This window comes from Typha latifolia, chromosome 5 (assembly GCF_019914945.1).
Source record: "Typha latifolia isolate L0001 chromosome 5, TyphaL0001v2, whole genome shotgun sequence".
Classification (NCBI taxonomy): domain Eukaryota; kingdom Viridiplantae; phylum Streptophyta; class Magnoliopsida; order Poales; family Typhaceae; genus Typha; species Typha latifolia.
The window spans coordinates 4,140,993-4,213,081 of record NC_133090.1 but is presented as its reverse complement, the minus strand read 5'-3'; the positions used below and the strand labels follow the sequence as shown (position 1 = coordinate 4,213,081).

At 36.3% G+C, this 72,089-nt stretch overlaps 3 protein-coding genes and 1 pseudogene across 3 annotated transcripts; 2 read left to right on the top strand and 2 right to left on the bottom strand.

Moving 5' to 3' along the window:
• Positions 1 to 13,107: 13,107 nt before the first annotated feature.
• Positions 13,108 to 14,315, bottom strand: LOC140788167 (uncharacterized). The gene has a single exon (XM_073137310.1). The coding sequence runs from the start codon at positions 14,189 to 14,191 to the stop codon at positions 13,235 to 13,237; it is 957 nt and encodes a 318-aa protein (XP_072993411.1). The 5' UTR covers positions 14,192 to 14,315; the 3' UTR covers positions 13,108 to 13,234.
• A 9,041-nt stretch (positions 14,316 to 23,356) lies between these two features.
• Positions 23,357 to 38,761, bottom strand: LOC140789956 (uncharacterized). Its single transcript, XM_073139883.1, has 7 exons — positions 38,514 to 38,761; positions 38,345 to 38,434; positions 38,110 to 38,264; positions 24,215 to 24,335; positions 23,995 to 24,114; positions 23,842 to 23,912; positions 23,357 to 23,766 (listed from the first exon to the last, which is right to left on the bottom strand). Exons 1-7 carry the CDS (start codon positions 38,628 to 38,630, stop codon positions 23,520 to 23,522), a joined length of 921 nt encoding a protein of 306 aa, XP_072995984.1. The 5' UTR covers positions 38,631 to 38,761; the 3' UTR covers positions 23,357 to 23,519.
• Positions 38,762 to 48,880: 10,119 nt separating this feature from the next.
• On the top strand, positions 48,881 to 50,516 carry LOC140789481 (peamaclein-like). Its single transcript, XM_073139195.1, has 3 exons — positions 48,881 to 49,137; positions 49,998 to 50,043; positions 50,165 to 50,516. The coding sequence occupies exons 1-3, from the start codon at positions 49,045 to 49,047 to the stop codon at positions 50,347 to 50,349; spliced, it is 324 nt and encodes a 107-aa protein (XP_072995296.1). The 5' UTR covers positions 48,881 to 49,044; the 3' UTR covers positions 50,350 to 50,516.
• A 20,998-nt stretch (positions 50,517 to 71,514) lies between these two features.
• The window catches only part of LOC140788446 (uncharacterized), a 1,601-nt pseudogene continuing 1,026 nt past the window's right edge, over positions 71,515 to 72,089 (top strand).

Sequence of the window (72,089 nt, the reverse complement as noted above, 5' to 3'; positions counted from 1 at the left end):
ACTCAAAACTCTTTAATTTCTGAAAATTCTTCGTTACGAGATAAAATTAAGATTAATGTGCATGAGCAAATTGTTCTTGAAGAAGCTTTACTTGAAAGGGTCAATTATCTTAATAATGAGCTATATAAATGCTAAGATTGGATTTGACAAATTTTCTGTAGAGTCCGAAAATTTGCACGCTTAAGAGATAGGGCAAGACTTTATAAGCCACTTGAGAGGATACTGATGATTTTGATGATGACGACTTTGAATAGAAAAAAAAGTATATCGCTTTCACTATTTTATTATCTACTAAACTTTCTAATAAATATTTGAGTACAAATGAACAAAATCCAGATATTATAGATTTTGAAGATGATTTAGAATTACAAAGAGCTTACAATGAGTTGTACAAAAAATTCTACAAAAAATAAATAATTAATCTGAAACTTGCAAGAAAATGAAAAGTGATGAAAGAAGAAAAAGACAAGATGACAGAGCATCATGCGGACATGTTGAAAGATATGAAGCGTCTCATAGAAGAAAATTTAAAGTTTCAAGAAAAATTAGATAACACTATCTTAAACTCAAACTCTTTAATTTCTAAAAATTCTTCATTACAAGATAAAATTAAAATTTTTTGACGTTAATATGCATGAGCAAATTGTTTTTAAAGAGACTTTAATTGAAAGGGTCAATTGTCTTAATAATAAGCTATATAATGTTAAGATTGCACTTGACAAATTTTCTATAAAGTCTAAAAATTTGAAACAACTTGTTGTATCACAAAGGAAGGGCTAGGATATAATAATAAATGATAAAATCATTTTGAAAGTACAATGTAATGTATATTCTTCTTTTTATTTTGTTCAATCATCTTATCATTACATTAATACTTTTCATATTGATTATAAAACAAATGTTAAGAAATATAATGAGAAGTGTAATAAGAATGCTAAGATATATAAGAATGGATATAATGGTAGAATTTGTATTCCTAGTTATCATTATTGTGGAAATAAAGGAACATTAGACCACATTGTAAATTTGTGTAAAAACCTAAATATGTTTTTTATAATGGGTTGAAAATTAGACAAGTTTGAGTAAGGAAAGAAGATTTTCTCACTTCTTTGCGATGGTGCTATTGAGTGATCTCTTAGTGGGATATGCTAGCCAGGAGGAGTTTAATTATTTATTTATATTTCATACCTATATGTTTTGTATATATATATATATCTAATTTTTGAGTTTGAGATTACTTTTTTATATTGATTAATAATTTATGCATTTTACGATTTTTTTTTTTAAGGTTTACGATTTCTTATTTTCATTTTTGTTTTGGATTATAGATGATTTTCTTTACAAACAAAAAAAATGAGAAAATTAAAAACTTTGATGCTTTTATTAAATAAGAGTGACTCTTACGACATAAAATCTTCTTATTATAGAGTTATTATTGGATCATAGTCACTTGTGTTAATAATTTATATATTATCTCTAAATATCTTGTTTACTTTTAGATATTTTTTATCACCTTCTATACACATCCATTGTAGTTATTGTGATTCAATCTTTGTGTAAGCATTATCTTATTAGATATTTTTAAGATATCTTTCTCAACATATATAATTATTTCTTAACATATATTTACACAACATATACTTGTATATAATATTTAGCATGCAATACAACTGCGACAATTCTTCCATTTCGAGTTCAAATGAGATTATTCTGAAATTGTTTAAGGGGCTCATATCATAATACTAGTTTAACTTTGAATGTTGTTTAAGTTATCACTTTTCTTCAAAAATAATAATAATAATAATAACTCCTTCATATTCAAGTTTCCTTTTACTGTTTTCTTAGTATATCTTGAGAATTCCTGGCCAAAGTTAGATATTATTTTGTGCTAGTATATATAGGTGAATAAGTAGATGTACCATATATATAAACATTGATTATTCTTATTAACAATTCTTTTTTGTCCTTTTGGTGTACTTTGTTTGTTAACCGTGAGATTTGTTGGTAGTTTACCCACCGGACCATCATATAGATGATAAAAAGACATGGAGCCATAATGTAGGCCTTCTCTTTATTAGTCCCTAAAAAATGGTGCACATTTATGACATACTACGTAAAGAGACAAGATCACATATTCTTTCATCTTTCTTTCATCAATTTCTCATCAAATTAAATTCGTAAAAATGTCTAAACCCTGCATTAATTATTGGTGGTAATACAATTAACTTTTTGTCACACTGCCCTTGTCAGTGTAAACAGAAAAAAAATCTTTTTACTCCTCTGTGGTTAAGTTAATTAGGTCTAGCTTTTATTTACCTCATAACTGTTAGTTTTGATATAATTAAGAAGAGTTTTGAAAAGAGAGACCCTCACTATTATCTCTGAATAAAAATTGGCCAAAGCTACAATTAAATTTCCACATAACTTAAATTTCTACCAAACCCAAACTACAGTGGAGGAGCGAAATAAAATTTCTCTAATTTTTAATTTCAAGAATAATCATATATTGTACATGTAATTCTCCTTTTGGTTTAGATCAATTTCACCGACCGCGGACCAAAAGTAACGGTGCAAATATTGAAATCAATGTGATTCATTAATGCTTACATATTATATTGTAAGTTACTAAATGACTAAACTATCCATACTATTCTCAAATTAGATTTACACAATTATTATGGCATCAAATTTCATGATATATATTATTAACGTTTGTAGTAAATTAATCTGCTACTTCTGCCAAATGGTTCCATGAATGCATCAAAGGTTGATGTGCCACCGAACTAACTTGGCATCATCTTCTTCTTTTTTATTCAAGAGCCCAAATTTTTAGATGAAAAGTATAACACCTCGTCTTGTAAGACTGAAACATATGGCATGCTTGTGGGCCTAAAACAAGCTCATAATTTATGTCCATCTCCAACAGCAAACTGTTCCCCATTTATAATTATCATACTACACCAACTAATCTTTGAACTCTTCACTTCAGTGTGAAGTGTGTTGTAGTAGTACTTGGCTTCATGAATCATGATAGACATAATAATTTATATAAATAAATATCATCTGCTAGGAAAGGATGGGAAGAATCTATCTCCTTCTAGCTGGAGTACAAGCCTTAATTAATTGTTCTATGTCACATATTCAGTGTTAAACTGGCAATATGGCAACTCTTTTTCAATCACCATATTTAGATTCCCACTCCATTTTTTTTCTTTGGGAAATTTAAAAAAATTCCCCTATTTTGATTTTTATCATTTTGAAATAGAAAAAAGAATACTAATTCTTTTCGTATTTTGATTTTGGTGCTGGTTTTCTCTGGCAACTAACTTTATGATTCTTTACTCTCTTCGAATATATTTTTGAAGCAGAAAAATAAGTAACTCAGATTAATTCATCTCCGTGATATAGTGCATTTATGAGGCGATAAATATAGAATACAGAAGTTAAATGATAAATACTTATATAATAAAATATAAAAGCAAAATAAGTGTACATTAATTTTTTTTTATTAATTAATATTTTGATTCGGGCATCCATATCCACAACCACATCCACGTCAAAATTAGTGGATTGTGTTTCAAAGTCTTTGGTTGTCTTTGTAACATCTTCTACAAACCGCGTAGGAATTAATTAATCAATGACGTGACGATATTTAATAAGATCACAACGTCGCACGTAGTGAGATGGAAGAAGTCGACAGAGGGAAATTTTGATTAGCTTTATTTTCATTGAAATTAGTATTGTGTTCTCCATCATAGACATCTACATCCTAAAGCATGTGAGATTCCCAAGGAATTAAGAATTTTAAATCTAAATGTATCAATCGACTGTTACGCCATATGAGATTATGGATCCCATGAGAATTAAGAAATGCAAAGTACTCCATCAATTCGCCATTCCTTATAAGGACATGAAGCTTGAACAGATCTTACACATTGAATGTCCATTCAGTCAACTCTACGGTGCTCTACTCTTTCTCTCTTCTTCTTCTTATTTATTATTGTAAAGAAGGTAAATAGACCACTGTCATAAAGTTAGGTAGAATTATAGATGGCGTTTAGCTGCTCACCCGACCAATGGTCAGAAGACCTTCGACGAACGGCATGCTGAGCCAGGTTATGCACAAGGAAGTTGTTTCACCTGCTACTAAGCCCTAGTTTAATCTTAGAGTACTTAGAGAGCAGGTGTTTACAAACAAACACTATATGATGGATTATCTTATCAGAATTAGCCACATGGTCGCTGATCTAGCTAACAGATAACTAGCTATCGCTAAAGAGCCACAACTCATTTCTTGAAGGAAACTTGGAGAGCTCAGTCAAGCCAACCATAATAGCCCACACTTTGCCCAGTAAGGGGCGAGGGCAATGTTTGAGGAAGACTGATTTTGCTAGAGGGGGAGAGTGAGGGTTAAGCCTATAATGTAAATACTGATATCACCGTAGTTCTCTTTGAACAGGAAAATGTATAACTAAAGTTAATTCACTTTGGTAATATAGTGTATCTTGAGGCAATAAACATTATATGCATAAGATTGATAGTAGAGACCTTCTCTAATAGGGTTTCGGGAGAAAAATATTTTACCATCACCCTTGGTTCTCTCCATCAGTGCTAATCATACAAATGGTCTCTACCCTCTATCCTCCTCAGTGTCTTTGGCTTGGAGGAGGGGAGAGGTATTTCCTTCTCCCTTGTGATGATTTTTCATTTCTTTCTCTCTTCTCTTCCTCCTTTCTCTCATTTTGCAATTTCTCATTCTCTTCCTCTCTCCTTTCTTCATCGTTGCTGCTCACTGCATTGCCAGGTTGTTGTTTCTTGCATTGTCGAGGTCATCGTTTCCTAAGTCGTAGAGGTCACCGCTCCCCTTCCCTTGGTTGCTTCCTCCCCTAGGACATCATCCTCCTCTTCCATCTATTGCCGCCTCCCCTATGACAATGCCACTCCCTCTTCACTACTGTCACTCCCCCACATTCCGTCACCACTACACTCTTCCTTTCCATCACCAATGAGACTAGGAGCCATCACTAAATCGGCTATGGTCTAGGCTCTTCGGATCTGGAGGAGCAACTTCCTTAATTTTTTTTTTCTCTATTTTGTGTAAATTCACTTTTTATCTAGCCTTGTATAAATAAAATATCTTGCTTACAGACTTTCTCTCTCTCAATAAAATAAAAAATAAACATAAAATGCATAGAGAAATAATAAATACTCATATAATAAGCTGTTAATAATTAAAAAAGTAAAACACAGGATGTAAATTATATATATATATATATATATATATTCATCTATAATGTTTTCTTTTATCTCTTTCTTACCCACATTCACATCAAAATTAGTGTTTCAAGTATTTGGTTGTCTTTTGTGACATCTTCTACAAACCGTGTAGGGATTAATTAGCTAATGACGTGACAATTATTTAATAAGATCACAACGTCGAATGTAGTCAGATTGAAACAGTCGGCAAAGAAATTTCGGGATCAAATTTATTTTCATTGAAATTGATAGACATCTACATCGTAAGCAAGTGAGATTCCCAAAGGAAATTAGGAATTCAAATCTAAATTGCGTCAGTCCACGGTTGCATCAAATCTAAATTCCTAATTCCTAATTCCCAACAAAGGAATTACGAATCAACTCGCCAATGCCTGATAATAAGGACATGATGCTTGAACAGGTCATACACATTGAATGTCCTTTGAGTCAATTTCTAAATTCAATTTAAATAGTTTATTATCAACCTCTTATGTAGGATATCAGCGATTAAATTAAAAGGATTTTTCTTTAGAATATTATTCACTACTACTACTACTACTACTTCTATATATTGAGCCATTCTCTCTAAGTCAAGCCATCAGCATCTTTGGTCCGGAAGAAATCTAAGCATTTTAGTCACAAGCTAGTGTTTGCCGGTTTGGTGCAAGTATGCTAAAAGACTTGGTGAAAGATTTCTACACTTCAAACAACAAATAAATTACTATGTGTGGTTGATTCACCCAACCCTGTTTCTATCCTTAAAGAAACGTAGGTATGTGGAAATTAGTTCACTAAATGTAACCAATGCAGTCAGAGATAGAATTCCAACACCAATTAAGTTTAGAGATATGAAAAGTATAAGTCAAAGTCGAAAAAAGGAACCAAAATATGTGGACGGTGATTAAGCAAAATAACTGTATGATTAACTATTTTTGTGAAGTAAAAGACCTCTATTTGATAAGCACTATGCTTCTGGATCAACTCCTCAAACATAATGGGTTGATAGTGATAGATGGATGATTTAGCTCCTCCATACTTCTATTATCCTCGGTTGAAGCTCAAGTATTCAGAAAAATGCTCATCATAGTTCAATAAATATGCTTTGCTTTGTGAGTGAACTAGAAAACTCTCTAAATTGGGACTAAATATTTTGAGTTCTCGATTGCACACGGCTGCTCCACCCTCCGACCTTAATTTCTTAAAAAAAAAAAGATGGAAAATACCTGAGTTTCATAATAAGGGAATAAAAAAATAATAAAAACCTCCGAGACCGTTTTAGAACCTAAAGTTTCTTTTGCTGTCATAAGAGTACTCTTTGAGTGACATCCAGATGCCAGTGACTTTGTCTAAACGAGGTTATGAAAACTGCAAGCTAAAACTTAAAATATGTTCGTTTTGTCTTGATTTCTTTGCACCATAGAAACAAAAGAAGCCTGTTTATGAAAATAGAAAAAGTTTGTCCATGAAAAAGCTTTGCATTAGTTCAGTTCTATGGAAGGGTGGCCCAATTATGCTACTCATATTTTGGCATTTCTCAAGTGTTGTATTCAGCTTTTCTTCACCTATTTACAGACCCATTTTAAGTTTCCTTCCAATGAATTTTGTTTGCATATTTCCATTGATGGCACTACCTTTAGATTGAGTCCAAGTAGAGTAGTAGACGAGGAAAACTTAGACACAAAATTTAATAGAATTAGATATTATTTAAGGGATAATTTTATTTCTACCCACTAAACTATCATCATTTTTTGGTGCACAATGACTCTACCGAATAATAAAAATATCTCATCCCACTTCTTCCGATAAGTTTCTCTTATGTGTTTCTATCCAAAAATTATCTCATAATAAAATTTTCTTAATAATTTAGGGGATCATTATGTACTAAAAAATAGTTTAAAATGCCTTTGTGAAAAAAACAATAGTTTAGAAAGGTGAAAAGTTAATTATCCGACTATTTAATTGTTCTCATTCCTATTCATGATTCTCTTCTAAAATGCAAACTTTATACTATGGTGAAATTATGCATACCTATGGTATGGTATTAATGAAATTAATTTTCATTAAAGCTTGAAATTAACTTTGTTCGGTCAAGCTCTACTCGATTACAATTTACACCCCTAGTCCCATTCTGGATCTGGGCCAGGCCAAGCCAAAGAGATTTGGGCCATCACTACATATTTCACCTTCTAATCTAATCTCCATAGGAATTCGTGCGTTGTGTAAAGCAAGCAAAGGAATGGAAGATTAATATTGATTACCGAAAGTTTGTGGAAATAATTTATTCGATTAGACCCCCAAGTACTTCTTTTGATGCCTTAGTTTGGGACTGAAGCAAAGTGAAACATACACTAGGTTTATTCTATTTGATGATCAACTCACCTAAAGATTAATTAGGACTGAAGTAAAGTGGAATTGAAGGCATATTAATGCACATAGAATATATAAAAAAATAGGAATAGTTATATTTTGACCTCATAAATTTTTACTCGTTTTCACGTAGAACGATGAGATTCTTCATTTATTTTTCACGGCACATTAAAATTTGAACTAGCAATTTTAATAATTGGTAAGTTACTTATATCTACTAACAAGCCAATTAGTTTGCCAACAATGATAGGAGTTTAGAATTTTAGATTCTTGTAATAGGTAGGTATATCAATACATTTTCCTTTTTTCTTTTAAAATAGGTGACCGAGTTTGATAGAGATTGGGAGGGAGAGATAGACTGAGAAACATGAACAGAGAAATTCAAAGAAATAGTGCCAGAGAATTTGGGATTGGTCATAAAATTAAGAGAGATAGAGATTTGAGGATAGAAAAGAAGAGTAAAGTTGAGAGTAGGAAGGAGATTCAGATATAGAGGAATAATAACTATTAGGAAGGAAAATTATTGGAAGAAGAGGAAAGGTAGAGGAAGAGAGTTTAGGAGAAAGATAAAAAGTACTTTCAGCACAAATGAGTATGAAAATTTGGTTGACTCATATATCAATTTAAAAAAAGACAAATTGTAGGCCAATAGAAGGGTTGTATATTTTTTTTTTCTTCTTTTTTTCGAAAGGAGTTCCGTAGTAGACCGTTTCATTAATTTATTGACATTGAAACCCACTCAATTATAACTTAGTATTCCTTATATTGTTGAAGAAAAAAAAGATCCACTATTGGTCAATTGGATTTTTTTCTTTCAATAATATAAGGAATACTAAGTTATAATTGAGTGGCTCTCAATGTAATTTAGCTAACATGAAAAGTGATTCCTCTTGACTTATAATGAAAATGATTCATCTACCACTTTAGCGGATCCATAATGTACATAAATAATTTATATATATATATATATATAGTCCTTTTAACTAATTTTAGAGTGCGCAAGTTAATTTCAGATTTTTGAAACTTTTCATATATGAATTTATAATATACTCAATTATTTAAGTTATATTGCCAATTCCTATTGAAAAAAGTCTATACTTTGTCGCATAGTAAAATTTGCAAATATTCATAAGATATAAAATCATGAGAGTAATTCAGTTTAAGAGAAGTGAAAATTTAATAGTATCCCACTAAATATCGATGCTATTAAGATTCGAATTAGGTGCCCTCATATAATATAAGTCTTTTTAATTAACTGAATTCTATCTCATTAGCTCTAGTGACCTAAGATTATTCTAATATTTACATCAAAATCGAGTTTTGATATTTATTATCATTTTCTTTTTATATTATATATTATTGTATCTAATGTTGTGAGTTGTCAATTGTATTGATACATTATATTTGTATTTTGGAATTAATGAGGTGATTATTATTATCATTGCAAAATATTCATAGTGTCTTATTTTATTTTTTTTTGGTTAACGCCATCTTCAATATTTTTTTTCCGTGGACTCTCACTTTAAACGCAACCTTCTAAGCCTTTTGCTAACTTTTTTGGATTTATATATATTTTTCTAATATAGATTGAGAATTAGAATAAACTATATATGAACATGTATCATTGGAGTAGATGGTCTACTATAATTTTGAGAAGTCTTTCTGTAAATTAAAATCTCATTTTAATTTAATATTATTATAATTATGCTAAATTTTAATTCTAGTAGAAGTTACTACTGTGTTTTTTTGTTAACTAGTGTAGTGTGTAGTAATTACACTTGATGTGATATAAAGTTAAAATTATAGTTTAACAAATAATTAAAATACTCTTTATAAGATATAGATGAGAAGATGAGAGAAAAAAAAAATAAAGAGGAACGAGAGAGAACGAGTGACTATAATAAAAGTTGATTAAAGTGATATCTTTTCAAAGGTTAATAGTAATTAGTAAATATAAAAATATTAAATAAAAGAGGAGAGAAAAGATAAGTAGGTATTACTATATTAGTATTGAGATAAGTGATTGTTTTCTTGCTATGCTAGTATACGAAAGTTTATATTAGAATAAAATTTTACTATTTCGCGTGTGAATGCGCTACCCACCACCACTTCTCTAATGGGTAGAAGGAAATTTAATAAAATCAAATATGTATTATGAGTAGAGTGCTTTTTTATAAAATCAAATTTCCATTAACGTTGTACCCATATAAATGTTATAATAGTTTAGTTATGATAAAATAATTCTATAGTAAAAGGGATTTGTTATAGAAATAGGAAAGGCTAACAACGTAATTAGAGCAACCAAACTAAGAAAGTAACAACGTAATTAGTGCAACCAAACTAAGAAAGTACTACTATAAGGATGGTGGGAAAGATAACTACTAGATTGGTTAACACAACTAAGGATAGCTAGATGTTAGGTTTAACACTCCCCCATAAACTCGACGGCCGTAGGTAGATGAGTTTGGAATGTAAGAGCTAATATAGATGGTTGTGAATACTTTGTTGAAGAGATCCATTGAATGATTAAATGAAGGAACAAATAGAAAATAGTGAGTGCCCGAGGTGACACACTCTTGTACAAAGTGATAATCTAGCCCGATATGTTTCATATGTGCATAGAAGGACATGATTGAGAAGCTATGTAAATTGGGCTTAGGTTGTCACAATGAAGAGTGATGTGTTTAATTACTGAAAATGGAAGATTAAAGAGGACACGAGCTAGCCAAATGGTCTTAACATAGCTAATGGCGAGAGTATAATATTCAAATTTGGCGCTCGAGAGATAGTGGTTGTTTCTTGGAGGATCAGGAGATGTAATTGAGTCTAGGGAAGACACATGAGCTAACAAGTATCTAGGCAACTAGCCTAATCAGCATTAGAGTATGCGTTGAGATGAAGCGCACTAGTGAAGAGACGAAAGATGAGTCCAAATTCAATTTCAAATAATGAAGAATTCGTTTGACAACAACCAAATTTTATGTGAGAGGCACTCATGAATTGGACAATATGATGCATAGCATAGGAGATGTCTAGTCAAGTGAGTGTCATATATTAGAGAGAGTCAACCAATTGACAATATTCAAATGCATCCAGGAGGAGAGTACCATCTTTGACAAATAGCTAGGACTTGATGCTCATCGGAGTTGAAAAGATCATGCCAGGCTCAGTGATGACCTTTTTCCCTTCTCTTCATGTTAGCCATCTTTAGCTCATTCGACGCAATAACGGGTTGTTGAGTTGGATCTTGCATTGATTACTTCTTTGTTAATGCCGCTAGCAACTTCATCATGTGAAGAGGAAGTGAGGGAGGAATTAGGTGAGATAGCCATTAAATAATAAGAAAGGAGACAAACGAAGGTAATAGAATGAAGAGAGGCGAAAACAAAATGTTAAATGACCTAGTTTGATACCATGTAGAAAACGATAATCGAGAGAATTCCTTTTCTAATCTCATTGATCAATATTGATACACTAAGTATAGTATAAACTAATCTCATAGTTAAAGAGATTTGTTACATGAATAGGAAAGACTAACTATGGATTGGTGTAACCAAATTAGGAAAGCAGGGTAAGCATTAAGGATCATAGTAAAGACGACTACTAGATTGCTTAATGCAACTTAGGATAGCTAAGTATTAGGTTTAACAAGGAGATGGTGACATTTTATGGGAAGGAGCCCCTTATCATTCTTGTAATTTTTATAGAAGTAAACTCAAATATTTCTCTTTGTAAAGTTTCTCCAATTAATAGTGAATTTATTCTTCTTTATAACAGTGGACAAGTCCAATGTTGGTGAACCACATATATTTTTGTATTGTAGTTATGCTTATAGCTTTTTTTCTTAGGCTTTTTAATCTTTTTATATGTTCTTGCACATCTTGGATATAGATTTCGCTTAAGCTAAGTAATTTCATGTTAAAAGTATTTTGGTCCTAGTGGAAGAGAAATTAGTTATCATTTCCTATAAAAGATATTAGAGCTTTATGATTTGAGTGCAAGATGTTCAAAGAATTGCCTCAATAGTGAAAGTCAAATTAAGATAGAGAAACTTGATGAAGAAGAAATTTGAGATTTGAAGGTTTAATATTCATATCTGCTAAATCTATAAGGTCAACTATGATACTTTATTTTATAGATAGAAAATCAAATAAGATATCTATTAAAGAAAGACAAAGTTAGAGTGCATGTACCAAACCCCATTTATTGCCAATTAGTTCTTTATAAAGAGAAGATTGTTCAAACGAGTTCCTAAGGTCTTCTACGATAAAATAGAGATGGATAAATGATGATAAAACTATTATTTTATTATCCACATTGTATAAAAATTTAGAATTATTTAGTCATAAATTTAATTTGCACGGAGGAAAGTTCTCTAAACATGGACACCAAGTTAGGGATGAACTCCAAAAAAAAAATCAACTAAGGAGAGTTGAGGTTTTATAAAAAAAAAGTGGTGGTACTTAATATGAGCTCATCGAGAAAAGTAGAATAGTAAAGTAGTATAGTAGCCATCACAAAAGATATCATTGTATAAATTATTAGAGAGTAATAGTAGTGGATATTCATGTAACAATATAAATATAGCAACATGTGAAGTTATCTGCTCTCATCGAGCTGGTGCAAGTGAAGAATGTCAAATGACTCATTCTCTAGGTTTCAAAGTGAGCTATTAAGTTTGTGGTATCAAATTAACCTAATTTAATATTTGTACTTATTTGTATTAGTTCAATAAACCTATGTAATAAGTCATTTTGATTTGGGTCTATTTGACTCATATAATTTGGGTTAAGTTAAGATGCATGTATAAGAGAGTTTGTGCTTGCCCAAATGAATACATAATTTAATTGAATTTAATAACACAAATTTAATAGCCGCTAGAGTGAGGTAGCTTTGATGTTAGAAGAATTTAGGCTTTGACGGTGTATGTTTATTTCCTTTATACTACATGCCCATTATAGAGGAAATGAATTTCTAGTGTGAAAATGAGTTTAAGCTGGGTAATTGTATTTCCCTTAGTACATTTAACTTAAATTTAGAGAAGTTTAGTTAAATTCAGTTAGTAGATCTTATGAACTCCAAATACATCAAATGATGTAGAGTTGAATGCAAATTTTCTAAAAAAAAATAATCATTAATTAGATCCACAATATCTTTAAATCTATATTTTCATTCTTTGTCAATGACATCTCAACTGTATCAGTCTATCAGACACAAAGCATTTCACCTGTTTCTTTCCCAACCCCCAAATCAATTGCAGATAAATGAGTAAGATGTAAGTATCCTGCTAATCATAAATTAATCAACCATTACATCTTTTTCTCTTTCATAGATGGACTATTTAAATAAATAAGTGATTAAAAAACATGCACCAAATGATCTAGATCAAATGAGACAACGCTAATTAAACAGCAGCCAATATCACGTAATCTATAAAAATAAAAATAAAAATAAAAAATAAAAAAAGCAAGCAAACAGGACAAATTGTTATCAAGATGGTTGTTATGATTTCTCCCCACTTTCTATTATGTATTCTTTATTACACGCACTATTCTGTATACTTATATATATAACTTTTAATACCATAATTATGGTACAAAAATTACATTAATTACCAAAGAGACTCGTTAAGAGGCTTGGCCGAGAGGACCCAGTGCTCACCGTGGCCCCGCACCTGGAGCCCCTTGACCTTAGCGAATAGGGTCACGGCACGTCGCACCCCTCGGTTATCGGCGATTGTATGGTAGTCGTGGCCGAATAATACCCCGCCGGGCCGCAAAATCGCGTACGCCCGATTAATGTCCGCCCACGCCGAGTGGAAGTCGTGTCCCGCGTCCACCTCGATGAGGTCGCCGTAGATTCCCCAGTCGCAGAGCGCCGCGAGCGCGGCCGCCGTGGAGAACGGCAGCGGCACGACCCTCGAGGCCTCCCCCGCGGCAGCGACGTTGGCCATGAACTGTGGCAGGAGGAGGGAATCGCCCCAACGGCTTGGAGGGACGTCGCGGCGGAGGCGTCGACGGAAGCCGGGCCATGCCCGGAAGTCGTCGATGCAGAGGATGAGGGTGGGGAGGGAGAGGCCGCGGGTGACGGCGGCCATGTGGAGGGCAGAGGCCCCGAGGAAGGAGCCGAGCTCGATGATGGTGGAGGGGCGGAGGGATTCGATTAGATCGCGGAAGACGGCGCCGGTGGAGCCCCAGCCCCGGGGGTTGGATCGCGGCGGGAGAATAAGCGAAGAAGTCTCCGGAGAGGGGAAGCCCAAGAACGGCGAGGCGCCGTCGAAAGAATTGTTTAGGATCGTGGAGAGGATCGAGGACTGGGGGATCGGGTCGGCGCACTTGGTGCGGAAGCGGAAGAGATCTACTGATAGGTATGGAATGGTGGAGTTGGAATCGGATTGGGATGGAGAAGAGAAGGGAGGAGGACAGGAAGAGGAGGAGGAGAGGAAGCCGAGAGTGTATCCGAGGGAGAAGAGGAGGAGGGAAATGGTGGTTTGCGTAATGAGTTTGGGATAGGAGGTGGGGGAGAGGGGAGGAGATGAAGATGGAAGGGGTGGGAGACGAGGTTTCATGGCTCGTAGAGAGAGAGAGGAGTCAGGGAGAGGGAGAGGGAGAGGAAGAGCCGAAGAGAAGGGCAGGGTTTTGTTGGTCTGGAAGATTATTTACAGTGTTAGTTGGCCATTGATGGAGACGACTACCGCTAATATTTATTTTGGAATTTTGTACCTCTGAATATATTATATGAATAATGCTATTTGCCCACATATTACTCTTTACTAGTGGCATTATTTGATAGTAATAGTTGTGAAATAAAGAGGGAAAAAGATACCCCATCATCTTTATTTTCGATTTTCTATCTCTGAATGCATATTATTTATAACAGACTTAATTACAATATATATATGAATTATTGCTAATTTTTCTATAAATTCTCGTATTTATATTTTATAATATTTTATCCTCTTAACGGTTTATGATCTCTCATCCTTTTTATCTATTTCGAATGATAACTTTAAATAAACATTTCCCCTTTTAAGAATAATCTTTAAAATGTTTAAAATTGATCACACATTACTCACATAATATCATTAACAAATAAAAATAAACAGATATAATTAAATAATAAATAAATAAATAAATGAAGTTTCTTTTTGGTTTCACTAGCAAAAGTTTACAAATTTAACTAATTGATTAGTTGTTAAAGGTATCCATGCAGAAACTAACAACATTTTTTGAGGGATTAGTTTAAAGGAAAACTTATATTTATATGAGTCATGGAAGCAACAAAGAGGGGAATGGAGTGAGATAATGCTAGGATAATGACATCCTTTTATATAGTAGTTACAAAAAGAACAATGTACTCAGTACCTCTATCTAATGATATATAGTATATGAGTCGACAAATGATTCAATAGCAAACTATTAATTTCTCTCTCCTAATCAAACGGTTGAAATTAAATGATATTAAATAACTGGTCACTTTTCTAAATTATAAGGATAAATTAGTCATATTGTATTTCTCTTTCTTAACTATCTATTTTTTATTTATAAAAGATAAAAATAATAATAAATTTGTAGAAGTTAACACTCCTATTATTAAGAAAACGATTATAAGGATAAGCAATAAGAAAATACTTAACTTCTAATTATTTTATCAATTAATCTAGTCACATATATAATATATCTTATATACCCTTTAATTTATCAATAGATAAAAATTATTTTTAATAAGTAATTGGTTAGTATCGAATCATTGCTCTTTATTAACATGATACATGGAAGTAGGGGTGAAAACAGGTCGGATTAACTCTGATCCGACCCGCTATCTGACCCGATTAGGATAAAATATTTCTATCCGATTCGGATACGGATTCAGATACAGATATAAATTTTAAAAAAAATTTGGATACGGATTCGGATACGGTTGGATATATTTTTCGGATTCGGATTCGGATATAGATATCGGATATTCGTTTACCCGGCATATTTTTTAAATAATTTACAGTTTTTAGTTTGCTTATTTAAATAGTAAATATTAATATTGTTACTAATAATACGCTATATATTATTTATAGAGATTAATTTCTCTAATTTTATAAATTTGACATACAAAAAAATTATTTGTCGTAAAACTCTTAATAATTTTGTATTAATTATATCTAAATAAAATATTATAATTATTTTAAATTCAATCAATATCCGTATCCGTTTAGTTAGGATATTGTTTTAAATTTTGCTATCCATCCAATATCTGTATCCGGACTAAAAATATGGATCCGGATATGGGTTGAACACTATCCAATCCATTTTCACCCCTACATGGAAGCCAGATACTGTTCATTTATCAGCAAGTAGCCAAAGTCTAGAAGGTTGATACCTAAACAAAATACCCCATTCCAGATTTTATCAAATAGGTGTAAGATTTTTGTTGGTTTTAGATATTGAATATATTTAGCGGCTGGTTCAACTGCTTTAAAAAAGAGTTTCCTTCCAAGAAACAAACAAGATATGATGTCTAGTCCAAATCATGCAACATAACATAAATAAGGATTCGTAGTAGGTATGCGTTAGTCCAAAAAGGTGTACTTTCCTTGCTTGTTAATTAGGTGCGGTGGAGAGATCTTTGCCTTTGGTTTTTATATGAGACTTTATACCCATCATTTTTTATTGTCGGGAAACTTTTATGTGATTAGAATTTCCTACCTTAGGTCATCTCTCCGGCCTAAGTCGTATTAGTTCATCATTATGATTTATGAGTTTTTATTTTTTATATAAATATTAGAGGTATATTTTTCTCAGGAGTGTTAAGTCTACTGATATGGTTTATCGAAAAGAAAATTTCTTAAAGCTTTATTTACGTATGTACCTTTTTAAATTTATATTTGTTTATATACTTTTCCAAACCCATAGTTAAATGCCTAGTAATTTAGTAGATGAAGAGACATAAATACTTTAAATGAATATAAAATAAATAAAAACAATAGTATTTCTGTTATTTATAGTTAATTTAATGACTTAAATGTGAGAGGTATTCATAAAGAAAATAAAATTTTTAAGGGGTATCTATTTAAAAATCAAATGTTTTAAGAGATATAATGTGAATATCAACTTTGGAGGGGTATAAATACAAATAAGAGATTATAGAAGGATGTACATGCAAAAAAATCATTTTTTTTTGTAAGAAGGAAAGAGTCAGTATATCATCATATATTTTTTTGCATGTACACTCTTAAGAAAATCCACTATTTGCTTGTATATATCTCTAAATTTGACTATTTATATGTATATCCTTCAAAGTATATATTATTTGCATAGATATCTATGTAGTTACTTTTCAAGTTAAATCTCAATAATTTAATATAAAATAATAAAACAAACCATTAACTAAGAAAAATTTATAAAAATTAAAATAATGATATTTTTATCTTTCTATGTCTATATTATTTTAAAATTTATCTGTTAGTTAAGTCCAATAGTATCCATACAAAAGTTTTGAGGGATATACATACAAATAAGAATATGTATGAAAATTTTTAGTAAGTATAAATTTTTTCACACGTGGAAGTGAGACTAAGCCCATTGGCCACTTAGTCGCCGCCACACCACCACCCTAGCTCTCCCTCTCTCTCTAATTTTCTCTTTCTTTCTCTATCATTCTCTCATTTCTCTCTCTTCCTCTAATTCCTTCGCCTAGCTCAGACCATCGAGAAGAGCTGCCATTGACCCTCCTCGTGTTGATGAGCTTCTCTCTCTTCCCTTTTTTCTCTATGTCTCTACCTTCCTCTCTTTTCTCTCTCTCTCTCTCTCTCTCTCTCTCTATACTAAGCTCGGGGTCGATAGGGAATTGAGCCGCCCCTTCTCTTCTTTCTTCCGGTCTTTCATAGTTCTTCCTCCTCATTTGTGGGTTACAATGTTGGGCCAAGCCTAGCATTGTTTAGCACCAGGAGGTTTATAATTTTAGTTTAATTATTTATGATGATTAGTAATTTAATTATTATAACTAATTTATATTATTATTTTTTCATAAATTAATTTAGTTATACCATGATTAGCAAAATACATGTAATATAATTACTACATTAATCCTAGTTAGGTATAATTATTATTGAGGTTAAATTAATTTGGTTCTAAATACTTGTATATTTGGACATTATCTCTATAACATTATAGAGTGATTTAATATACTTATAAACAAACATATATTTATATATACTTATATGCAGGTACTTACATTAATTTATTTCATTTTGATATATATCAAAGGAACAGTAGTCAAATGTTTATGTTTTGGAATATCATTATATATTTTAATTAATAAATAATAAAACAAGTATAGTAATTAGTGGTAATATGAGGATGAAATATCGATTATAAATCAAATAGGATATTTAGGACAAATTAATAATATGTGATTATAATGAGAAATTATTTTGCAGTCGAATTAATTATAATTAGTGAAAAGACTAATATTATATGTTATAAATAATTTCAGATCTCAGTTCCCTTATTCAAAACCTCGTGGACCTTGCTAATGAGGGTTGATCGTCGATGTAGCAAATGTGAAAGATGATTATCTAGTATTTACATTTATGATGAGTAGTCTTATCTCCTAGAGAGCTTTCTTATATTATGATATATTATATATTATATATTATAGATTATATATTATATATTATATATTATATATTATATATTATATATTATATATACATATTCTACTTTAGCTTTCAGCATAATTTTATGATCATATGTATAGAGCTGATTCAAATGAGCATATTTTCATCATTCATTTATTAGGTTGACCTTAGAAATGAGTATGTGTATGATATAGAAATGATTAAAGATGGATATTGTGCATAGTTTATTGGTCGAGTTGATTTGAATTATGAGCAAACATGTGATGGTCATAGAATTAGAAAATACATTGAATCATATTCTTTTTATCTTTTTTACCACCTAAATTCCTAATATATATGACTTTTTATAGTACTGAATAAATACATATTATCTATCACTTAAGAGAAAATTATAAAAATAATATAGTTGAGTAATTGATAGAAAGCATAAAGATACTAGATATATATATTATTATATAATGTACATTGCTAGCTAGAGGCGGGAGTTAGTTTTATGGTATATATATTTCTCTCTCTATATATGAGGGTTAGCTATATGATATATATTGCTCGCTAGAGACGAATGTTAGTTATATGGTATATACATTGCTTGTTATATGCGAGGGTTAGAATGTTATATACATTACTCACTATATGCGATGGTTAGCTATATGATATAATGATTATTAAGATGTTGGGTATCCAACATACTTTCTATCAGCTAAATTAGTACACTGCTTTGGATAGATGATTGATATATACATATAATTGATGGTGGGTGATTAAGCCTTCGGATAGGTTTATGAGACCGACTACTAGATATGGCGAAGGTAATTGATTATTATGATGTTATTCAGAGATAATATTGACAACAAAGATATTAGGAGATGTATATGATTCTATTATCATATAATATATCTAATTATCGAGTAGTCATCATGAATCATACGTAGTTGCATGTGATATCATAGCATGGTCATGGTCAACATGCATCATTCATGTTATATTTGAGAGTGCTATGATAATGGTATGACTAGAGATTTATGCATATATAAAATTATATATTTGATAAGTTATATTAGGATATCTGTTATATATTTATATATTATTGATAATATATTTATATACTCATTCATGGCATAATGCTTATTTCTGATTCATATAATTTAATATATAAATTTACCTTTTGTTTGGAATCACTGATTTAAAGTAAAATCTATTCACTCCGCCTTTAGCTCATGACCTTATTTTTTATTTCAAAAAAAGAAAACTAGTTGAACAGATTGAGAGGGATGCTCCTCTAGGGACCTTGCTAGTGTTTGAGGAGTAGAGTATTGTTAGTGTGATATGTTAGATGAGTTGATATTATATAATGTATCATTCTTTTTACAATGTTATTTATATTCTTGTTGTTACTATAAATATACAACTTTATATTTAATGTATTATGTGTATATAACTATTGTATATATATAATAGTGAGATGCTCTTAATGATATATTGTAGCTTATGTGAGGTCCTATTAAGGTTATTAGTATTTTGTTGATACCATTATGTTAGTCATTCATAGTTTAGATATTAATGATTAAATTATGATATTGATATATGATTTATTTGATCGTTGATAATTAACTAGGTTGCCTTATGCATTGCACGTGCCGTGTGGGCTCGTGACCCTCATTATGGCATTCGACAAGGTGATCCCTTGTCCCCGTACTTATTTATCATCTGCTCCCAAATCCTTTCTTTTCTCCTTAATGAGGAAAATGTACGAGGAAACTTGAGAGGTTTCTCTATGGGCACTGATTAGTCTGACCTTAATCACTTACTATTTGCGGATGTTATTCATATTATGGCTGAAGCTAGCCAAGCTTCGACAAAAGCTATTAAACTAGTGCTTGATAAGTACAATATATTGATTAACTAAAAAGTTAACCTTAATAAATCTAGTGTTTACTTTGGTGCTGCTATCCCTCACCTAACCAAGGAGTTAATCTTAATAAATCTAGTGTTTACTTTGGTGCTATCCCTCCCCCTCCCCATCTGTTAAGGGCATTATAGTGAACATCCTTAACATTGACATGGGTGAGTTTCCCTTTGTATATTTGGGTGCTCAAATATCTCCTAGTCGCATTCTTGTAAGAGATTATCAATAGGATGGCCAATAAGCTGGTTAGGTGGATGCGAGATACTTTGTCATTTTTGGGTAGACAAATCTTAATAAACTCCACCATGATATCTATTCCGAATTATTGGCTTGCTTGTTCGTGGGTTTTAGATTATATTCTAGGCCAAGTGACTAAACTTGCGAGAGAGTTCCTATGGGAAAAGGGCAAAAATAAAAAATGTTGGCACCTTGTCAATTGGTCTAAGGTCACTAGACCTAAATTTGAGGGTGGTCTTGCTATTTTTTTTGGTGAAAAAAAATATGTTTTTAAGTTTCTAAACAATAATTCAGCATTTTGGGTGAACATCATGAAATATAAATATTGGATTTTGGACTACTGAGTCGCCAAGCTTAAAGGTACTTCCTAGGCTTGGAGAGCTTTACAGATCGTCATTTGTAACATGAAAGAGGGTATTAAACAATTGCTGGGTGATGGCACTATTTAAGATTAGCATCTTCAAGGATCTTTGGATCATTGTCGAACCCTTAGCATGAAAACCCTTATATATGGATACCAATTATTTTAAATCATGAAACTATGGTCTCTGACCTTATCGTTAATGGCTGTTGGAATAAGCCCATAATTGGTACCGCCTTTGGGTCAACTCTCAAAAATGCTATCCTAACCTTTAGGATTGGGTCCATTAAGGATAAATAAATTTGGTGGCCTGACCGGAAAGGGAGAGCTACAATCAAATTCATCTATACTCAATTAAGACTCAAGTTTGAATTGATGGAGCTAGAATGGAAATCAATTTGAAAATTAAGAGTAAATCCAAGGTAAAAGTCTTCCTCTATAAAATAATTGAAAGAGTTCCCACCAAAGTGCTCCTTCCAGGTATGCTATTGAGGTATGAGAGGTCATTGCCCACAACCTTAGTATTATTTTTACCTTGGATGTCAATTGGCAATTATGTTTGGAGTCACCTTTGGGGTGATTAAGGGAAGCTTATGGCTACAATGATAACCACCATCTAGATGCTCTAGAAGGCCAGAAACAAAATTTGCTTCCAATGAATCCAAAGCAAACCTCACCACATGACATAGATGGCCATGCAAATGACTATAAAATACTATGATAGAAAGAGCTACAGCTCACAATGTGCTTCATTGGGAGGCTCATGCCTTGTGTCTTGTCTGTCTGAATTTTGATGGATCTTGGAACCCATTAGACATGTCTAGTGGCTTTGGGATAATCGCTTGAAACAACAACGCTGGAGTTTATTTTATCTTTGCTAGCGCAATCTCAGTGGCCTCCACTATAGAAGCAGAGATCCTAGCTCTTTTATAAGGCATTACCATACTAGTAGAACACCATTTTGAAAAAAAGTCACTTTGAAAGGCAACTCTATTATTCGAACCCATTAGACATGTCCAGTGGCTTTGATCTAATTGCTTGGAACAACAACGCTGAAGTTTATTTTATCTTTGCTAGCGCAATCTCAGTAGCCTCCGCTATAGAAGCAAAAACCCTAGCTCTCTTATAAGGCATCACCATAGTAGTAGAACACCATTTTGAAAAAAAAAATCACTTTGAGAGGCAACTCTATTATTGTGGTTGATGTTATTAACAACACTAAAGACCTCATGGGTGATCTATGACATTATTCACTAATGTAAATTTTTATCCTATATTTCAGTTTTTTCTATTGTTCATGTTGGCTGGATTTATAACATGCTAACCGATTGGGCTATCCGTTTTGGTAGGCAACATTCTTTTATTTTTTAAGGGAATGAGCAATACTTGCTTCCCTCCAACTTCGGTGGTATTCTCGCTTTTGATGCCTTAAGATTTCTTTGACAGTGTTTAATTAACCGCTTAGCAGCTCTCCTTTTAATAGAAAAAAATTAATGGCATCCCAATGCAATCAACTTCATATTTAAATCTACAAGATAATTTCCTTTTACCCCTTAAACTATTATTATTTTCTACTAATGACTCTAATTTTTTTGTATATAATGACTCTTTAATATTTATTTTTGGTATATAATGATCTTCTAGTGAAAAGAGATTAAGTAAGGTATTTTTAATAGTTCAAAAGATCATTATATACTAAAAGAAAGTTCGAAAGATTATTATAAAAAAAGTAATTCAAGAGTGAAAAGAAAAATTATCCCTTGGTCTATTTAATAGGTGGGAGTGGACTTTTGAACTGCTGCTCCAACCGCTGAATGTGACTTCATCCGTATGCGAAATTAGTATGGCAATTGTGTGGCCAGCGCTAGTTGGTTAATTGGTTGGGGTCCACATTGTAAAGATCGAAGGACGACAACGGTGAGTTGAGGGTTGCATACTTGCATAAATGTGATAAACTTTTGAGTAAAGTCATTTTTGATAAATAGTAATAAGTGCTTAATGGAAGTAGATAATTGTGGCAATTAATAATAACATAAAAAGCTGAAAAGAGAGGAGAATAAGTTAAAATTAGAAAAGTTAGGGTGATTTAATAAAAGTGACGAAACTCACTTTAATCTATATATTATTTATTATTTTAAAGGATTTTGAACTATTGCCACTCAAAAATTAATTATTATAGAAAACATTGTGTTCTCTCAAAAACGCTATTCCATTAGTTAAATCTAACTAATAATTATTAAAACACAACTTAGATCCCAAAAAAGACTATTTTACCCTTATATAAATTATTAAAAATAGTTTAAAGCTATCTACCTAATACTATAGTGCAACAAAATATAACTTATATTATTTGAGACAAAAGTTATTGCTAAATACTTTTAACATTTTAAACTTAATTAAGAGGAGTATTTTAGTTATTGACAGGTGTTTATTAACCTTTATAATAATCTATTAGAAAGAGTTTATTAAAAATTAACTATAGTAGCAATTTATAGTGGTAATTATAATATTTTAAAAGGTTTCAGTAGCAATTATGCAAAAATACCTTATTTTAATCATTACACGTATAATAGACAGATTTACCCTAGACAAACGCTGGAGAATAATTGTCTCAATATATGATTGCTTTACCTCTAGTAATAGATCAGCTACTGTATCCTTGAAGGCAATACTGACTGCTTGCTAACAATGACAAAAAAAGATTCCTAATGTTAATGGCCTCAGTAGCTCATATATTATACCTGCTCAACAGACCCCTCCTATGAGTCATTTATAGTACTATCATCCTCCTCCGGTTTGACAAAGAACTCAATATAAGCAATCCGACTTGGCTGTTGAAGTCCAACATCACCATATGAATGTTGTGCAGCAGATCGTGCAACTGAAACCAGGTGCTGGATTTTCAGCATCCCCCCTCTTCCAATTGTCACTTTGATTCCTCTGTTTTCCTTCAAAGCACTGCTTGAGATATTTGATGTCGTTGCACGGAGAAACTTGTACTTATACCTATACAAATATCTAAGATTAATAACTGCAAAAGTTATCAAAAGTAAATCATAGTTAGTGGAAATAGTGACATACTTGTATGATAGGCAACGATCACATTGAAATGCGATCAGAAGATCAGTATTTGCATAGTATGGAAACTCAATCTGCCAAGTTGTTTAGCTGGTGAAGTGGATCAAAAATCCAATGATCTCGGCATCAATATAAAGGAAAGAGAGGTTTCCGGACCTGCAAGTCACCATGACCTTCACCTTTAAATGTCACAGAAGGAGGGTCGGGTTGCAGAAGTATCTGGATGCTCGAACCAGGCCACTCAAGATCATCGATTGCTTCCTTCAGGACTACAGACTGAGAATTACACAAGAGGGCAACAGTGCTGGATGATTAGGGCACTTGGTAGAGTAGGTGACTGCATGGTGAAGCCAAAAGAGAGATTAACATGAGCAACCTTAACAGTAAAGCTGACAGGAGTATTCCCAGCACGTTCAAAATTGTAATCCCAGGAAATTGTGTCCGGGATTCTTGTTCTGATCTCTGCATAAACACAAGCATCTGGGGAACCCACTGACCTAGAATCACAATTGGAAAGTGAGCTCAGGAAAGTGAGGATGGAAAAAGTACCTCTACCAGTTATATATTTTTATCCAATTCATTCATTGTTATGCAGACAAGGCGAACAGATTGTTAGAACCATGAGCTTTGCCATCACAAAAGTATAATGGAACTGGTGCAAATTAAAAAAAGCAACAAATTTGTGTCTCTAAATTATATCTTCTTGGAACAATATAATCATTGTTAAGATTTGATTTTCCACTCTTTCAAGCATTTCATAAACATAATTTAGTTGATTTACCTTGTGAAACTGAACTAGGTCATTCTTTCAATGGTGTGAGACAACTTCGAAAATGGTAACCACTATCACAAACATAAGATTAGGTATAATAGACCTGAGGGAGAACATTTACGGCTTATTTAAGATTCCCATTCTGCCTGATCTGGCCGAGAAGCACTTGGAGGTATCACAACTAGCCAACCGGAGGCTAATCTCTCTTTTACTTAATATAGGATTCTACAAATGAGAGGTTGGCAAGTTTTTCAGGGTAATGAAGTTATTACCAAGTAACCCTCTATCCAGAGGGAGAGATAAAGATGGGATAACAAAGCAAAGATAAAAGAGTAAGCAATACAATAATTGCCACCTATCTGTTTAAAACGAGACAACTGCTAAGAAGCAAAGCACTACAACTTCAAAAAGGAAGGAGAAATTACAAGATCACAATAATGACTCGTAAGAAACAATTCTTTTACAGGGAAAATAGATGATGAAACTGCCCAAACAGAAATCATATGATAGGCATTCCAATGTCTCAGACACATTTAGAAGCCTTAAAAAACTAAGTTAACCCATTAAATTTACTCTTAAGGGTTAAGATCTGGTTCAAAATTTAAATGTATTTGCCGATATTTGGGTGCTTTTTACTATACCTTTTTAGCCTTTTCAGAGTCAAACAGTATTGAATTTAAGTTCCGCATTAATTAATAGCTATGTAGCATGAACACAAATATGGGATACATATATGATATGGATATGCCGATATGGTAAACTTGAAAAAAAGGATATGATACCATAAGGATACTTAGCTCATATGTGTATATATTTATGTCTACATATGTATATTAGTTTACTTGTAAGCTTGCATTTCTTAATCGAGAAATTATATCTTATTGTTGCATGTGATAATTTATCTAAGAAAAAGACCTCTAATTTATCCATTAAAAGAGCTATCATTCATAACAAAAAGTCTAGTATTATTACTAACTAATATATAAGATAAAAAAGTGAATTCAATCTAAAAATCAGAACAATTTGACCACTATAGCATGATTTCCTAACATAGATTACAAATAAGTAAGTGAACTCAATGTTTTAACAAAGAGAACCTTTTATCTGATAAGAAATGAAAGGTGATAGTATCCCCCTTTAATTTGATTCCTATTAATAAGAATATCAAAAGAATTACAAAGAAGTATCTAACAAGTATTCCAGATGTATCCACGACATTAATTTTATTTTTAAAAAATCAGATAGTTTAGGGAAGTATTCAATACATAACCGAAAGTATCCAAAGAGTACCATATCCGATATGGACATGACGAAAGTATAGAAGTATTTGTGCTTTCTTGGTTAATAGCAAGTAGGAAGACCTTTGGTAATAAAAAGGTATTGTTGTTTAGGCTTTTAAAGTGGTCTCATAAAGTAATAAATGTGGTAGAATTTAATCATTTATCGTGGATGATTGGTGATAATGAAATTCTTTTCACCATTTCTAGGACATGGTTAAGAAGAAGGTTATGAATTATGAGTATCTTTGATGAATTTTATCATGAGCAGCGCACTATTCAAAGATTGAATTATGCAATGATTTGTCTTATTCTTAAAAAACTAGGAAAGACTGATACTTTTATTTAGGTGTTGTATGTGTTTTGGAAAGGGTTTTCAATTGAGAGGAGAAACCCAAGCCTCCTTTCGAACTCTCAAGTGACGGGCAATGGCAATGTTATCCACGCACTCTATAATTCCTCTACCACCTTCCTCTCCTCTTTGACTGCAATTGACAATAGTATTTTTCAACTTCCTTTCACTCCACCAGACTTCCTCCTCTCTCCTTCCCAACTCTCTATTGACTACAATGTTTGGAAGAAATAAAATTTGCCTTGTGGCGGTAAGAGAGAAAGAGGAAAAAAAGAGAAAAAGAAGGGAGAGAGAAGAAAGAAAGCAGAGCCAACTCAGTATTCATTAAAGTTTTAAGTAGTTAATATATTTTTTAGTTTTTAGGCTTTATAGATGAGTAACTATTATTTTCTTTATTTTCTTGTTATTTTCTAAATTTTTAGAAATTTTCCTGTATTTTTAATTACATAACTAAAAAATAGTCCAATCCGATATGAGCGGCCAATACAGCTGATAAATATCATTTTTACGGATGGCCAAACCTAATCCCGAGTTTTCGAATCTTGTTTATCATATATGTATCAGATACCGTATTAGATGTGATAATGCTTTTGAGATACTTTTTAGATACTCTTTGGATACTTCTAAAATTTCTATCAATGGAAGCTAAATCAAAGTAGACTATTATCTTTCATCTTTATTCAATCTAGAATGTTAATTTTTGTGAAAAGATTGAGTTTACTTATTTATTTTATAATCTATATTAGGCAATTATGTTAAAATAGTTAATTTATTTTTATATTTATAAATTGAATTGCTTGTTTATCTTACATCTTAGTTTGTAAGATATTATGTAGGTTTAATTACATTAGCACGCCCTAAACTATAGGTTAATATCGAGTGACCCCCTATCGTTTAAAGTGCTACAACCAGACCCCCTTAAATGATGTAATGAAGCAGATATGAAAGAAAAATGGTATTATTTTGCAATTTCATTGGTTGTTATTAAAGAGGATGCAAATACAAGGTTCCGAAAATCGGTATCAGGATCGGGATCGGCCGTCCATAAAAACGATACGTATTGGCCGTATCGACCGCCTGTATCGGATCGGACTATTTTAATTAAATAAAATTCTAAATATTAAAAATGTTGAGAAATTTCTAAAAATTTAGAAAAAATTATAAGAAAATAAGAAATAATAATTACTCACATATAAAGCCTAAAAAGTAAAAATCTCTCTTCCTCCCTCTCTTCTTTCCTATTCCTCTAACTGTTAGTCTGAAGTATCCATTCTCTCCCACACTTTTTTTTCTATCTTTCTCTTTCTCTCTCTCTCACCCTATTTTTTTTATCTTTCCCTCTCCCCCCCTTCTCTCTCTCTCTCTCTCTCTCTCTCTCTCTCTCTCTCTCTCTCTCACACTGTCTCTTCCTCTTTCCCTTTCTCTCCCTGCTAGCTGCAAGCTGCAGCCGCCTATACAGGCCGAAACTAGCCAAACCGATCCATTTCGACCGAAATTGTAAACTATGGCAAATACCCATTTTACCATTCACTATTAATTGATTGGACGTGATTTAATTAGGTTTAGGCTTGGGTCGGGGTTGGGGTTGCGGTTGGGGGAAGAAGAAGAGATTGAGTTTAGATTGGGATTAGGATTGTTTTGATGAAGAAGAAGGGTTTGGATTTAGGTTGGAGCTAGGGTTGGAGTAAGGAAGAAGAAGGGTTTGGATTTAGGTTAGAGTTAGGGTTGGAGTTGAGGAAGAAGGCTTTGGGTTTAGGTTCGGGTTGGGGTTGAGGAAGAAGAAAAGTTTGGATTTAGATTTGAATTAAGGTTGAGGTAGAAGAAGGGTTTGGGTTGGAGTTTATTAAAGTTGAAAGCTTTCAATTGGGGGTGGAGGTAGAAGAAAAAAACGGAGGTAGAAGAAGAATAGTATTTCTATCCTAATTTAAAATATATTTATATTTTAAGGGCATATTTGTCATAGATCCCACACATGAATAACACGTGACTAGTTTCAATCAAAAAAAGGGATGTCGGTATAACGAAAGAGCAACACTGTAATACCCGATTAGTTCAGGAGGCTTGATTGTAACATTTTAAATGACAAGGGGTCACTGCCATATAGCCAATCTTTAGTATATTTAAAGATGTTTTTGAGTCTTCGATATGTCAATCTTTAGTTTTTGGTTTGAACATATATATTAAAAGTATAAAACCTACATTATAATGCTTTATCTTTATATTGTTTTTGTAAATGACCTATTTAAGAAAAAAAACTAAGGTTATTTGTATTTCTCGAAAACCCCTGCTCACATCTTCGTTTAATATTTCTTGACCTACTATTGGCCAAACTACCTAAGCACTAGATCCAATGTGAGTAGGATTAGAGGTAGATCTTTGCTTGCTAGTTAAGATAATAACAGGTTACAAATTCTATCTCGGTAGGACATGTATTTCTATTACTATGAAATTAATAAATAAATTACTAAATAAAAATGAACTAGTTAATGATATGATTACTGTTATCCTCATAGATAAAGCAATAATTAAATATAAATATTATTCAATACATTATGATTAAAGACATTTATTAAAATTAATATTAATGATTGAACACTCTATAATATAATTGAACACTCCATAATATAATTAAAGACATAATATTAATTGATAATAGTTTAATAATTAAAATTAGTATCTAGTTGAACATAAAATGACGAGAAAGATCAAAGTTTTCATTTGTCGGCACAAAAATTACACGAGAATGTTGTATTAAATACTGTCAATATTTTTTAAAACCCATTCATTGATAGTATTGCTTATTATAACATCTCACATAGTCTTCATATAAATAGAAATTTTGTAATTCTTCTATAATATATTATGGGTATTGAATATGCACGGAAATGATTGTTATCGTATAGTCACAAATACATCATAAGCATATGCAGATTATTGATATAGAGTATAATAAAGGTGATCTGGTTATCGTGGATGTGATTGATATGATGATAATTACGATGAACTCATTATCATGTGGGTGCACCTCTCTTAATGTTCTACTACTTACAGACTCAAGTCTTTTATAAAAATAATACCGCTCTGAGAAGGTTGTCTAACATGAACGCATGTCTTATCTCCATCATCACTACACAAAATTGAGTCTCATTATTATCACTATCACTATCATCGTTATCATCTCTAGTCTAATTATTATCAATTTTATCTAAGCTTTCTAAATGATCAACTAATCAGTTGATTTGATAATGATTAATAAAAATAAGGAAAATTTTAAAAAATACCTCCACATGGCACAATGACCGGCACGCAACCATGCCAATTGGCATGGGTCAGTATAGGGGTGTGCCATTGGCACACCACGTTCCAAGTGTGGTGTCATTATTGGCACAACTATTCATGTTTCACCCTACAAGCCCCTGCTAGCAACAGCATCGGCTTGCTAGTTTCCACTAAGCCTACAAGCAAAGTCAAAGGCTATAGCAAAATCTATTAGTTTCTAACAATATATTATTATAATCATGAACGAGTTATAAAGATTACATAACTCACGATATTTATTAAGTGGCATTGAAGCTCCTTTATAGTTTCACATAATAATAGACATAAACACTTTAAAGTTTTTTCCCCACTCGGTCTATAGGACTCTTACCACAGGTTTACCCTTGGTATATGGTTATAAGCCAGCCTTTTTGGTCTTCTTGCAAATAACCCTTTTAGCCATGGCAATGCTGGCCGTGGCCGAGGCTTCCGCGCCGACAAAGCTGCCGCTTTCCTATCTTCTTTAGCAAATTAGGGTTCCTCCCATTCTTTGTTTAGATCTTTCAATAGTAATCTCATCAAGACCCTGACGATACCGTGACCGGTGCTAAGGATCTCTTTGGCAGCCATAGTAAGTGTATCATGTGGATCCAAGCGTTCCTCGATCATGTTATCCACTTCCATGCCTTCACCAATTTATGAGGGAGTCCTATTTGGTTCCAAGGGAACCTTAGAGCCTAGAGTAGATACGAGCTTCATCGTAGAGCTAGATTTTTTTGGCTGGAGATCCTCATCCATACCATCAGTGGCCTTTGGACTAGAGAGCCCCATCGTTGCATTATTAGAGGGCACAACTTCACCAGGGAGCAAAGGAAAAGAAACACCCCCCCACTTGCCCAAGAGGGACTGAGAGAGGGGATTTGCGAGGAGAAATGGATAGATTGATCTTACAAACCCGAATAGACTCGGACACAATAGGAGGGGGATGGAGATCGAAGCACCTTTTGGGAGCGCAGAAAGACGTTTGGCAGAGCCCATAACCCCAAAGGAAACATTTTCCAAACCCGGGGGTCCGTCCTGGCCAAGTGTCACCACTCGAGCCTCGGTATGGAGCGAGTTGTCCTTTTAACAGGACAGGTCTGTAGGACGAGGACTAGTTTTTAAAGTGGGTTGCATGCGATCCATTTGCAATTCCATACCCGAGGCAGACTTAGTACATTTGTCGGAGGAAATCGAAACACTCCTGTTCTGCATCTCCATAGTGACCTGACCGCCCTTTGCCTTGTGTCTCAAGCCACCTCCCATCTCATGTGCTCATCAAGTGTTCTTCCAGGCAGAGACGAGTATACCGAGTTGCGAGCCCATCACTTGCTGGGTTGGCGCTCGAGTTACCTTAACCACCCTCTGTAGTCCCGTCTCCCCTACTAAGACCCCTCAATCCGCCACGGCCTCCATGTCGGCGATCATGAGACATGGAGCCAGGGCCCAAAGCTAGATCATCATTAGCATTAGTAGCATTGACACCTTTACCGTGCACCTCAGTAGCAAGATGGTTAGATTTTGTGGCTCCAGTCATGCTTGGAGTTTCCCGCCCAGTATCATCCTTACAAGACGCCTTGCTTTAGGCGGATTCAGGCAGGTCAAGACATGGCGCCCAATTATACCACAAGAAAAACAAAACTCAGGGAGGTTCTCGTAAACAAATTTAATCTAGATTTTTTTATACCCAACATCGACCATCATCTCTTGCCTTAGAAGTTTAGATAGGTCAAGATCAACACACATATGGGCATACTTGCTTCTAGCCCATGATATAGTAGTTTTATCAACCCTAAGAGGATGACCCAATTTAATGCTAGTAAGGACTTTCGGTTTCCAGTACTCAGGCGGAAGATCAACAAATCTAACCCAAATCAGTGCAGATTGAATGATCTCCTCTATAGGTTGAAAATATGGTTATTTCTTCGAGGTAGATAAGAAGGAATAATGACTTTGAAGTTTCTACTGTATTACCTTGAAGTTGTTTCAAGTTTGAAAATTAACTTTGAAAGGAGCTCTTCCATCGATTTTGAATTATAAGGTAAAAAATTTACTTATTAAATACTTTGGCCTTCCTTTGCATAATGGGAAGTTGACAAAACATGACTGATATCCAGTTATTAAGAAGATGGAGAAGAGATTGGCTAGGTGGAAAGACAAAATGCTTTCTCTTGGAGGTAGAATAACCTTAATAAATTATATCTTGAATGCTATTACTCTATATTACCTCTCTTGTTTTGAGATACCAGTACATGTTAGAAAAAGGGTGGGTGGATCATATCAGATGTAACTTCCTATGGAAAGGCACTATTAAGGAGAAAAATGGTCATATTTAATTGACAGAAGATGTGTATGAGGTAGGAGTATCACAGTGCGGGGGACCACTATTCTGTAAGATATGAATATGGCATCGCTAGCCAAATGAAGGTGGAGATTACTCAATTCCAAGAAGGATCAAATGGAGGTATGTGAGTAATGGAATTTACACTACTAAATCTCTATTTAACTTCCTGAAGAATGGAAGTTAGATATCTAGAAATCTTTCTAGCCTCTAGAAGCCAAAAAATCTCAGTGAAAATCAAAGCATTTCTATGGTTAGTCTGATAATAGATTCCTTACCAAAAATAACTTGTAGAAGAGAGAGTGGACTGGTTCTCTAACTTTTTTTTTTAGTAAGGATGAATCGGTTGATCATCTGTTTGTTAAGTGCCCTTATGCCAAGAGTATTCATAAGTGGATTTCCCTAAATATTTGCTATAATAATGCCTCTAAGCATGCTAGAGAGTAGAGACTTATTGAGAAGGAAAAGGTTACGATGGAAGGGTAAACGTGGTGGAGAATCTGCATTGCATCTATAATTTGGACTGTATGACTTGAATGCAATGGAAGGATTTTTCATGATAAGACCAAAAGTTTGGAAGCTATTTCACATAGCAATATATCATTGTTTCACATAACATTACCTCCTTGACTGACCGCCCCCCTTGATCTTAAGGAAGGGTCCACCTTCTCCCTCCTCCCTTCTTTCCTAAACTATCTCCTACAACCCTACACCACCAAACCGCACCACTATCTCCATTGTCGCCCTACCCTAGCTGGTTTATCTCTCTCTCTCTCTCTCTCCCCTCCACCCTAACCAATCTTGGTCAACCACCACCTTAGCTGACCAAGCTGCCTACCTCCTCCTCGACCGATCGCGCCCCTTGACCCTGAGGAATGATTCACCTTCTCCCTTCTCCCTTTTTCACTAAACTATCCTTTACAACCCTACACCACCACCAAACCCCACCACAACTTGGCTACCATTTCGTTGATCCATTCTGATAGATTCAATCCTCTATCCTGGATCTATCAAATATCTAAATCTTATTCCGATCCATCTATTGAATCTCAAAGACCCTCTTAACTTTGAAGGTTCATAGTAAACTTAGCTTCCAAACCGGAGGATAGATCGTAAATCGAAGAACATATAATAGGCTTGCACCGTTAGTCGAAATAGGAAGACACCTTCAGATCGTTGATCGGAGGCGACGCGTAATAGTGATATCAGAACCAGTCGAACCTTAGACCTCCATTAATTGTGGATACAAGATCCATAGCCTTGAGAAGAACTGAAGATAACCCTACCCCGGTAGAGGAAACCCCCATGCTATCACCAACCCTAGAACCTAAGCAACCTATGTTGGCCACGGCTAGTCCTAGTCGGCCACCACCTATAGGGGCTGATCTCATAGAGACCTTGGGCTCGACCAATCATCTCTTAGAGATCATGATGCAACGGATGGACAAACTGCATAACAAGCAGATTGAGTTGAAGGAGATGATTTTGAACCGATCAACTACGTTGGAAGTCGGAACCAAGGGTTCTTCCACTGACAGCTTCTCCTACTCCCATCCAAGTTCAGCCACGCCACAATGAAGGCCTCTTACTGCCCCTTCTTACTGCCCCTTCCCATTGAGTTTCGACATGTTCTAGCAACCACCCATGAGCCGGTCGCAGAGGAACCCAACCAAAATAAACCACCACTGAGCCCTTAATTGGCAATTCAGTCACTACCTGGCCTTGCTCCACTAGGCCCTCCACCTCCCAAACAAGGGCCTTTGCTGCCCAACCCCTTAGAGTGCAGGGCTGCAGCCATGGTTCTATCTAAACCTGTTTTCGACAAACCCGAATATCGAGTGAATCCGAGTCGATTCGGTGAAGATGATGATTGGGCTGAATCAATTGAACTCAAACCATGCCAAGACAAGGAAAGGAGGATGCACCACATGGAGCATTAATAATACCCTCATATGGTCAGACCTAGACTTGAGTTTGACCCAAAACCAGCTCAATGTTATGATCTGATCATACGGGTTAAGTTAGTCGAGTCAGCCGAGTCAAGTTAAGTCAAATTGAGTTAGTTAGTTATCTTTATTTTATTATTTTAAATTTTAAATAAATCTGATAATCTGCATGTGGATCCAATTTGCTAAGATTTTTTTCTATAAATAGGAGTGGACATGTATTGATTATCATCGATCATAGAATAAATATAAGTTTAGCCAAATCATTATTTTTATCTTCAATTCTTATCGTAGCCGTTAGATCAATTTTATCTTTATAGAAGTGAATCATAGCCATAAAAGTATCCTGATCTTTCAAAACCTAGCCATATTCATCCACCAGCAACCGTCCTACCTTACTGTCGTCCATCACCACCCTTGATCGTCCGCCACCTTCTGACAACTATCGCAACATTGGGTATTTACCATTCTGCCCTATTTTGACTTTGCTCTACTATTTTATTAATGACTTTTCATTCGGATGTCCAATTAATGTGAAACCAAAGCCATTAGAATCTTATCTTGTGATGCTACCATTACATAAAATATCATAATTTTTTTATGTCCAGATTGGTCCAGATTTGGTGTGTAACAAAGAACTTTATCGCGCAGGTCTGTCCATCCCAACCTCCGACCACTGATCTTATGACATCTCTTGATCTAGCAATCTAAATCTTGTGATATTAGATCCGTTGGAAAGCTCTCGTCCAGAAGTATAACATATCCAAATTTTATGAAGTTTCAACAAGTAGATCGTCTGAAATATCTCTCGAAAGTTTCTCCCTAATTTCTATACAGAACAGGTTATGAATCAAAATGAGTCGTTTCGAGGGAAGATTGTACGATTTGGTATCGCAGCCATGGCCAAATTCCTTCTTGAAGAGCACTTTTGTATCTGAATTGCGAAGTGACATTCAAGCAAATGAACAAACACTTCGCCCAGGACCTTGGAAGAAACTTTTGAAGATGCAATATTGATGAAGGAGTAGTTAGGGCTCTAAAAGTCAAGCCAAACAGACTTGGACAGAAAAAGAGACATTGGAGAGGCCTTGGCCACGGGCAGCTCCACCCGAGGTCGTGATGGATGAGACATCACGATGGCTCGAGTCAGGCTTGAGTCGAACCAACTTGGAGCATTTCTCGGCTTATTACCTTGAGGGCAAGATGCGAAAAGTGTGGTGGACCTAGTATGACCGATCCATGAGAGTAAACTCAATCCCATTGAGTTCGGTGCCTAGAGGTGGTCAGAGGCATTTACGTCTTTACTCCTAACTAGTCATCTATATTTGATTTTTATTTATTTTTTTAGATGACTCTTGCAGTTTAGATCCTACGTTGCATGCATTTGTTTTCTAATCCTTTGCTTATGTGTATTAGTCATTGCTTATGTGGATGAGTATTGCTTAGGTGAAGTAGTCAACTCAAGCCTATTTGATTCGGCTAACTGAGTTAAGTCAGGGAGCCACCTATAAATGTTGTGGTGTGCACCTGAGTTGGGCATCATTAGATTATTGCAACCCTAGCTGGTCTATCTCTCTTGTTCTCTCTCTCTCTCCCTCCTTATCCACCCTTGTTCAACCTAAGACCAAGCTTGGCCGACCAAGCTGCGTACCTCCTCAACTGACCTCTTGACCCTAATGGTCCATCTTCTCCCTCCTCTTTTCTTCCCTAAACTATCCTTATAACCTTACACCACCACCAAACTGTACCATCTCCATTGCTGCCCTACCATAGCCGAGCACCCCCATCACCACTCGACAGTCATTTCGCCAATCTATTCCAATAGATTCGATCACCCATCCTAGACTTATCAAACCTCTAAATCTTATTCCGATCCATCTATTGAATTCCAAGAACCCTCATAACACTAAAGATTCGTTGTAGACCTAGCTTCCAAACCGAAGGACAGGTCATGAATCGGAGACCATAATTGGACTCACACTGCTCGTCTAAGTAGGAAGACACCTTTAGATTGCTGATCGGAGGAGGTGTGTAACATATCCACACCTGGGAAGCAGTTTAGGTTGGAGATTGGCATATTAGATTATACCTTGGAAAGATTGTCAAATGGAACCAAGACTTATGCTTCAGAAATTGGGGCAGATTAATAACCTGACTGAGAAATAACAGCAGGAAGCGGAAGCAAGGATCATCGAGGATATACCACCAAAGATCTGATTAACCAGTGGTTAAAGAACCAAGTTAATTGCACCTGGTCAAATGACTGCTAGCAGTTGAGGCTGCACAATCCTTATTAAACTTTATTACATAGTTGAGCTATCTCATGGAATAATCTTCCAACTTTACATGTTAATTTATTACTTAAGGAAAATGTCTACATAACTGTAATGCAACCAGTTGTTCATTCCTTTTCTTAAATCAAAATTTGTAAATAAAAGATCATAAGACATAGTAAATCCAATATCATATCCAATGTTCCGTTCTTCTATCCATTAATAAGGCCTTCATGTATACTCTCACTTTACCATCCTATATGATCAAACAACAATTCAAATACAGTCAAAAGGATCTGTCACATGTCCAGAATCCAGTGAAAAAGTACACATTTTTCTATTTCAACATACAATGACAACTTCATGGGATGTAATGTGACTTGTATAAGTGGTCTGAATCACACAAGACTTGTCTCAAGAAATTCATAACTGTATTTGCAGGATATGATTTAGGTACAAGTTTTGTGGCTTTCTAATATGGTGCAACCATCTGCTAAATTAGGGCTGTAGGTCAGTAAGCATTGTCAGTTTCTATCTTGAAGTTGAGTTGATACGCAGATACAGTATAAGAAAAACAGTTCTAGTAAAAGATGGCTATAGGCTAGACTGTTGCTGCCTCTATAATTGTAATGGATTAGCTTTAATAATCTCAGAAGAATCTTTTGTGAGCTCAAATATTTGTTAAGTAGTTCATTTAGTTGAAGAGAATGGAATTCTATACTAAATTTCAAATTTTATCTCATTAGCAAAAAATTACAGTAAGAGAAATTAGTTTGAGCGGTTCAAAGGAGCTACAATTTATCAACTAGATCCAGAACTACGTTGTGCTGTCCAATGTCAAAACGATCGCCTAAATGAGAGAAGACCATGCATATCCCTTTTCAAGAGCTAAACTTGGCTCTTAACAATCTCTCAAATGATACTAATATGCTTTGACCTCAGCATCCTCTTTGAAATCAGCATTGCAAGCCATTGTTTTTCTATGCTACAACTGAAGCTCCATATTACCATAGTATTTGCAACTCAGATAACAAACCTCTACTGAAAAAGATTAGATGAACAAAGTATTCTCCTACCATTAAATTGTCCAAAATGTAGATCTCTTCAGTAGCCACTAGGCCCACTACAATACTAAGCTTTCATCAACTAATACATGTGCCATTAAACCTTAAGATCATTTAGGCGGCCATTTTGCTTCATGTGTTTCAAAATGTTGCAGTTGTAATGTTAATGAGAAGCCAAGCGAAGCCTTCTATCTTTCCCACTTTCCTTTCCATCAAAATTTGACAGACTGTGTTTTGACATCCATTTAAGAACTGTTTGATTTCATGTGTTTCAAGATGCAATATCTATAGCATTAAATGAGAAATCAATATAAATAGAAGTATTAGATTATCTCTTTTCTTCCCACTAAATATTTCGAGGATGTGTTTTGACATCCACTCAATTGAATGGGATGTCAAGATGCTGCATGTGCACCCATCTTAGCCCTTGGTAAGGATACTTCATGGCATCCATAAACTAAAAATTGTTTCTCTCTATTTCACTTTATTTTGGTAGATGCAGTTTTTCCAAATACATGAGGAAGCTAAATAGCCCCTTAATTAAAGTAGATGCCAAGGTGTTGCATAGGAGCATAAGTTGGCACTTGAAAAGAATATGTTATAAGATTCATAAACCAACAAAAAGAATTGATTTTTACATTTTTATCTGTGTAGATGCAGTTCTTTCAGATACATAAAACCTAACAGCCTCTAGGACTTTCTTCATATAAGTCAGCTACCAACATACCATCTAAATTCCCTCAATCTCACCGCAGACAAATAATTTACCTCATTTTCATCATGCTAATTAAAATCTTTACCTTTCAAGCTTTCAGCTTATAACAGCACATATAACTTTGATTTTCAACTAACCAAGTGAAACATGCCTAAGGCCAAAATTGTATCATACCATTCACTTCTATAAGCATTCTCCCACTGATCTAAACAATAATCTGCGCAAAAAGCTTACTTAATAAGGAGCTGCATGTCTGGGCCCGGATACTGGATCTCGATCACGGTCGCATGCCCGGGAACCGAGAATGTGTTAAGGCAATCGACGAATAGCCCCAAACTCAACCCAAACCTCGGCCGTCCCTCCGCCGCGTACTCATACACAAGAAATAACTGCATATTGAATGGAATCTTGATCACAGCAAGAAAAAAAGCTAATAAAATGCTACAAATTTTTAACTTTTTCCCCTCACCTCGCGCTTTAGATAGACCTTGGCCTGGAGGCATCCGGTTTCTTCGACGATGAGGACGATGCCGTGCTCCGAGAGCTCGACCACGCAGTCCTGGACAGAAGAAGGGAATTGTTTGAAAACCCTAGAAGTTTGTAGGAGGAGATTAGGGTCTGGGGAAGAAGTTCGGGACCTGATGGCGCTTCCAGCGAACAGAGGAGAGGGCGTCGACCATGCCTTGCACGCAGTCCAGCTGGCATACAAGATCCGACGGGTGGTCGCCGGGGGCGACACCCGTCGATGAGCTCATCGCGGCTGCTTTGTTTCTACGCTCGGCCGCTTTGTTTCTTCTTGCGTTCTTTATTTCCCGCGCCAATTCGTCTTCCTCTCTCTTGGACGTTGGTGGTAGGCCGACCTGCCAAAATGATCGAGCCTCTTGAGCGAATCGGCCCGATACGAGGCTGGGGGGTAATATTGTAACAAACAAAGTTTCAAGTGGGATGTCCGAACGTCTCGTTGGATGTTTGAAAATCATTTGTCGGGCATTTGAATGCTACGACAATGACTATTCTTAGCTAATGGGCATTCGAACGTTGCTATACGGGCGTTCGAATGTTGCTATGTGGTCTGAATATTCAAATGTCATTTGTCATGGTGTTTAAACATCTCAACAAAGGTTACTTTCGGCTGACAGGCGATTGAACATCATTGGTAGGGCATTTGAATGCCTTGATGACGTGGTGAAGCTGAGGCATTTGATCGCCGGAAACTAGAAGTCCTCTAAAAATACAACAACTAAACCTAGATAAGTGGGTTTGACCTAGCAAACCCAATGTCTCTCCTGTAAGGTGATTCAATCAAATCCGGATCACATCTTTTTACCACGCTTTCTTTCACTTTGTCCTCAAACTAAGTAATCATGGAAGGGTCCTTTGGTGGAGCTACCGGTAGCTTTAATATCTCCCATGTGTTAGTCACTATCTAGAGTGGCTTAGGCAGCCCTACCATCAAATGCAAGGTGGAGCCAATTTGATATCAAATCATATCTTTTGTTAGTCCTTTGTTTACGTCTCATCTTCATCCACCTCTTCTAACAACGTAATTGTTGTTGGAATCTTCATGCATTTATGCCTCGACATATACCACTCATCGCAATAGGAGCATAACCCTTTAGAATGTCGTTCCTTCACTTGGGTAGGGGTAAGCCTTTGATTGTTGCTATTGCTCATGAGGGTTAGGTTCACTATGTCACTTGGTACCAACGCATGTAAGGGTGGCAAATTTTGACTTAACTTGGTAACCCCACACGATAACTTAGCTTTAAATTGAGTTCAAGTTATGAAACGGGTCAACCCTCCTAACCTATTTAATAATCAGGTCATGTTTGAGTTTATACTACTTACCTATTTTGACCTGGTTAACCCGTTTAAGTATGCTAGTTGGATTGGGTCAACCCACCAACTCATTTTATACATATAATCAAAAAACCCTAACTACACCTACTCTAACCCAATCACTCAAGCACGCCCTCTCCACTCCACTATCTCTAGTCACCTTATCGAAAGCTAGAAAGGGAGGAAAATTTTTGCCCAATCTACTACATCACGGTGCCTCTGTTTGCCGCATGCCACCTGCCAAACACTGCCTGCCAACCCTCACCATCGTCTAGAGTTTCATCCCTTATCGTCACTACCTACTGAGCCCTCACCGTCGTCTACCACCTAGCATCATCGGATCTCGTCATGTCGCCAATGTAACGCCCCTGCTCGACGGGCACATGCATGCCTATGCGCCCACACGGCACGTGCGACGCATGCAATAAGACGGACGGACGGTGCTTGTAACAACCTATCTATAAAAACAAATTTAAATTTCGTAGCATGACGTGGCCGGCCACAGTAGCACTGGCGTGCGTTGAGGGCGCCACAAGCCTTAGCTACCAACCTGACCAACCTGGCTAGGCCAACTGGTGTGGCAGGCCCCACTGCCGTCGCAACCACTGCCAAGCCCTCTCCCCCCACCACCTCTCTCTATTTTGATCTCTCCTCTCTCTCTCCTCTCTCTCTATCTCTCTCAAACTCTCTTTCTCTCTCTCTCATTGTTACTGTCGCCGAACCGCCGCTACCGTCGTCGCCACAGTGGCCAAGATCTCAAACCCCTTATGTGAGACCCCATGGATCTTGTTAGGACGAGTTGTCCCTCAGTTACCGGACGTAAGGGATATGCAGTTTGTGTCTTCTGATTAGATATGAGTAGTCTTATCCTCTAGACGTCTTTCTTAAATTAGAAAATATTATATAATTATGTATATGCATGTTTTGACCTCCAGCATGATTATATGACTTTATTTAAGGATAATTTCAGTTGAGCATATTTTATCATTCATTTGATTAGGCTGATTTGGGATATGAGTATGCTGATGACATATAGAGATGATTGTAGATGATTATACTGTTATGACTTTATATCGAGATGATCTTGAGTATGAGTATGCATATGATAGACTAGCATGGATATACATACATTAGATATATGATTGGAGACTACATTGCATCATTTTTCTCTTAACTTTCTTACCGCCTAAATTCATGATATGCATGATTTGTTATAGTACTAGATATATGCACGTGATCTATCATATTAAAAGGAAATACATAAATCTCATTGATAAGAAAGTTAATAGAAAAAACATGTGGATACTCGAGTAGGCGTCAGGGTTAAGGGTGCTTGGATTAATGATTATGGTCGCTGATATGCGATATCTCGTGGTCCACGTCCGAGGTCAGTTGAGTCGTAGGCAACAGACAATTAGACATTTGCCGTTCACTAGGGCATGCGTGTGGCAAGTTACCCTCATGTGATTTCTATTAATTAGTGGGGTATTTGATCTGAATGGATTTTGATATACCCTTAGCGTATGGTAGGGTATGATTATAACTGAGATATCCTTAGCGCATGGCAGGGTATGCTTTGAGCCTATGGATAGGATGTTGAGATCGGGTATCGAGTGTTGACTATGCATAGTGATCTAGTATGATGATGACATACAGAGATGACATTGATGACTGAGTTGTTGAGAAATACATTTGATTTTATTATCATATATAGTTACATTTGATATCATAGCATGGTCTTGGTCAACATGCATCATATGTCATATTTGAGAGAGAGTTATAATGATAGTATGACATAGAGATTTATTTATTTATTGTCGAAGATTATATACTTTTATCAGTTATGACATGTTATCTACCTTTCATTTATATATTATTATTAAGGACACATTCATATACTCATTCATGACATGATGCTCTTTCTGATTCATATTATTTAGTACATGATTTACTCTCTATTTGGCATCACTGATTTAGGGTAAGATCTATTCACTAAGCATTTTGCTCATGACTTTCTTTATTTCTTTTCTAAGCCCCCCACCAAGATATTATGGTATGTGATAGCAACTTGAGATATCTTAAGAAAATATTTTAGAGCAAAGATGAGGTGAATTATAGACGTGAGATGGTATAGAAGATAATTTATCCAGATATTGAGTTGTACCATTATTTGATATTTATACTCCATTGTATAGACGATGATTTATATAATACAAGTCAAATTATAGTGTAATCATGTAGTTATATCTTGATGGTTTGTCGTGGCCTGTGTGGGCCTTGCTAGATTATGTAGCTGTCTAGTATGATTGTTGTGGACTTAGACATTCATATGTTAACAGGTTTATTTAGTTAATAGTATAATTGATCTCTGAGATGAATTATGTTGAGTATAGGTGTATCTGTGTGTAACGGGCCCCGCTTGTCTTATCGCGTGCACCGCGCGTGCTGTGTGGGTGCATGGGCGTGCACGTGCTCGTGCCGGGCAAGGGCGTTGCACGTCCCACAAAAATACAATTATACTCAAGATAATCATTATAAAGATAAATCATACTATCAACCAAAATAAATATATTAATATCAAAATCTATAATAGTCATGCTGGATCACTATATAATCTAGCAGGAATCATACAGGCCACAATAAATCATTAATATACAACTGATACACAAATAAAATATAATCCAACATATATGTAATACAAATAATTATCTAACACTATGGAGTATAAATATATCCAATATCGATATAACTCTACATAAACTATCTTTTATACCATCCCACATTTAGCTCATGTCATCTTTGCTCTAAAATATCTCTTCACAATATCTTAAATCAATGTACCTCATGTTTATTTAGGAGATTAGAAAAAGAAAAGAGATATGAGTTAAAAGCTTAGTGAATAGACTTTACCTTGGCCCAAATTAATGATACTAAATAGAAAGTAAATTATGTACTGAATAACATGAATTAGAAAAGAATATTATGTCATGAATGAGTATATAAATGCAAAATAAACCATATGCTATAACTGAGTGTATAAATGCAAAATTAACCGTATGTCATAACTAAGTATATGTATATATATATCCTCAACAACATATTTGTCTATGTACAAACATATTATAATTTTATCAAATATGACAATTCCAACATATGATGCATGAGGACACTCAATAATCATACATATCAACATAGGCAAAATTCAATGTGTCATGATCTATCCACATGGGTCGAGTTAGTCGAGTCAAGTTTAGTGGGTTCCAAACCCTAGCTATCATCTCTCTCTATAAGCCACCCACCTTTATGGCCAACGTCAACCATCTCATAGCCGTCCTTCACCCTTTGACGATCGCCGTAGCATCGGATAATTTGTTATAGCCTGATTCTAACCTTTCGTCACTCTTTTGGCCATATCTTATTGCTCCGAACTCCAAATCACGTCAAACTAAAGCTAACAGATCTCTAAATCACAAGCTACCACCCATAAAAATATTATAATTTTTCTACAAGCGGATTGTTTTAGATCCGATTCGTAATAGTAGTATTAGAGCTACCATTCCTCGATCGATGATGAACATGCAATCCAAAGCATATCTAAAGGAGATCATAGCCATGAAGGATCAAGATCACATCTCCATCATTGTGGAGGTTTCCAAGGCACCACTAGCCATTGCCATTGATGAACCACTCGTGTGTGGGGGGGGGATAGTAATAGTCGAATCCATGGAGAAATCTACAAGATCTGGTAAGAAGAACACCATGAGGCCCGAAAAGTCGATCCAAACTTTGACGGCAGCTCTCCTAGCCTAGCACGATTTGCTGTCCACATGTTCACCATCTTCAAATTGTTAGGGAGGTGGGGAGGAGACCAACCCATGGCTAAAACCCCTTCTCTAGCTGTGGTGGAGCACCCTCGACCCCTGCAAACCTAGACCATCATTGCAACAATGCCAGAGCAATCGCCAGCAATTGTTCTTAAGCCATCGTCCTTAGCCATGGTGGAAAATAAAGACTGAAACATAAGTTTCCTATCAGCGGTGAAACCACGGGTCATGGCCTCCGGTCCAACTCTTTTGTGACCACCGGTGGCCACGGCTGGCCTCTCTAGCCTAATTGCCATCCAGTGGTGGCCACTGTAGCCGCAAGCATTTGTCGTGTAGCTGAACCTGACGGTCGTGCTCGTGGTGATATCACCTAAGCCAACCCACATCATCGTAGCTCAACTACAGTGGGAACCTGGGCCCCATCTATAGCCACCGAGGCCTATGGACTCGACGATGACATGTCATGGCCGCCATTGCAGCAAATTGACCCACAAGCTTGATTTTTGTCTTTCACCACCGCTTGCCACTGCGAGGACCTTCTAGAGGTCGACTGCCATCGGCTAGCAACCTTGCCTTGCTGCCAGTGCAAGCAACTTATGGCAGTGCCCCTAGGTCAAAAAATATTTTTAGCCCTAGGGTTAGGGTTCGAGCTATTGGGTGGGAGAGATGAAATGCACGTATCTTGAGTTATGCTGAATTTTTATGAACCGGCTCGATCACCTCGTATGAACTAATTGAGAACTTATGAGCGTGACTTGGCGCTTGAGTATGAGCCTGATGACAACTAGTGGAATGACCTAATAGGCTCATGTTACCTAATTAAGACGGACTTGCTAGAAGCTCAAGCACAATACGAGCCTAGCTTTGGGTGGATTTTTACTAATCAACTTGAGGACAAGATGTCGGAAGCATGATAGATTATTATGATCCATCTATGTAGATCAAGCTTGTAAAGTCAAGTCTAGTCGATTATGTTTGCTTACTATTTTTTGAGAATTTTATAAATCACATCATACATTTACTTATTTTATGATTCACACTCCATCTTTAAGGATTTTGTAACACAACCCCTAATGTTTCTATATAATTTTCATTGAATACTCTGACGTTATTTTGACTAACTGACATTAAACTAAATTACTAAAATACTCTCACCTCTCAACCTCTCTATTATCTTTCTTTATCTCCTCCTCCCCCCCTCCCTCGGCCCCCACTACTTCCACTTCCTTCCTTGGTCATCACCATCATCACCTTCCCTCCTCCTTCTCTTTGTCTTCTTCTTCCCCCTCGTCCTCTTCTACCAATCTCATGGCAAAGATAGGAGAGAATGGGAGGATGAAGGAGATAGGGGTAATTTAAATATTTTATAAAATATTTAGTATATTATAATAAATATTCATTTGATAGTACTATTCATATTAATCTAGAGTGTTAAATAAAAATTATAGAAAAATGGAAGGGTTGGGTTACAAAATTCTCAAAGTCGAAATGTGAATCATAAAATAGATAAAATATAGAGTATGATTTGTAAAAAATTTCTTATTTTTAATTTTAAATGAAAACGGATATAAGCCTAATAGGGTGAATTAGATCTAACCCGCCATTACTCTACTCTTATAAATTAGAGAGGTCATGTGTATAAATTAGACTAATTAAGCTACTAATAAATTAGACTAATTAGACTAATTGGACTAACTAAGCTGCTAGTAAATGCGAAAATAAGAAAATAACTAAACTCAATTAATTCTTAATACTTGGATGCTTAGATTAATAAAGTCCAGCCCTTTATATATTGAGGTCGGGTACAATGAGTCATACTCGATCTTAGCCCTAAATATTTATACGATTCGAGCTAAGACTTGTCTCAGAGGCTTACATGACTTAATTGAACTTGTCTTAGTAGCTTACATAACTTAATTAAACTTATCTTAGTGGCTTACATGACTTAATTAAAATTGCCTTAGTGACTTATATGACTTAACTAAACTTGTCTTAAGAGCTTCCATAAGCATGAATCAATTAAAAGATAAATAGGCTCAATCCATCGAGCTTAATATCCTCATGATACGATCCAATCTAACATGATTCGCATTATTTGACCTATTAGATGCTTGATTGGTGTTGGAGTCATTGAAAGAACCAACTAGAGCAAAATCATTATTTCATTTGCAAAAACCGTTTTGGCCTCGTTTCCTCTACAGATAGAAGCCTTGACACATTATTTTTGTCTCTCCTTGGTTGCCTCGCATCATTTGCACAAGGTCATCATCAAGGGAGACTTATCTTCCGTCATAGCAGCTATCAACAGTGCAAATTCGCCATCTTTGAGTTTTCAAAATATTATTTTTGAATGCTCCTAGTTACTGGCTATCCTTACCAATGTTAGTTTTTCACATACCTATCAAGAATATAATTGGACAGTAGATTGTGTTGCTCATTTTGGTAGATCATCTATCTTTTTAGATTAAGGGAATGATCCTCCTTTATTTACCCCTGATTTAAATTGTATCATTTTCTTTGATGCTTCGGGGGCTAAAACCCCTTGCTGTCACTCTTAATATTCATACCTGTTCTTAATAGCTCATTATTTTTAAGAAAAAAAAAACTTGACTGCGCTTGTACCACGCCATTTAAAATAACTATGCCAAAACAAACCTGACCATTGGAATCCTTTTTCTCCTTTTTCATTTAAATTAGAGAAAGAAGGGAAGGCTTCAACTTGTCAAGGAGAAACCAGTAGTCTACTTTCAATGGTGAAGGCAATAACTATATATATGCCCTTTATTAGACTTGCGAGTTATTATATATGAATGCACCAGCTAAGTACTACAGCGGTAGAAAAGAACATGAATTGGGCTTGAATTGACCTCACGACGTCGTTGATAAGCAGCATTTCTTGGCCAATTTTACTGATGATTATTGGATTAGTTTTAACTTATTTTAAAGGAAGAAGAATTATATGTTTTCCCCTGCCAATGTGTAGCTTTAATCTAATTTTGAATAATAAAATGAGTATTCTATTAAGTATAGTTTTCCTGAATTTAATCTATTATATAATAAGAAAAGTAACACCAAAAGGAATTAAATTTACTACACCAAGACTCTTATTCCACAAATTAGCCAAAACTGCCATAATACTTTTATAGTTGCTGCGTGTGTGTATAATAACTCGCAAGTCTAATTAAGGGCACTTATTATTCAAAAGTAAAAGAAAAAATAATTAGAAAAGTGAAAAAAATTCTAATAAAGGGCACTTTGGTGACCGATGCGACACGGTTAGTTTTGGTCGTAACAAGGGCACACGTGACGCATATCCTTTCACGTGGTAGATAGGACCACATGGAGATTGAGGACATGCAGTTCAAAAGTGACAAGAAGGTTGGCAACTATTACAGATATCTTAAGAACAAGGTGGTCGGAAGCATAGTAGAGTGATGTGATCAAAGTTTGATCGGATCATCTTATGTGAATATTAGGCTCGATGGATTGAATCTATTTATCTTTTAGTTAATCATATTTATCATTTTGCTATGTTTATCCTTATTCACGTTTAGCTTTTATATAAATATATATTTTAGGCAAGTTTTAGTTAAGTCATGTCGGCTTTTAATATAAGTCCTAATTAAGTAACGGAAGTGTTTAATGTAAATCATAGTTCAAGTCGTGTAATCCTTTTGGGCTAGCCTTAGTAGCACTCATTATAGTTGACTTTTATGTATAAGAGAGATGAGTTTTTTTTTTGTTTAATCATCTGAGCATTGAGAGTAATATTTTATTCTTAGACTATCTTAGGATAAAAGAAAGAGTAATCTTAGAAGTAGAAATATATTAATTGTAATATAAGATTAGAAGTAAATTAATCACGCTTCATATCCACCATCGCTCCCCCATATTCTCTCTCTCCACTGTGGTCGCCATCTTCCACCGTTATCACCATCGTAGCCACCTCTATCTAGCACCAAGACCCACTTATTGCGAGTCGACCATAATCGGTTTGTAACACTAATCATCCTAATAAACATATCAAAATGAGCTCAATCTATATAAGTATAGTATTTTAGTAAAATATCTACTAAATATTAACCCAATATCTACAAGAGGATTTGAAGTCATAATCTTTTATTACACAACTTCTTATGATAAGAGAATTAATTACACTTGCACGTTGCAACCCCTGACCTATTGTTGTTTTATATACAGTTATTAGAACTCGAGCGAACTAAGTAAAGTGTCCGACATGATAACTTAACTTTTAAATAAATTTTTATTTATTTTTATCAGGCTCAAATCATAAATAGTTGTTTAAACTACTTATATATCTGTGCGAGTAGAAAAAGAAAAAGAAATATAATTAGCCCAGGCGAGTGAAGTGAGTTGGAAGTTTCCTAAATCATTTAAAAAAAATTATAAATCAACAACATCAAGTCAATAATAATTATCAATGATGCAACTTCCTCGCACCCACCCCTCAATCACATGAATGGAATTTGTAAGTGACGATAAAAACAAGAAACATTGATTCACGAGCTTAGAATTTTTATTTTCAAAGCTTAAACTTCAGTGCAGTCTGCAAATGGTAACTTCTTTATTTAACTTTGGGAAATTTCTATTTCAACCCTTTTATTTTTTTTCTCACCCTTATTTTTCTTTCTTAACTGTCTAAATCGTTATCTAAAACACTTCTCCATTAGTTTTCTTTATGAAGAATGTACTGCTATAGTATTACTAGGAGTTATTCTTATTTGTTATTTTCGCAACAGGTTAAATATGATCCAGGATATTTTCGCAACAGGATAAATTCTCTCTATATTTAAAAATCCATTGTAAATTGATATTATTCTGACACATATAAAGGCTTTGTGTTCCTTTTGTTCGACACTCCATGTGATCCCATTCAGCTCCTTTCGGTGCAGTTAAAATCTTCCAATTTAATCCAACTCATCAACCCAGCTATAACTATAATATGCAAGACAGCAAGTTATGGTACAATTGATCAATATAAATATAATATACTTTTTTTTTTCATATCCATATTTTTTTTTGTATATATTAACTTTCTAAATTATAGAAAATCTCTCATCTCTTAGCAGTATAAGCGAAAAAACATAAATAACTATTTTATACTCAATGTACTTCTAAAATAAGAGTAAAATGTCACATAGAGGGTTTATTCTATTAGAGAATTTTAAATGGATAATTAACAGTAGGAGACATTTCGGATAATTTTATAGTTAAAAGGAGTCAATATGTCAGGTGTAATTATCCCTATAATATGAATCCAATTGAGTAAAACTATTAATTTGGGTCAAATAAAGTCAAGAGAGGCAAGTAGCTGTGTGCTTAGCTGTGTTAGTAGTATAATTTTACATCGTGTTGCATTATAGATTAATCCTAGTATTCTATCTCCCATTCTTCCCCTCTATATATTGAGAAGGCCTCCACCATCCCGAGAACAAGAAAGAGTGCAGTTCAGTGCGCTTATATTTTGATATCTTTAGCTGTCTCCATGGCTTTCTGCAAGTGCTTCGTTGCTCTCCTTTTCCTCTTCATGCTTGCAGTTCAGCTGGTTGATTCCAGCACTGTTGATAATGACCATTTGGTGAGCTTAGTGCTGTCATGTATAGTTGATTTCATTTCTAGGAGTTCCATAGGCAGTCATATATGTTTCAGATCTTCGTCTGTTTTCGTCTTCTATTGTTCCTTTTTCTTTATATTATATTGACCGTTTGGTTAATCGTAAGTTTAACTAGTTAGATAAGTTGTACATCTAAATCAATCTTTACAAGAAATGAGTCAAACTGCGTCAAAAGCATACATGCTATATAGAGACCTAAAACATTTATTTATAGCACTCTCGCCCTCCTATATTCAGCGTAGAGATTAAATCGACAATCTCTATCATGGATTAATAAGATTTGACTGCTACAGTGTAGTGACGGCCTCCTCTTCTTCTACTACTTTTGGTTTTTTATTTTTTGTTTTGAAAGGGTTCATAAACACATGATATCACTTAAAATTTAAAGTGCAATATTGATCCCTACAAAAACATTGATCAACAGAAAGAGTGACATCAACAAAATGCATTATTAGAGACAATAACATCAATGGTTCAATCAGTAGCGCTGCTTAGACTGTTCACAATTTTAACCAACGTGAGAGAGTCACAAAAAAGGGAGAACCCACCAACTTAGGGAGCACCTTAAGCCCTTCTAACAAAACAAGATCTGCTACAGTAGGGAGTGTAGATGGCTTTACCAGACCAAATGATGAAACCTCCTCTTTTACTATTCTTACTTCAGTATTTAGTAACTCTTATGTTACAAAATGAAGTATAAAAAGAAGGGGGGATATTCTGGCACACTGTGATGCTTAACACTTTTTGGTTGTGGATCACTATTTTTATATCGACTCCGTTTTGCTTTTAAATCTTTTCTTTCTTGATATATTTTACTTTTGTAGGTGATGATGAGCCATGGAAGATCTCTGCTTGAGGCTCCAAAAATAAGTGAGTCTAAACATCAATCTTCTCCTCAAGTTTAAATCAGAACCAAACAAGTTAATTAATCAACTAACTAATTATGAGGTAATTTGGTTCTTAATTGATTCATAATTATATATGAATCTAGATTGCGGAGCATCGTGTGAGGTGCGGTGCAGCAAAAACTGGAAGAACAAGATGTGCAAGAAGCTGTGCGGGATATGTTGCAGTAAATGCAACTGTGTGCCTCCTGGAACTGGCCAGGATACGCGTCATATGTGCCCTTGCTACGACCAAATGACCAACCGTGTTGGTCGACCAAAGTGCCCTTAATTAAAAAGTTTATCTTTTTTTTACAAACAAATTCTTCCTTTTTCTTTTGAAAAATAAATGCTTTTTATTAGACTTGCGAGCTATTATATATATATGCACCAACTAAGTACTACAACAGTTTTGGCTAATTTGTGGAATAAGAGTCTTGGTGTAGTAAAATTTAATTCCTTTTGGTGTTACTCTTCTTATTATATAATATATTAAATTCTTTAAAACTATACACAATAGAATTCTTCATCCTTTTAAAATAAGTTCAAACTAATCCAATAATGAGCCAAGATGTGCTGCTTATCAGGGAGGTCGTGAGGTTAATTCGAGCCTAATTTGTGCTCTTTTCTACCGCTGAGTCAGAACTTTTGGTCTAGAAAAAGATTAGTTAGATCAAATTTCAAACTGGAGGATTTTGACGCAGGATTTGAAGGAAGATTTCTACATTAGAAGAAACCAATCAAACTGAAAAATAAATTAAAACTTTTAAAAAAATTATAAAGTTATTGCCTTCACTATAGCAAGAAGATCATTGATTTCTCCCTGAAGCCTTCTTTCTCTAATTTGAATGAAAAAGAGAGAAGGATTCCTTTGATCAAGTTTGTATTGGTGTACTTAATTTAAATGGCGTGGTAACAAGCACAGTTGAGCATTTCAATGGCTAGCTGTTATATAGGGAAGAGGTCATGTTATGACATCAAAATCATAGTAATGTAAATAATAATGGTCAAAGCCACAATTATAGCGTAATAGCTAGATCCTATCCGACTCGACATAGATTATGAGCTTAATTTTTCTGTTAATATTGAGGTTAATATTTGATAATTATTTCTATAAAAAAATTTGAACAATTTTATTTTCCTTGAAAAACTGGCGTTTATAAATACACTCAAACTCCTCTTCATATACTCTCATCGTGATCTTTTGAGTCAACTTGGTGAGCACAACTTAGAAGTATTCATAGTCAAATGGTCCAAATTAAATGCGTATTGTCTCTACAAACTCGTCTCAAGATTAGAAGGTCGAGTTCACTTCATCACTTAGCACCACCGTATGGCTATCTCCTCCACATGGAATGAAACTAAGAGGACCTTTGAGCCTCAGGGGTGTGCTAGTACAAAAAGAACTATTTAGTGTGGTAAATCTAGTCGAGTGGATCTCCTGCTAAACTTTAAAAAGTTCAACTACATGGTTCCTGCTTGGATCTCTGTCTCCTCTTCCTCTTGAGGGTTCGCTCTACGCTTTTGTTAATCGTCACCAACAGCCCAAAGTAGAGGCCATCGAGGTGCTTGTTCTTCAAGCTCTGCCCAAGGATTATCTTCTTCAAAGCAAGGAATCACCGGTGCTCGATATTAGTTGGGTGCCGGCACCACACTAGTCATTCTTAGTATGGGTGTGGGCAAGATTGGGCTTCTAAGAGGTGGGTCTTTAGTCCCCTCTAGATCTTTACCATTTTGTAGAGTTGGAGGTGTTATGGTGCCTTTGAAATAGATTTGCAAGGCTATCATGGATGTCCAGCATCGTCCCTTGCATCATGACAAGCATGGTTACCATATTCCGTCTTAATGGTTTGACAACCGGTGGGATTTTTACCTGCCATGTCAGTGAGATTAGTGGTGATGACAGCCTCGTCCCATGTTCTAGGTGGAGATACGCAGCCATGAAAGTCTCTCCATGTTGATGAGCCACTATAGATCTAGTGGAGGCATTAATTTGAGGAATAGTGGCTCTAATGCCAATAGATATGAATTTGCTTTAGGGGTGTATATTTTTTGTGAGTGGTGGTGGTAATGGTAGGGATGATGAGATCTAGAAGGTAGAGATAGAAGGGTCGGGCAGGGATAATCATTCTGGTCCTAGGAGAGGTGGCGACACCAGTCTAAGCTGAGGGAAGCCAATTGAGTCACTAAAACGACAAAAGTGGAGAAAGCTCCACCTTTCTTTCCCAGAGCGCTGTAAGCCCTTTTGTTCTTTTATACAAGACATTCGTTGCTGGTCTCAAAAAGATCTTATCCCGTGGGCGTTAGCGGACATTTTTCATTCGCCTTCCGACCCGTGGGAGTATATAATTCTTTCTGAGACTGACTCCATCTTCCCACCACGCTGTAGCAGGGCGAAATCTCTGGTTACTGGTGATGAGAGAATGGGTAGATACATGATTTAGAAGGGAATAGGAAGGAGAAGGCCGACCCTGCGGAACTAGGGTGGTATAGATGTTGAAGAAAGGAAGAAGGGACGACGATCTTAGAGAGGACGATGGCCTAGCTTGAGAGAACAAGAGGGGGAGATCGAGAGACGAAAGGAGACGCAAGGTAGAAGAATGTAGAAAATGACCAATATTCTTCAATACCCTAAACATGCCCGCTCTCCACATATTTATTTAGAGGCTGACCCCAATGACTCACAGTTAATTATTATGATTTGAACATGAGAGTCAAGCCAGTCAAGTCGAGTTGAATTACTTAGTTAGATTTGCTTATTGCTTTAAATTTTAAATAAAGCGATTGTAAGCCCAGTATGTCAAACTGGATTCGGCTCGTTATGATTCCACTCCTATAAATATGAGAGGTCATGGGCTAATTTTCATGGTGGAATGAATATCAGATTTAACTATTTTCTATTTGAGCATTTACTATTTTATTGTAGCTATTAGATTATCTTTATCTTCGTAGAAGTAGATTTTAACCATAGATCCCTTCCAAGCTTCTAAATTCTGACCATCATCTTCCTCCATAAGCTACCATATCTTATGGCCACCCACTACCACCCTTGATTATCCTCCTCAGCGTCAAATTATTGCCAATCTGTTTGTCCTGTTGTGACCTTCCTCCACTATTTATTATATATTTTCTTCTCGATCTTATATTCATATAAAATTAAAGCCAAAAGATCCCTAACTTGTGAAGCCACTCATAAAAATATTAGAATTTTCTTATGAGCAAATTGATCTAGATCTGATTCGTAATAGTAGTATTAGAGCTAGAATTGCTTGGCCGATGGTTAGCACAAGATCGAAGAAGACGAATGAGGAAGGAACATCTATGGAGGATCAATGACTCATCTTAATCCTTGTGGAAGTTTCCTCGGCGCCTTCAGCCATCATCGTTGATGAACCATCCACGTGGGCGAAGTCATTGGTAAAGTCCGTGGACTTGTTGATAGAATCATCGAGGGAGGGTGTTGGATCCACCATGGAGAACTCCAAGAGGATCGAAAATGTGGTCCAAGCCTTGACGGTAGCTCTTCTAGCCCAGCACAACCAATCGCGCCAACTGTCCATGGTGGAACCATCCCTCCCACGGCAAGAAACTACAACTTGTGAGGGAGGGGAGGTGCTGGCGCAAATCGCAGCCACAACTTCTCCTCTAGCATTGTGGAGGTTCCTCCAACCCTACAGACCTTTCCAGCCATGACTATAGTGCTAGAGAAGTCGCCTAGGTAGGGGCCAACGTTGTCTTTCTTTGCCGTGGTGGAAGCTAGGGCTCAAATCCTTAGTTTTCCACCGACGATGATCCAAGCCACCTCATTTGCAACTACCATGTTAGGTCCTTTCCAAAACCTTGCACTCAAGCTACGCCGGCGACAATCGTAGGAGATCGGTGACTAAACACCCATGGTGGCTATTTCTATTACACCAAAGCTAAGCTTTGTCGACATACTAGGGCTAACATTCCAGTGACCACTGGCGACCACAGTTGGCTTTCACTAGCCAACTATAAGCCCTTGGTGGACTATGCAACCATCAATGAATGCCAAATGGCTAGGAGCGATGCATTTCTATACTATAGTCTTCACCTAGTTTTACCTTGCTGAAAATCACCCATCATTCATCCCACCACCGTAGCTCTACTATAGTGGGGCTAGAGGTACCAGCCACAACCACTAGGGCTTGCGGGGACGATCGGAGGTGTGTCATGGTGGCCCGTGCACCTAGCCCAGCCTATGGAGAATAATCTCCCTCCACTACTGCATGCTAGCTTTCCACCACCGCGAGGACTAACATGAGGTTGACTATCAGTGACCCACGACCGAACCTAATCGCTACCACCTCCCATGCAACTTGTGGTGACACCCCTAGGCCAAATTCTAAATTCAGAACTAGGGTTAGGTTAGAGTATTTTCGTGGAGTTTTGAAGTGCACGAATCTTAAGGCAAGCTAAATTTTCTACAGACCAATTCGACCACCTCATGTGAACTAGTTTGTGGCCCATGAGCATGATCTTGAGACCAAGTACGAGCCTGAGGATGGCTAGTAGAACAACCCTGTGGCCTGCATTAGTTGACTAAGCGGAACTTGCATGTAGCCAGGCATGACATGAGCCAGACCATGGGTTCCACACTATATTATTTGAATTTGTGTTTAGAATAATACATAATATATTTTTTATATACCTTCGGGATATTTTCAAAATTTCATCCAACTTTGGGGTAGTTTTTTGGAATCTGATTTGGCATTTTTCTAGAAGATGTATAATGCTGTCAAATATCATTCTTGACCTAAGTTATCAAATTAGATGATTATTGGATTACATTTTACTATTGACATATTTATATATTTATCCATTAAGAGCACAATATGAGTATATTCTTGTTTTTTTTATATATAAAATTTAATATGCTTAGCTCTATGAGCTAATAAAAGTGAGTTTAAATTATAAAAAAATCTCATATAAGTAAACATATTTCATCATAATACATTTCATGCTATGTGGCAACTTATTGATACGATCTTCCCTTTTAGGACAAGGTTCGATCTCTTTTGATTTTCAGATTTGGACTAGATTTGACACGTAACTTTGTAAATAGATCCCAAAAAAATGCCACGATCGGATTAACGTGAAATTTTGATATGGTATAGCTCCAGAAAAGAGCTTTCCAACAAATCAAGTTTTAGGCAAATTGGAAGTAGGGATCTCGAGATATCGTCCGATTAATGGACAAACGTCAGGGGGTCTAATCAGGATCCGTGGATGGAGGCACGAGATCCTAGATGATGGTGGTTGGTGGTGGACCGGCGTTAATGGAGTGGCACCGGTGAAAAGTGGTGGTGGAAGGGTTATAGTTGATGGAAGGGTAAGGGCAAGTGCTGGATAGATTAGAAGAAGGGGGATGAGAGAGCCACCCCTAAGGGACTAGGGTGATTGGCCGGTCGAAGGAGACTAGAAGCGGTGTCGCCAGGGATCGAAAGAACGGGAGCGAAGAAGATGAAGGAGGCAAGGCAAAAACTTAATTCATCAATAATGACTCCATGGTTGCCATCCACACCTTTAGAGGCTAACCAACAATTCAAAATTAACCCTAAATAGTGCATTTTCGTCGACCGCGTTCGAACGCGCCCGATCGCGTTCAAACGCACTTATTTCTCACTTCTCTGGATTTGTGAATGCGATGCAGGCGTTCGCAGGCGCGTTCGAACGAAGGCGTTCGCAGGCGCGTTCGAACGAAGGCGTTCGTAGGCGCGTTTAAATGCAGGCGCGTTCGAACGCACAATTCACACTCTCTGGATGTGCGAACATGATGCAGGCGTTCACAACCGCGTTCGAATGCACTCCACCTGCGTTCGCAGGCGCGTTCAAACACAGGTGCATTCAAGAACAGGCACATTCAAACATAGGCGCGTTCGAACGCACAATTCACACTCTCTAGATGTGCGAACGTGATGTAGGCGCTCACAACCACGTTCAAATGCACTCTACCTGCGTTCGAATGCAACATATAGAAAACTTATTTTTTTAAGAATTAAACACTAAAACAAGAGATAAAGACACCCCTAAAGTGTATCCATGCTCGAGACGACATCGGTGAAGTCTGAATCATATCACTTATTATTGTGCCACCTATATTAGTTGAATCAATATCTAATCTGATTAAATTTATGTTTCCTTTATCCACATGGAAGTATATGATTGATCCACATATCAAAATTATATTATTAATACTTCATAACTCCCTATTTTCTTCACATCTCACTATCCTATGACTAATTCATTTAAGCTATTATTTTTTTCCACCTTTTGCTCTTATATAACTACTTCATAACTTTCTTTTAGTTTCATATCTCTCTCCACCTTTCACTCTCTTATAACTAAGTCATTTAACTTCCTATATCTGTTCACATTTTACTCTTCTATAATTACTTTGTAACTTCCTATATCTCTCCACCTTTTACTCTCCTATAACTACTTAGTAACTTTATTTTTACTTCATATATCTTTCCCCTTTCACTTTCCCATGACTAAGTCATTTTACTTTCTAGATCTCTCTACTTTTTTACTTTCCTATGACTAGGATATTTAACTTTCTATATGTATCCACCTTTTACTCTCCTATAACTAAGTCATTTAACTTTCTATATTTCTCCGGCTTTTATTCTCCTATAATTACTTTGTAACTTCATTTTTACTTTATATATATCTCCACTTTCACTCTCTTATGACTAAGTCATTTAACTTCCTATTTTTCTCCACCTTTCACTTTTCTAGAACTAACCTTCTTTTAACTTCCTATTTTCTCTCCTCTACCTCCACAAAATGATTCAACTTTCCATTTCCATATAACTATCTAAAATTCTCATTAACTTCACATATATAATTAACCTTGTTCTCTACTAAAATAAACCTATATTAACATAGATTTTAAAATAGTAATAACTACCTATGATTATAACTACCCATACTCCTCTCATAATTACTTCTCATAAACAACTCAATAACTATAATTTATGACCAACTATAAATGTACCATAAAGGCTAACCTTAAAAGCCTTTGGAGGAGAGACCAAAAATCCAATACTCTCATATTTTTGTAAAGCACACTAAATACATTCTTAAGGATCTAATTGAAGGCAAATTAAAGAAGGAGAAGGAGAAAGAGGTTGAAGGAGGACTTTATCAACAATAAAGGTGAGGGTTCTAGGCTCTTAAATGCCTAGAAACCCAAAACCCTTTCTCATGTTTTCTTTAATTTTCTTTTCAAAGATGTAAAATTTTTAAGTTTCAAATCCTTAATTAGGGGTTTTCCATTTGGATGTAATAATGAGTTGCCAATCTCATCATCGGTTTACATGTCTTTGTATGAAAAAAATGCAAGGCTTGTATCTTGTGGTGATATTAGAAACTCAGGAGTGTGTGCCCTTATTTATATTATATTCTATTTTAATTTTGATCACAATGAAATTTGTTAGAATCCTATTTTTTTTTAATAGCAAATTTGTTGTTGAACAATCTTTTAGTGTAGAAGAGACCATGATTAAAGGTACCCTTAGCACCTGTTTAGCTATAATCATGTGAGTAGTTGTAGGAGAGTGTAGGGATTGACTGAATAATCATTTTTTGGTCATGTAAGTGCGAAATACTTGGGAGTGCACTAACTAGCTGCCTGTATACAGTCATGTATTGAAGAGGATCACCTGAGGTGCTGAGATAACTTGCTGCTAGAAATACAATGGGAGTTGTAGCGCTTTCATCCTAGCATTTTCGTGCGCTCTAAAAGATCCAAGAGGTACTTTGTTTGATTAAGAGGGATTCTAGTTGCTGTCTGAGATACTTGAATGCCGACGTAGGAATAGAACCGCGGTCCTTCAATGCAAACTTATGCTTGAGGTTATCAATGAGCTTAGAAATAATTGGTAGATGAGTTCCTGTCACAATAATGTTATCAACATAAACTAATACAAAGAGATGTATAAGATGTTGATGGAAAGCAAATACTAAAGAGTCCACCAAAGAGCCAATAAAGCACAATCCATGAGTACATGGGGAAGTCATTGAAATCAAGCGCGAGGAGCTTGTTTCAAACCGTAAATTGCTTTGTAAAGTTTTCATACATAGTCAAGCTTGGAGGGATCAATGAAACATTAGGATTGTTGCATAAACACCTCCTAAGTCAAAGTCCCATGCAAAAACGCATTATAGACATCTAATTGTCATAAGGGCTAGTTATAACGTACTGCAAAAGATAGCACAAGTTTGATAAACGTTGTTTTCTTGTCGGTAAAAATCTTAGCGACAAGTCTCATATTGTGTCTATCAATAGAGACATCAACTCTAGTTTTAAGTTTAAAGACCCACTTAGTTCGAATATTATTGTTAGGAGTTTGTGGACATAAAGGCCAAGTTCCATTTGTCATGCATATTTCAAACTACCTACCCATTGCAGTTCGCCATTGAGGGTGAATAATAGCTTTGGAGTAACATGTAGGCTTAAGAGGATGTATGGTAGCATTGAAGGCTTTCATAGGATGCTTTGTGGCATAAAAACTTTGGTAATCACTAAATCTTTTTCATCTTCAAGTGCCCAATTTGTGATCACTTCCATGCTAGTTGGTAGGGGATTTTGTAGGAGGTTCTGATTGGTTAGTTGAAGTATTAGAGTAGTCAGGAGGGACTTCATGCCTTTGAAAGCTCAAACAAGGTGAAGGCATAAACTGATAGTCTTGTGGTTGATCATGAATATGGGTGGACTGCAGCGGAGACTAAGATGGTACAGCAATGTTAGGTATAGTTGGATGTAAATGATGAAAGGAAGGAAAAGTGAAAGACATACTTGATGCAAGCCAACTCCAACATTAGATGATGAAGAAGAGCTTCGATGCAATGCTGGAAACAAACTCTCATCGAAGACCACACCTCTTAAAATGTAGATTTGCTGATTAGTGAAGTCGAGACATTGTCAACCTTTTCTATTGTGAGCATAACCAATAATATGCATTTCCTGCTGGGAAATTCAAGCTTATTTTTGGTCTAAAGACATTCGAGAGGATAATATGCACGTCCAAAGATTTTGAGGATAGAGTAATTTGGAGATGCTTTAAACAACTAATTAAGTATACGGATTAGCAAATTTGAGCGAGGCACCTGGTAGGAGATTAATGAGATATACCAAGGTAAGTAGGGTATCAATCCATAATATGATGAAAGTCTAGATTACTAACAATGATAAACCTGTCTCAATAATATGACAATGTTTAATTCTATCGAATCCTATATTTTGTTGAAGTATATCGAGGAAAGTGACTTTATGTACAATGCCATTTCTTTTAAGAAAGAACTCAAATGCATTAGATTAAATACTCAAGGCGGAGATTACAAACTTTTGCTTAAGAAGAAAAAGCCAAGAATATCTAGAGAGTTGGTCATCAATAAAAATCACATCGAATTTATATCCACCATTTGTGATAATTGGTGATGACCATGATAGCGAAGTAATTCTAGTAGGTAAGACAGATACTCTAGAGCAAAGTGAAAAAGGAATTTGTCTACTTTTGGTACATTAGCATGCTCCACGAAGATAACTATTTGACTTTGAACATAGAACAATTGATGGGGGGCGAATTGATCTTAAAAAGTAGTATTCAACACTAGACTCTATTAGAATATTAAGCTATCCCATTTGACTAGTCAATTAGATTAATTGGCTAGTCTAGAATTTAAGAATAATACTTTGGTTTTGAGCTAACTATTAGTGTTTTCTATACTTTTAAATTATAATAACCTTTTATATTTTTTAGATGATGGAAATCAAAGAGTTATATATGATAACTAAGAGTCATGTAAACCACTATGTATATAGCCTTATCTTGTGCAAGAAAATTAAGTGAAATAAGAAAGTTTAAAGTTTTATCCACTTCATCTTATATTAAGAGAACAATTTTCTTCTCTTGAGTTTTCTACTATCTTCTCTTAACAAAGTTGAAACACCCACCTCCAAAATTACGTGTTTCTCATGTGGAAAGATCCATGTGACTCACATATAACCTGTCAGTATAATAATCTCACAATGTATTTAAGATAGGTCTAAAAATATCATACTAATCCAAACAAATAATCTAAAGTTATAATTATCACAGGCCTCAACAAGCCTCTAAAAATACAAGTCCATATATAAATTTAAAATATCATAACCCTTGTAGGGGCTAAAGTGCAACTAGGAATAATAGAACAAGCAATCCTAATAAGAAAATAAATTTACTACTCATCGATATCTGTGTCCTCCATAATTAACTCTGAAATACTTTTACCAAAATGGCGGTTGGTTTACTTGTCAATTTTTAAACAATTGACACTCTATGCCATCATTAAGCTGCAAAATAATTTTCTTGCTGTAGTAGTTAATGCTGGCATGATAATGGCTAACTAGTCCATACCCAAAATCAAATCAAAATCATGCATCTCAAGGGGTAAAAGGTCTGCCCTAAAATCCCATTTGCCAAAATTCAAAGAGTGCAAGGACTATAAATTTGGCGAATCTCCAAAGAATCACCCATTGGGGTAGCTATGAGCAGAGGTTCATCAAGAGGCTCTTGTGTCACATTAGTATGCCTCAAAAGTGAGGTAGAAATGAAAGAATGTGTAGAGCCCCAGGCTCAAATAGAATCCTAATTGTATGAGAAAATAAGGTCACAGTACTTGTCATTGCATAAATAGGTTTAAAACAAAATTCTTTTATTAATCTAATTTTCTCTAGAGAGAAGGAAGGGACAATTTGATTTCTATTTAAGCATGATTTTAAATTCTAAAGAAGCATATTTAATTGTTACCTGTAGCCATATCATTAGATGCCTCTGTATCTTACTCCGTCATGGCAAATACTCGACTAGTTCGTCTGCCCCTTCCTCTGCTAGAAGTCCCCATCGCGCACCACCATGTCCTCTACTCGCAGCAGTACTAGCTCTTGAGTCCCCAGAAATAGTTGGCATAGTTGAAGTGACTAACCCACCAGCTAACAGAGGACAATGGGGTTGGATATGTCCAGCCTGTCCATAATGATGACAGGTCACCTCCTAAGTACTAGAACAATCCCAAGATAAATGTCCCCTCCGACCACAAGTATAGCAAGTCCTCTCCACCAATGCAGGCCGTCGTGTAGATCCTCCACGACTAATGCTGCCTATAATCGATACTGGCCTCTCACTGCTGATATAAGTGATGCCTTACTAGGTCCACCCGAACTTTGTGAGCCGGATCTGCTTGAAGCTGCACTAGAACTAGCGCTACCAGCATAGGGATGAAACCTCGGTCGATAAGACCTAGAGGGTCCACTCCAACTCAAACCACCTCCTTGCGGACACCCATCAAAGCGACTTGGACATTTGGCCACTCGTTCCTCTAGCAAATCTCTCTCGACTATCCCTGCGTTCTCCAGTAGCAACGCATAAGTCAAGTTCCTCACCATATTCACCTGCTTACGGATCTCAACCCATAGTCCCATCTTGAATTGCTCAGCTCTGGCTGTATCATCTGGCACAACTCTAAGGCAGAAATGGGATAAGGTATTAAACCTTTCCTCGTATTAAGCTACAGTCATATTTCCCTAGTTTAACTAGGTAAACTCCTATGTCAGCTCAACTCGAAGGGATGCTGGGAAATACTTCTAATCAAAGATGTCTGTGAATGCCTTCCATGTGAAGTACTCTCCTATAGGCTAGTCTGGCATCAAACACTTAGTGGCCTTCCACCACTCTTTCGCCTTCCCACGGAGAAGAAAGGTGGTAAAAGTCACCTGCTGATCCACCCATCGTGTTCGTCCTAGCCACCGCCATACGCTCATGAACTAGCTTCTCAATGAACCTCTCGTACTGTCTGACCAGACACCTAAGGGCCTCCACGCTACTGGCTGAAGCATCCACAGCCGACTCATTAACTGGAGTGGATGCTCCCTCAGAAGTAGTCGCACGAATCGATCTATCGCGTTTAGGCGGCATTCCTATTAAGTTTTAGAGTATTTTATTTATAATTCAGAAACTATACCTACAAATTAATATCTCTTATGTCCAATCTATCATGGTCCCTAAACTTTCTAAATCAATATATAGACTATACCCTAGATAATTTGTCAGATTATGGTGAACCTATGTAATACGAATCAGATCAAATCAAATCACATCAAAAGGAGATTAGGCTCAATGGATTGAGTCTAATTATCTTATTTGGTTATTTAGTTTAGTTAGAGTCTTAGTAGGTTAGGATTTTATTTAATTAGCTAAATTTAACTCTGTGCAGTTTTGGAAAAGTATTATTAGAATATTCTACATATATCCAAATAATATTAAACTAGTTGGATAAAGTCGCCAACCTCTAGAGCTACAACTTTGATATTCATGACTTCTCCAGATTCAGAATCTATCTGTGACAAAACAAAAGATTTATCCGAGAGGTAATCGGAGAAGATAAGGAATACTAGTTTAGTTGGTTTGTTAGGGTTTCATATTGTTTTAGGACTTGTTGGCTAGCCTCTATAAATATGTGGATGACAACCAACTTCATTATGGAATCAGATTATTAGTTTATTGCCTCATATCTTCTCTCTAGATTATTAGAGCCTATCATTTGATATCAGAGCAGATGAACCTCAAACCTCTATTAATAGTTCAAAAAAAGAAGATGACATCAATAAGGAGACCTATGAAGAGCACACTGATAAGGGAGGACTGAGTGCACGATGATCCTAACCGTGAGGCCGATTCCTTTGGAGCGACCACGGCAGGACCGAGTCAACTAACGTCCATGGGTTCCAATATGGATGAACTTAGGGTCATGTTCAAAACATTGTTGCATAGAGTTAACAACATGCAAAAATATCACAATAAATTCAAGAAATATGTCGTGAATCGATTGGGTTTGTCATCTCCTCGATGATGAACGAAGTTTCAAGAAGGACCAGCGGTGGGACCTCATCGAACCGATACCCCCCAGGTCCAAATGCGTCATATGAGTGTCAATGATCCCCTCCTACCTATGCCTTCACATCATCCCCCACCTCCATTATAAAACTCAAGACCGACGGTGGTGGAACCCGAGAGGCGTGCGGCACTAGTACGCTTCGTCGATAAGGAGGATTGACACTATGAGGATGAGGTTAATCATTATGGAGATCGTGACGGATGTGCTTGAGGATTTAGAGAAAGTGATCAACATGCACAAAGGTTTAGATTTGAACCAAGGATCTTTTACGAACCCGACAATGCTATTCGGGGGAGAACCGCACGCTTGGACTTTCCAAAATTTCAAGGCGGTGATCCTTAGATTGGGTGTTTCAAGTTGAACAATATTTTGATTGTCAAGGTACAGCAGAAGATGCAAAGGTCTAGATGGCAAGCTTTCACCTCCAAGGAACGACATTGCATTGGTATAGATCGGTTATTCGTGGAGGTGGATTTACCGGATGGGCTAATTTTTGTAGGAGGAATATATGCAAATTTGGGACAGCGGCATATAAAGATTTTACTTCCACATTAAGCAAGATGGTTCAAAGGATAACCATATTGGAGTATCAAGTGGAGTTTGAAAGAGTTAGTAGTCATTATGAGCCACCGTGGCCCGAACGGACATTGATGAGTACATTTATTTCAGGGCTGCGGGATGAGATACAAACATATGTTCATGTTCTACTCTTGAGGAGGCCTTTGAGAAGGCTGTGAGGATGGAACAAAAGAATAGGGCTCTAAAGATGGCAGCGAAAACTTATTGGGGCAACTAAGATGGGTGGTTTGCACCTAGAAAGCCGACTGAAAATTCTGCGCTTTCAAAAATAGCAGCTGCGAGCACTAGACTACGACCACCTTTGAGACCTTCTTCCGATGTTAGAGGAGGCACAAGACCTCCTGTTCGAACTCTCACACCTACCTAGGTGGAGGAGCGAAGAGCGAAGGGCCTTTGCTTTCGATGTGATGAGCGTTTCACCCCCGGTCATCGGTGTTCTAAACCGATTGGAAGTGTGATGCTTATCGACGGTCTTGAGGAGGATGATGAGGTTGTTGATGATGGAGAGTGTCCAGAGGACGTTCTTGAGGAGACCATTGAGGAGGGCGTGGAGGAATATATCCAAGCTGAAATATCGATTTATGCATATTCAGGTACTTCCGCGCCGAGGACGTTACGGGTAGATGAACTCGTTGGAAAGCATTGTGTGTACATACTCATCGATTCGGGGAGTACACACAACTTTCTAGACGAGAGGTTAGTGAAGAGATTGGGTTTCGATGCCGAACCGACCATGGGATTTGACGTTGTTATTAGAGACGGCACAAAGCTTAGGGCGGAGAGCTTATATCGCCGAGTTGGTATACGGGTACAAGGACACAACATCATTGTGGACTTGTATCCGTTGGTACTGCGAGGAGTGGATATTGTCCTTGATGCTCAGTGGTTACAGAGTTTGGGACCCATCACATTTGATTTCCGGAGCATGTGGATGAAATATAAGCAAGGTAACAAAGATGTGTGGTTTGATGGTGTTCGGTCTTCGCCGATTCCTGCGATGCAACCTATGGTGGGGTTGCCTTGTGCGTATGATTTGGCCTATCTTCTTCAGTTAGGACCAGTAAGAGATGAGCCTTAAACAAGTTCAGGTACTACTATTGAATTGTCTAATTTATTAGATAACTTTTCTGGACTGTTTGAGGAGCCATAGGAGTTGCCACCGAGGAGAGTGGCGGACCATCGCACAAAGATTGTTCCCGGAGCTGCACCGGCGAACGTGAGGCCATATCGGTATCCACATGTGCAAAAAAAAGTTATTTCAAAGATGGTAGCCAAGATGTTAGAGCAATGCCTCATATAACCAAGTTATAGCTCATATTTATCCCCCATACTTTTGGTGCAAAAAAAGGACAGGACATGGCGTTTTTGTGTCGACTATTGAGCACTAAACGCTATTACCATCAAGGACCGGTATCCCATTCCGGTTATCGAGGAGTTGCTGGACGAGCTTTCAAGGGCGACTATATTTAGTAAGCTTGACTTGAGGGCCAGGTATCATCAAATTAGAGTTCACCCGGCGGATGTGCACAAAATTGTGTTTCAGACTCCGAACGGGCATTACGAGTTTCGAGTGATGCCTTTTGGTCTCACCAATGCTCCAGCTACCTTTCAAGGCCTCATGAATGATATATTTCAGCCTCTACTGTGAAATTATGTCTTAGTATAATTGACGATATTTTGGTGTATAGCAGGACTGAATTGGAGCATTGGCGGCATTTGGAGGATGTGCTGAATTTGTTGAAGCAAAACTAATTGAAGATCAAAATGTCTAAGTGTCTATGGGTTGTACCAAAGGTGGAGTATTTAGGCCACATCATTTCAGCGGATGGTGTACTGACGGATCCACAAAAGGTTACATGCATGACCGCTTGGCCTATTCCTACTACTACCACCAGATTGAGAGGATTTTTGGGGCTGACCGAATATTATCACCGATTCATCGCTGGATATGGCAAGATCGCTGCTCCTTTCACTTCTTTGTTGAAGGACTATTTTAGATGGACGGATGAAGCCACTATAGCTTTCGAAAATTTAAAAACAGCAATGATGACGGCACCCGTTTTAGCGCTTTCGAACTTCACCGAAGAATTTATTGTGGAATGTGATGCGTCGGATGTTGGCATAGGAGTTGTACTAATGCAAGAAGGACGTCCCATTGCCTATCTTAGAAAGGCTTTATTACAAAAATATCAGTAATTATTGAGTTATGAAAAAAAGATGTTAGCAATTCTACATACGGTGACAAATTGGAGGCCTCATTTAATCAGTAGACGGTTCATTATCCGAACCAATCGAAGGAGCCTTCAATATTTCATGGGACAGCGTATACACACTCTGGCACAGCAGGATGGGTCACAAAATTGTTGGGATATGATTATGAAATCCAATACAAGAAGGGAACGAAAAATAGAGCGGCAGATGTACTATCGCACTAACTCAATACCGTTGAGCTTGCAGCCTATTCTTCTCCTACCTTTCCCTTCCTTGACGAGCTGAGGTATGCATGTACAACTGACCCCGATATTATGAGATTGTTGCAGGTGGTGATGGATGATCCGGAGCGCCATCTAGAGTTGGAGAATTGAGGTGGTTTGCTGCTGGACTACGGATGCATTTGGGTGTTGGAGCGTATTGGTCTGGTTGCATATCGTTTGGAGCTGTCGGAGGGGTCAAGAGTGCATCCTGTCTTCCATGTTTCATTGCTGAGGGAGCGCATTAGAGATCATGAGATAATTGGATCAGTTCTACCGGAGCCATTGGAGGAGATAGAGATTATAGAGCTAGTTCGTGTACTTGCTAGGCGGTGACGACGACATGGTACCAGATTGGAGATGGAGATTCTAGTTGAGTAGCTTGGCAAGCCATTCGATGAGGCAACATGGGAGTTACAGACTAACATTTTTGAGCGTTTCCCTGACTTTTCACCTTGAGGGCAAGGTGAGGGAAGCGTGGTGGATTGATATGAATCGGATCAAATTGGATCACATCAAAAGGAGATTAGGCTCAATGGATTGAGTCTAATTATCTTATTCATTTATTTGGTTTAGTTAGAGTCTTAGTAGGTTAGGATCTTATTCGGTTATTTTATTTAATTACCCACATTATTCCTTATTTTCGTCCTTGCTACAGTTCGAATATGTAAAGGGCGTAAATACGAAAGTTGTAGAATATGATACAGATCCAACCCAATTAGTTTTGTAATTTTTTGACTACCTAAGAATATCTGAGGAATATTTTCCCACGGTTGCATGGAGTGTTTTTGGCAATAAATTCAGATCTTAAGGAATTATTCCGTAGCCAATCTTTTGGTTTTAGATCTCATCAATTGGCACAAGAACCTATCATTGATATCAGAGCCTATCATTAGTATCAGAGTTTATCAATTAGGTATCAGAGCCCTAACAATTTGGTATTAGAGCCTATCATTTGGTATCAGAGCTTATCATTTGGTATCAGAGCTTATCAAATTGGTATCAGAGCTTAACAATTGGTATCAGAGCCAAACACCACCCCTCTTCTTTGGGATCTCGACCACTTCATTTCCTTCGTCTGCTTCCCTTAATCACATCCATAATCCACCTACACCCAATACCCATCCATAACCCTAACATCCACTCCACCCTTCTCCACCACCATCACCCACGTTCTTTCATATTTTAGTCATAGTTACAGTTCGAATCTGCGAAGGGCGTAAATACGAAAGTTGTAAATCAAGAATCTACGGATCTAACTCAATTAGTATCGTAATTTTATTACTATTGAGAAATATTTTCCCACGGTTGAGCGGACTGATTCCTACAATAAATTCAAATCTTAAAGAATTGTGCCGTAGCCGATCTTTTGGTACAAGAACCCATCAATTTAGTATCAGAGCCTATCATTTGGTATCAAAGCCTATCACTATGCTCTAATACTAAGTTAAAACACCCATCTCGAAAAATCACGTGTTACTCACATTGAAAGATCCACATGGCTCTCACATGACCTGTTAGTGTAATAATCTCACAAAGTATCTAAGATAGGTCTAAACATACCATACTAATCCAAACAAATAATCCAAAGTTATAATTATCACAGGCCTCAAAAAGCCTCTAGGAATACAAGTCTGAACACAAATTTAAAACATAATAACCCTCGTGGGCTAAAGTCCAACTAGGAATAACAGAATAAGAAATCCTAATAAAAAAATAAATCCGCTACTCCTCGATATCTACGTTCTCCATAAATAACTCTGAAATATTTTCACCAAAATGGCGGTTGGTCTACCTATCGATCTTTAAACAATCGACACTCTATGCCATCATCAAGCTGCAAAATAATTTCCTTACTATAGTTGTTAATGCTGGCATGATAAGTGGCTAACTAGTCTACTATACCCAAAATCAAATCAAAATTATGCATCTCAAGGGGTAAAAGGTCTGCCCTAAAATCCCATTCGCCAAAACTTAGAGTCCAAGGACTATAAATTTGGCGAATCTCCAAAGAATCACCCATTGGGGTAGCTATGAATAGAGGTTCATCAAGAGGCTCTAGGGTCATATCAGTATGCCTCAAAAGTGAGGTAGAAATGAAAGAATGTGTAGCCCTAGGGTCAAATAGAATCCTAGAAGTATAAGAAAATAAGGTCATAGTACCTGTCATTACATAAATAGGTTTATAACAAAATTCTTTTATTAATCTAATTTTCTCTAGAAAGAAGGAACGGACAATTTGATATCTATTTAAACAGGATTTTAAATTTGAAAGAAGAATATTTAATTGTTACTTGTCGCCACATCATTAGATGCCTCTACTTCCTGCTTCGTCATGGCAAATACTCGACCAGTTCGTCCGCCCCTTCCTCTACTAGAAGTCCCCGATCACGCACCATCACGTCCTTTACTCACAGCAGTACTAGCTCCTGAGGCCTCAGAAATTGTTGGCATAGTCAAAGTGACTGACCCACCAGCTAACAGAGGACAACGGGGTCGAATATGTCCAGCCTATCCATAATGATGACAAGTCACCTCCTAAGTACAGAACAATCCCGAGATAAATGTCCCTGGCCTCCGACCACAAGTATAGCAAGTCCTCTCGTCCAATGTAGGTCGTCATATAGATCCTCCGCTACTAATGCTGCCTGTAATCGCTGTTGGCCTCTCACTACTAATAGAAGGTGATGCCTTACTAGGTCTGCCCGAACTCTATGAGCCGGATCTTCTCGAAGCTACACTAGAGCTAGCACCACTAGCATAGGGGTGAAACCTCGGTTGATAAGACCTAGAGGGTCCACTCCAACTCGAACCACCTCCGCACGGATGCCCATCAAAGTTACCTGGACGTCTGGCCACTCGCTTTTACCACTCAGAATGCTCCTCTAGCAAATCTCTCTTGGTTATCCCTGCGTTCTCTACTAGCTCAGCATAAATCAGGTTCCTCGCCATATTAACATGCTTACGGATCTTAATCCGTAGTCCTATCTTGGATTGCTCAGCTATGGCAGCATTATCTAGCACAACTCTAGGGCAGAAATGGGATAAGGTATTAAACTTTTCCTCGTATTGAGCTACAGTCATATTCCCCTAGTTTAACTAGGTAAACTCCCGTGTTAGCTCAACTCGAAGAGATGTTGGGAAATACTTCTGATCAGAGGCGTCTATGTACGCCTTCCATGTGATGTACTCTCTTGCAGGCTGGTCGAGCATCAAATACTCAATGGCCTTTCACCACTCTTCCGCCTCCCCACGGAGAGGAAATATAGCAAAAGTTACCTACTGATCCAACTTGGCACCCACCTTCAAAAATCATGTGTTCCTCATGTCGAAAGATCCACATGACTCTCACATTACCTGTAAGTGTAATAATCTCACAAAGTATCTAAGATAGGTCTAAAAATACCAAACTAATTCAAGCAAATAATCGAAAGTTATAATTATCATAAACCTCAACAAGCCTCTAGAAATACAAGTCCATACACAAATTTAAAACATAATTACCCTCGTAAGGGGTAAAGTCCAACTAGGAATAACAGAATAAATAATCCTAATAAGAAAAAAAATTCGGCTACTCCTCAATATCCGCATCCTCCATAATTAACTCTGAAATATTTCCACCAAAATGGCCGTGAGCACATGGCTAAGCAAATATAATCCAATAGTAATCTATAAATAATGCATTGCACGATAAATAGACATGCATGCCCATAATTATCAACATATTAAAGTAAAAGTGTACAATGTAATTTTCAATAAACTTTTATTTATTTATAACACACATGAGTGTATAATATCATCATAACTCAATGTATAGAAATTCACATAGCAATCGAGTTTATAATGTCATATTCCACAAAGCAAACATAATAGCGAGAGAGACTAGTCATCTAGTAGTATTATCGCACGTACATGCTTAGTGACGTTGCATATGACCGGTTATCTATTGCCATCAGACTAAGGACCCCAATTATAGACCCATCTTCAACATCATCACTGCTATAGTAAATAATCACACAGAGCAGAATCATTATTTATAGTTGAATCATCATACAGAGCAGAATCATCGCATACAACAAAAAAGAACTCACAGCTCAATAGATGCCTTGACCCTACATCCTCGGGTACCGCTAATGCTATAACCCTACCTTTCAAACATCTTTCTAATATCATCCTAGGCTAGTTTCCAAATAAGGCAGTGTAATCAACTAAATGCTCAACTAGCTAACAACCTTAAGTGTAGATCGCTAATATAATAATATTATATAATACATTATACCCTTAACCCCGGGTTTAGTGGGTGAGAAGGGCACTGCCTAGTTGGGACTAGACTAACAATGATACATACATATGGTGTCATGCCTTCTATTACATATACATATATATATATATATATCATGATCATCAGGATAACATGTATCATAACTAAGCATGGAGTCTATCATTCATAAGCGATAAATAATAAATAATGCATGTAAAATAATCAGTAATGACATAACGTAATTATCATTACAATAATAATATTATTCATAGATTAATATAGAATCTAACTTGCTTGAAATATCTCTAGAATCGGTCCCACTCTCCTAAATAGTCGACTCTTCTTGAATCTCGAAATCCTACTCGCATGATAATGGGCCTAATAATTTATAAAATAAAATAGAACATACGAATGATGAACTTATAGAACTAACTACCTTATTGCATAAATTAAGTTTAATTTTCTAGCTCTAGATAGGTGACTTGGTCTTGCATTTATTCTTCCATATTAATATATAATTTCGTATTAACTAAAAATGGTCATTTATGGTAAAATTAGAATTATCCTTATTTGCAAATGTCAAAGGCATTAATAATAGATAATTGAAATGATTAATAAATTCAACTACCTAATTTAATTATGTATTATCCTAAATTATGTTAATAAAATGATTGAAAAAAATCTAGAAAGGTAACTACATATATAAAAGAAAAATAAACACTAATAGTGGCTAGCCTATGGTCCAAAAGTTGGGCTAGGCTCAAGGCCCAACCTTGCACTGCATAAGATAGGGAAGTGGGCGGCAAGCCCACTGCAGCCCACTAAGTTAAGGGAAAAAGAGGGTTGGCTACGGGTGTGGGCTACGACCTAGCTCGTAGTCCACAAAAGGTTGGGTGGACTAGGCTTGGTCCATAGATGGTTACGGGTGTGGGTTGCAGCCCACATCGTAGCCTTCCAAAAGTGAGGTGGATTAGGCTCAACGGCCCAGTCCATGGATGGTTATGGGCGTGGGCTGCGGCCTACCCCATAGAACCGAAAGTGAGGTGGACTGGGCTCAACGACCTAGTGCACGGATGGCTACGGGCGTGTACTGCGGCCCACCTCATAGCCTAACTGAAGGTTGTATGGGGGTTTGATCTAAGCCCCACCCAGCTCTATCTTCCTTTAGAGAGAAGATAGAGGAGGGATGGAGATGCACACGCTGCCGGTGATTATCGTCGTCGACGGCCAAGGTGTTCCACCTCCCAAAGTCGATGAGGTCAACTTGTTGACTTTGGAGGTAAGATGCATCCAAGTCGTTAGCCGGAGTGGCTGACGGTAAGGCGATGGCCATGGAGGCTCCCATCAAGGTGCGATAAGGGGCTTGAAGCCCTCCACCCGAGTACCCACCTCTTCCACGCGAAGAGGTGAGTCGACCGAGACTAACGAGTGAGGCCACCACCATTGGTGGTGAGCGCAAGCGACTCGAGAATCCGATGGTGGGAGGCAACATGGCATCGCCTCCCACATACCCCGTGGGTGCCCAAATTTGGTACCCACGGCAAGAGATTGATGTGGGGAAACTTCTCGAATCGGTGGGTGGTCAACCTGAAGTCGCCGGTTGGCAAATTTCTTCAGTGAAGTTAACAATAGAAAAGCTAGGATTATCTATGAATTTCTAAGCAAAAATTAAATTATTTTAAAGAAAAAATGGAGGCTGACCTAAGGATTGAAGTGGGGGTTTTTGATTTGGTCCGCTGACGCTCTAGTGATCCATGGTCC

Bases quoted from the DNA above. Each gene is read 5' to 3' on its own strand.
- LOC140789956 (XM_073139883.1), bottom strand. From the start codon at position 38,630: ATGAGCTCATCGACGGGTGTCGCCCCCGGCGACCACCCGTCGGATCTT. The intron at 24,336-38,109 runs GTAAGCTTTTTG...TTGTGATTCTAG, and splicing joins GACATGCAGCTCCTTATTAA to GTCAGTGGGTTCCCCAGATG. The intron at 23,913-23,994 runs GTCCGGAAACCT...ACAACTTGGCAG, and splicing joins AAGGTCATGGTGACTTGCAG to ATTGAGTTTCCATACTATGC.
- LOC140789481 (XM_073139195.1), top strand. From the start codon at position 49,045: ATGGCTTTCTGCAAGTGCTTCGTTGCTCTCCTTTTCCTCTTCATGCTT. The intron at 49,138-49,997 runs GTGAGCTTAGTG...TTACTTTTGTAG, and splicing joins CTGTTGATAATGACCATTTG to GTGATGATGAGCCATGGAAG. The intron at 50,044-50,164 runs GTGAGTCTAAAC...ATATGAATCTAG, and splicing joins GCTTGAGGCTCCAAAAATAA to ATTGCGGAGCATCGTGTGAG.
- LOC140788167 (XM_073137310.1), bottom strand. From the start codon at position 14,191: ATGAAACCTCGTCTCCCACCCCTTCCATCTTCATCTCCTCCCCTCTCC.